The following is a 72,089-nucleotide window of genomic DNA, read 5'->3' on the forward strand; positions in this document are numbered from 1 at the left end:
TTACAGTCTCAATTGCATACTCAGCTACTGAATTTTTATCTACTTTGCTGATGAAGGCACAGTACATATTTCAATGACTTAATTTTCACATACAGGGTAGCACAATATGTGAAAATGAATTAGTAATTTTACTGAATGTAGCTAAGTATGTTGGTTCAGTTTATTTAAAGAGTAGTCTATTACTTATATTTCTTTACATTTCTGTCCATACCTAATTGACACTGACAGAATATAGCTTAAAAAAAAAAGTGAGTGTCTGATCCTGGAATTACTAGTTGTAAGAGTAGTTTTACTCAAATTAACAGGAAACTGGTCTTAGATGACTAGTTCAACAAGTAATGCTATGTAGATGATCTCACTCAGAGCAATGTAGATTACACTCACCTTCTAGAGAATGACTAATTTAATTCCAGTAAGCAATATATTCTACATACCAGTCTCACTAGTCTTACTTTTCTCCTAAAATTGGCTGTGTGCATAACAGCTTTGTAGCCTAACAAGGATGAAATGATTACTTTGAAAATTCTTGTGCCTCCTTCCAGTGAATCAAAGAAAAAAGTCATTTTGCAAAAGAGGATTTATTTTGGAGAAATGGAAGAGACAACAAAACTAAAGACTTGAATTTTAGCATAATTCCATTGCCTAAGATACAACAGACTGATCTGCCAAAACTAAAGAAGGAAGCCTAAAACCCCTTCCCAACTACTGCAGTATTTAATGCCACAAAAATCTAACTACTGGAAATACAAGAGAACCGTGATCATTCATAGGTTCTCCCACAGCCAAAATCAGAGCATATCTGCCCATGTACATAAATGCACAAGTATGCACGCTCTTATATGACACTGGGAAAATGCAATACCATATTTTCTGACTAGTGTTTACTTACAGATAACTTCTCGTAACAACCCATACTATTTTGACTGACCATCGCATCTTCTTACATAGCAATCGAAAGAGGGAAACTTGCAAGACCACTGCCTGACAGTCCTGCCTGTTCCATCACAGCAGATTTGTGAAGTATAAAAGATTCTTTTCTGCTAGAGACAGATTGGTTTAACCCTCCCCTCCTTCACAATGCACAAGGGATTTCTTTCTTATCTACTCAAAATAAATCCCATCTTGCACACATCTGAACTAATGTTGTTTAGTACTCGAATTCAGAATCAGATGTAGGATAGGTTCAAAGCTAATCTAGTAATCACTGAACCATAACCACCTTGCAGCTAAAATTCACAGAACTAATCAAATGTATAAAAGACAACACAGAAACTAATCCAGTACCCTGGATTAGGTGAAAAACAACATACAAAAGACAACTGTACAAAGACAACTGTACAGCAGTACCTTTACAGCAAATCTCTTCTAGGAACAATCCATAAAAGAGAAATCTGATTAAAATGAAACTTAGGCAAATAATGCAAATATAAAATGATACAATGTTTATAAGCCTGGAGGCTAAAGCTTTCTATCCATAGAGAAAAAATTATATGGGCAGCATATCGTTCTGGCTGCTCACGCTATGCTGTTAATGTCCATGAGTCTGCACATGGAAGGTACCACAAAGAAAGGTCAAAAAAAGATGTAACTTAAATTGCTAATTACTTGCTAATTTACTGATGCAAGAAAATTTAAGCTATGCAGCTGAGGTTTGCACTGATATAACTAGTTCAATTAAAGTAATTTCAGTGTTTCTAATATAGTGGACCAGATCTGAGAGACACAGATAGGAACCTAGATACTCTTAAACAATCAATCAAGCAATTAGATCCTTCAGTTCTACTGGTTTGAGAACATCTAATAGGCAGTTTCAGAATCAATTTAGAAGAAAATCTACGAAGAGTCAGATCTGTCTTCTGATTGCTTCCAGGTATTTTTAGTAGAGCTGTATTGCCCTGCTAGATTCTATGCCCAAGAAATTCGCAGAAGCTGGATGCCTAGGTGCTTTTGAGAATTCGAATAGGCCGTTTCTGGCATCTTGACACCTGTATACCTTTTAAAATCTTCCCTATGACCTTCAAACCTTTACAGATCTGAATTTTAGTATAAACTTACCTGTGTGGGATCTGAGATGTACAGTTAGCTGGCTAGAGTTGCGGCTTGCATAAGGACAGATCTGGCATTTAAAAGGACGCTCATTGGAGTGAATGCGCTGGTGCTTGTTGAGACTGCTGCTGTCAGCAGCTGCATAGTCACAGTGTTTACATTTGTAAGGCTTCACCCCAGTATGAGAACGCATATGCATCTTCAGCTTATCTTTACGACTAAAACATTTGTTGCAAACTTCACATTTATGGGGCTTGTCTCCTGAAACAAACAGAAGAGCATCAACACATCAAAAATTTTTGCAACATAAGGGTATTGTTGCAATTAAAAAAAAAAAAAAAGCACACACTAAACACTTAGCAGAAACGGGGCTAGTTTTCAAAAGCTGGACATTGGATTTCAGCAGCCATCCTATCAGCCAAGAACTCTTCTATGCTCCAGAAGGCTGCATGCACAAGTACAACAAATATAACCCTTTGGAACTTTCTCCCTTTAAAACTCTGAAATTGCAGTTTAGGGGGAAAGGAGGTGAAATGTTGGAATCATTGTTCCATATGAAGAATAAACTAGGTTTATGCACTACCACCACACTGCACCCTGATAAACATGTGATCTGCACCTTAGAAATTTAACTGTGCCTTAAATCAATGTACAGTGTTCATGTTTCATAGCTGAGTGCTACCGCCCATAGAGAGACATGGCCTACCCAAAAAGGGCAATTCCCCAGGCAGAGACAACTACAATACTAGAATGTACAGACATTCTATAGATATTCTATTTTGTAGTAAAATACCTTTTGGCAAAAAGCCAAAAGGAGGAAATCAATCAAAACCAAAATATAGCAACTGTATAGACCTGTGTGTGTTCGTAGATGACGTTCCATATCCTTCATGCCATAGGAAGTCTTGAACTGGCAACCTGAAAATGGTAAGATTAAGATCATTAAATTCAAGGAAAATCTACAAAAATAATAAAAATATACTACCATATTCTGGGAATTATGTTTATTTTCAAGAACATTTTCTTTAAAATTCAGTATTAACAGAAAAAGAATTCCCCATCCTGTTTACTCACATCTATTTAAAATAGTGACCGGCTTACTTATGAATAGTTTTCTAACGCTTCCCCTAGGAGGCAATTCACTCTCTACATTACCGTTTTCTGTAAGCTTTGAAACAAATTCTCTGGAATCTCTGCCTAGGATTTGAGATGCTCTTTACAGTACACAGGGGATGCTGGGGGAACTAATTAATTCCACATATGACTTCAAGTTAGTGCAATTGGGAACTCAGGTAACAGCTCTCCATTCAGGAATTCTATCCAAGTGGAGAGCGCTACAGTTTTAGAGCATGGAAATGAATGCTAAGCATTTGAAATATGCCTTTCAAATGAAGGCAAGCTTGCAAAGAGATACTGTAACTTTTGCTACCGTTAACACGACTACTCATCTACACGGCTGCCTCTGCACAGGTTTTCTGCATATTGCATGGTTTTTACTCATTAAGGTCTCCAAATACTTCAGTTCAATCCATCCTTATAAAAATGCTAACTGACTAAAGACAAAACATATAATGCAAAATGCATGTATATTTCTCATGTACAACAATGGTGGTTAGCAAAAAGGTAACAAGATTCTGCTTTTACATTGCTACCAATATGGGCATAGGCCAATATCTATAAGCAAACCCACTGCAGCATAGCAGAGTATACCACAGTATAGGACCAAAATCTAAGCACGTGAAATCAATAGCAAAACTACTACTGGCATCAACGGTAGTACATCACACCTTTCATAAGTAGGTTGCTTTCCAGGTTCTGCACATCTTAACTGTTTAAGACAGACAGAGCTACTGTGCATACCACTATACGAAACCTGTCAATTTTAAAATGAAAAGGAAGAAGGTATAGTCCACATCTTACCTGGATAGCAGCAGTTTAGTTTCTTCTGTGTAAGTGAGGAAGTGGATTTTCTTGAACGTGCTTTTGGTGGTGTAGAGACGATAGCAGCAGTTGGAGGCTCACTGCTCTCACTGGGCAGGTACGTTTGATAGCCATGCTCAAAAACAAACTCTGGTGCAGAAACTAAACACAAAGAAGAGCTTAAATTTGAGAACATTAACTTCTTCAATCAGAAAAATCTAATTCTTTTCTATTTTCATTAATTCCTTCTCTATTCTGTTTTTTCCAGCAACATTCTGTTCCTGGGTTCCTACTCACCTGGGGGAGGGGGAAAGGAAAAAGACTTTTCTCTCCCTTGCTATTCTGCTGTCAGTGAAAATTCTGTCAAGACCTGATGAGCCACGCTGAACTTAATACAACCCTATGTAGACCTGCTTGTGTCCCTTTGAATCCTACCTGACTGCACTGTTAGTTTCTTCAGAAGTTCATTTTTTTTCTGATGCCTGTCCAGGTCTTACATTAACAAAGGTATGTTTGTTTTTCAACAGTGGCTATGCTACAGCCCAAAGGAGAAATAAGTCGAATTACTTACACGGCAAATGTTGTCAAAAAAGGCATCATGTAAACAATTTTTTTAAAAATTGTTAAAAAAGTTCAGCCTCTTTCAACTACACTGTTTTAAGCTGTTACTCACAAGAATAACAGCTGAAACTATCTCAGCCAAAGTAGCAGCTTTTAAATCAATTAAACAACGCTATTATACCCCAAAAGGGCAGAAGGATATAACTGCCCTCATTTTAAAGATGAGTAAATATGAAGCAGAAAAATGACTCATCCAAAACCCACACTGAGTTGAGGGATTATAATACAAAAATTCCTGGAAGTGAGCCCTGCATTCGGTTTGTTTCACTGCTCTTCCAGATTCTCTGCCCTAATCTGTCTATTCAAATTAAAGTCAAATAATTTGGATTTTAGTAAGGTCCCAGACCAAAATAAAATAAAACTATATATAGAAGGGCAAACCTTCACAAACGGAACAAAATTCTAGTTTTATTTAAATGTCTCCAGGATCAGGACCTCACTTGAGCCTTCACATAGGCAGAAATTTTGAGTAATATTTTTCCTGCCAATTAGTTATGGGAGCAATGTTAGGGAATGCAGTGTTCTCACATAAAAAGGCCTGGATTGGCGCCCGACAGCAATTCTGTGTCTGTTTTTCATCAAGAGCACTCTTAAAATGCATCGTAATTTGATTATTTTTCGTAAGTATTGACAATTTTAATTAGTTTGCGCAAGTTGGTTATACAACACTGAAGCGAGTCTCTAAGCGAACTCGTATCTCCATTAGCAAATTCAGTAACTGCGGTCATACCAAAACCAAGGAGGCAGCACGCCACTTTTTTTTCTTCCTTTGCTTGCAGGTACGTGACGACTAATCTGAAAACTGTTATTTTAGCTCAGCGCGACGGGGACGGTCTGCACGAGCAGAGGGCTATGTAACGCTGCCACTTTGCAGGAGTCGAGTGCTTTCAAGCTCCTGGTACGTAAGACCGCGGTACCTGTGATGGTTTGGGTCTCCGAAGCGATGGTCCTGGTCGTCGTTTGTGCCTGTGTCGACGGCACCGTTTCTTCCGACACAAACTGGACCGTACTGGTGGCCCCGGCTGTGGCACTAGTGAGCTGGCAACCGCTTTGCTTGTGCCCAACGAAGGCATCGAGGTTATTGAACTGCTGCTTGCAGATGCCACAAATGTGGATGTCGGGGGTGAGCTCCACCAGCACGGTGGTGCCGCCGGGAACTGTGGAAAACACCACCAGGGTCAACAACTCGGTTTTGAGAAAACGGGAACGGGTGAAGCCCCGCTAACTGACACACCGACCCCCCGCTGACCAAACGCCCCGGCCGCGGGGCAGCCCCTCAGGGCCCTGCCTGGAGCTGTGGGGGTCAATTAAGGCGCTGCGGGGCACCCGGGGAGGGCGGGCTGCCGGCCCCGAAGGTCTCAGGGTCCCACGGGGGGGTCCCCAGCGGCCTGGCTCCACACAGCTTGCCCGGTGGCCACCGCCCCGGGCCCCACCGCCCGGCCGGGCCCGCAGCCCCTCACCGCCTGCGCGGCCACGGCGCTCACCCAGATTCCCGGGTTCCCCCCCCCCCACCCGCCCCCCCCCAGCCAGGTTCCCGGGCTCCGCTCCCGCCTAGTTTCATGCACTACTCAGGTTTCGGGGCCTGCCCAGGCCCCGGCTCAATTCGGCTTAACCGCCGCGCGGGCCCCGGAGCGCGCATAGCCCGCTGGCGCGCAGCGGCACTTACACTGCACGGGGCCGGGGAAAGCCGGCGCCGCCCCCCCGCCTCCGCCGCCGGGGTTCATGGCGGCAGCGAGCCCCGCACGCCTCCTCCGCCACCTGCAAGGGGCTTTTTACCGACGGGGAACCTCTTCCCCCCCCCCCCCCTCCCGCGCCTCTCGGCTGCCGAGCGAGGGCGGATGTGGAGGAGCCGAGCATGCTCAGTGGCGGCGCCGAGGCTGCGGCTGCCCTCACCTACCGGCGGGCTGAGGGCTCCCGCCGCTGGCTCCCCCCGCCTCGCCTTAGCTGCCTCTCGCCTGGGCCGCCCCGGAGCAGGAACCTTCCTGACAAGCCAAACCGCCGTTATTAAACCCTCCGGCCGCCGAAGCGAGGCCCCTGCGTTCTCCCGTGGGCGCCCTCGCTGTGGAGCGGGTGGCTGCTCGGGCCCGGCGCTGAGGGAGCCGTGGCGGTAGCGGGGCTGAGGCCTCACGCGTGCCTCAGCCTGCTTCCCACTAAGGCCTTAATCCTAAATTAGAGCTTTAATTTGTCTAGCAGTGCTTGCGGGAGCTTGGCAGCGGGTTAGGGCTGACGCGGGGATTAAATCTTGGGGTAGTCGAAGCAGTGAAAACCAGCCTTAGGTTTTGGCTTTTTCTTTGGGGTCCTATTGCTGGTCTTCCTGTGAAATCATGTTTATTGCTAGCACAACACTAAGAACTCCGCAGAGAACCAAACCGGTTGCGCGGGCATAATTGCCAGAAAACCGCTCTGATATTCCCGCTCTTTTTGCCAATCTTGCTTTTCAAGACCTCTCGTCTTACAGGCCATTTGGCTTCCACGTGCCCTCAACCTTTCCTTCAGTCACGCTCACCCCAAATCTCAAAGATAATTTCATTTATAGTGCCGAATAAGAATCTGATACCCACGGAAGTTACTGGAAAGCCTCTCTGTTGTTTGAGTGGGTTTCTGGATATACGCCTCAGTGTGCATTACAGGCAGATAGTGTTCCTCTTGCTTAGGGTTGGAGAAAACTTTCCTGTAGGATGACACCCCTTTTTAGGGGGGATTGACATGTTTTGTGCCAAGTATGTTTACTGCTTTGCAGCAACAAACTGGCTGAGCTTTTTCAGAGTGCCAGCTCACTGAAAGTTATGTTGCTTTGCCCTATATTAAAAATGCAGCTCTTCAGGAAAGACCCACAGCATTATACATAGACTGAGTAGAAAATGGAAATTCGGAAGTCAGATGGCCTTTGCTTTGGGTAGATGCCTTTTCCTACTTGAATTTAACCAAGCTGTAAGACCATCCATTTGCATGTGATCGGTGAAGACTCAGTGTTTGGCAGCTGAAGCCTGACAGACATATTCCATCTATGCGCACTTAGTTCAGGTTCCTGCTACCTTTAGACTTGTGTTAGGCACCGATATTTCTTCTGTGCTCTGGGGAGTGCACAGCAGTGGGGAGGAAAACACTTACTTGGTGATGCAGGGGTAAAGTGGCTGCAGAGGGAAGAAAATGGACTAACATGGGTAACTGAAGATCATATAATGTGGATGAACATGAATGGGAAAACAAACTATTAATTCTGCTTTCTCCTTGTGAATTTGATTTTGTTGCTGAATGCTTTTATAGCTGTGTAGAGGTAACGGTGTATTCATTAATAAATGCAGAATAGTTTGTGTATGCACTAAACATACCCAGAATTTCAGATGCCAGTTCATATTACACTTGAAGTTTTATTTTCCTGGGAAAGTGGTGTCTGCTTGACATTTCCGTTGACCCATTTTGCCAAAACAATATAGCACAGACATGGGATTGTTAGGGGGCCAAGATAAGACACAAAAGGTGATAATCCTAGTTCCGGCCTTTGAAACCTGCTAACTGTGTTCAATAGCACGTCATAGTGCTGGTTGCAAGGATCAAATTTAGAGCACTTCAAGACCTCAGGTATATTTTAATCCAATTTTAGATTAAAAGTTTGATTAACACATTAAAATATGAAGAAGGAAACCACATAAACTCCACACGATGCATAGTGAATGTGGAACATTACTAGGAGTTTCAAAATTTATTTGGAATCCCCCCTCTCCTCCAAAATAATAAAAATTAAGGAATTTACATTGATTCTGGAAATATAGATGGTTTTATGTTAGCATGGCTACACAGCCAGTACCTACAAAGCATAGCACAGAAATAAGAATATAGTTAGTGCTGATGAGACTGTTTGGGGAATATATCCAAAAGAAATTATATCTTAGAGTAAGAGTAATCAACCCAAATCTATTTTTTCCGCAGTATAGATAGAGCTGTAGAACCGAAAGCTGACTTTTAACTCATTTTGCTGTTTTTTCCAGAACACTATGACCCATTTCCAAAGCTGACAGAGTGTCTGCCTGTCTGTCTATCCACCAGTTATAGTTGCAGTCACAGGTGTACTTTGGAGTACAGCATAACTTATTTTTATTTATTTCTCCCTTGGTTTAATGCCTTTTCATTAGAATACAAGCCTGCTTGACTTGATTAGAAGAGAATAGGCATTGTGTTTTTTTAAAGTGAATTTTCACTTATCCAAGGACCTGTAATGACAGTTAGGCAGGCTATGTGACCCCTTTTGACTGCCAGAACAAATACAGCAGGGAAAGAGTATTGCAGCCCTACTCACTGATGTGCTTGCTCCTTCAGACTGGGTGTCAGGCTAACAAAATTGATACAGGGATGGTCTGAGGTTGCACTACTGAGTCACATATGAATGGTTTTGTGTCTGGTGCATTACCAGCTCTTTTAGAAACATTTGCTACATTCTTCAAATGGACTCTATTAACGAGATGTGTTAAATTAACTTACAGGAAAAGATTCAGAGCTAACTGTACTGCTGCAACTGGCATCTGAAAGAGGAATTCCCTCCACCCCTTCCATCATTCGTTCCAGCTGTCTTGCAAAAAGCGCTTGATCACTAGCAAACTGAACTGCTTAGTTTGCTGTGCTGGCAAGGGCTGAAGGCAGTTGGAAGGAAAGTGCTAGTCTTGGACTGCTCTTGGGTTGTTCTTCCCATCTCTGGTATTTCCCAGCATGCTGCAAATACAGCTCGGCTAGGAATCTTCAGGTTTTTTCATTGGGGGAAGAGGAGGTGGGGCCAAATTCATGCTTTTCATAAGGATGTATGAATTTTGATAATGACTGTGCTGGGAAAAGTTTTTCAGGTCCAAGCAGCTATGTGTGGTTAAAACCAGAGAGAGAAAGGCACCTGCACAAGAAGAACCAGTAGCTTGCAGTGCAGGTGCCTGTGGTTCAAGTCCTTGGCCTTTTGTAGCTTAAGGGAATATTAACTGTCAAATCACTCACTCTCTGGGTTTTGTTTTGCTTTTGTTTTACACATATGGTTAGAAGAAGGAAATACAGTCAATAGGCAGTGAGTTCAACCTAATGCAGAGCTTGATATATTTTAAAATGCCTCATGTCTTTGGGATAACAGCCACCTTCAGATCTACTGCTATTTACAAGAACTCCTGACATATGGCACTTCCAAATATAATAATGTAAGGACCTGTGTTTAAAAACATTTGACTTACAGTTATATTGCCTCTTTGCATAAGACCTTCATAGTGAAATATTCTCAGAAGCACACAAGTATGTGCATAACATGGCTTGCAGAGATACTGGTTATCAAGTGCACATTTACAGTGAAAGCTCTTTGAGGCTGGCACTGCTCACTGCTTTCTGTTTCAACAGTACTTAGCCTGATAAAGGCTCATTTCTGGCTTTGGCATGAACGTTGAAAACACCATTATTATCTTATTAATAACTAATAACACTTACAGATCAGGGCTTCATTGAACGATGTTCTGGACAGAGAGTTTTCGTTTTACTGGATGAGGATTGATGTCTGAGAGTATAACACTGCACCGAGCACTTGAGTCATCGAGCAGAGCTCTGCTGAGATCACACTTGACACTATTTTCAGCCTTTAAGGCATAAATCAGTATGCATGTGTAATCTTCGTCACCCTTAACCTGACTGAAATGAAAATACTGCAGTGCTTCAGGCTCCCTACAAGTGCAGTGCAAGCAAACAAGGCCCAGAAAAGACAAATGTCAATCATGAGAGAGAAGGAAAAAAAATCAGACAGAGGCATAAAAAAGTCAGGCCTCATCAAAGCCTCGGAGACAGGCGTTCCCGGGCACTGTGTTGGACAGCTGTGGCCTCAATGCTTTCCTGGAGACAGACATTTATGTACGACAAGAAACGTTGAGACTTTTACCTTCATACAGAGCTTGCATCCGTGCCCCCCCCGCCCCATCTGAGATCACACAGGGGCAACGTATCCTACCTTGCAAGCAGAGAGAAAAAAACCCAAATCCAGACCTATTGAAGTACTGGGAAGAGAGTTATCAGTTGAGCTAGACAGGAGAACAAACCCTGACATAGAGAAAGCCCGTTAAAATATTATACCATTTATGGTTTTGCTTGCCTTTCACACTGGATGGAGGAGGACAGGTTTAAAAGAGAAAAAAATGACAGAAACCAGAGGTATGAAAGTATAAATAAAGGAGAACATACCAATAAGACATGAAAAAAACCCCTCGGTATGGCAAGAAAAGAATATAAACTTGGTTATAAGCCAGTGGTCACTGAAGAGGGAAAGCTTATCTCTCCTGAAGGCCCTGGTGCGAAAACATCACAAGCAAGATTGGAATGTGGCCTAGGGGACAGACAAAAAAGAAATGTAAATTGTAATTAAAAATTTCAGACGGTGAAGATGGAGACAAATGAACGATGGATTTAGAGAAAAAACCCAGCCAATTAAAATAACTTGAAGATTCAAAACCCAATTTTTAGCATTTCATAATTATATTGATGGATAAAGACATACACAGCAACATAAATGCACTGAGCTCAAATTAATTATGTTAAAATAATAGGTAATCTGTCTCTGTGTTGATAACATATAATTATGATGATGTTCTTCAAACGTTTTAAAATAATGTCATTTCAATTCATAATGTAAGGTAGGGATTTTGCTGTTTAATATATTTGCTATTTATACAATATTTTCAATGTCATTGCTTTCCTCTACAATAAATAAAGTCTAAATAATCAGTTAGTACCTTAAGATATTTCTTACTGCTGTACGAACTGTAAAATAACTCAATATGAAAATATTATTCACTGAAATAGCACATTGACAACTGTGATTAAACCTCAAATGAATACTGTAACAAAATAGAAATGTATTTTTATGTTGAGATGTCTAATTATTCACTGTCAGAAAGCAGACCTAAATCCACACAGGGGAAATTTTCAGGGTTTTATGGGGTTAACTATGCCACTATGCTTCACTGTCTTTCACACAATGGAAAATACACAGCTATGATTAGAAAAGTTAGCTATATTGTTTCAGGATTGAATTCAGTTTCTCAGGGAATTCCTGATTATCTGCAGCTGCTTCTCGGCATAAATTGTCCTTTACCCGGTGCCTGGCAGCCCTGGTTGGCGCAGTCTCCTCGCTCAGCTACTGCGTACGCGGATGGAGGTGTGGTGGTACGTGAGAACAAGTGACCAGCTGCATCAGTGGACGCGTACCTGAGCTCTCCATTTTTGTTACTGCCATAGCGGCGTGCACCGGCAGCCTGCGGTGGCGTGGGGCTTTGTGCCTGAAAAAGCTGTTCTGATATCAGGCTCTGATCATCCTTAAGAAAATGTTTTGTGCCCCTTTCTCTCCTGAGAGTTCTGCGGACTTTGGATTTTTGCTGAATTAAGAGTATCCCTAAACTATTCTAAAACTCTTGGATTTTTTGAAGCTTTGTAATTTTATTTTGTTTTGTTTTTTTAATCTATTATCTGCAATTCACTTTTTTCTTTGCAAACCATTTCTCTGCTATACCTTCCCTTCCTTCCTGCACCTCTTATCTGTTTGCATTTCTGTTTCTTTTTTTCTAAATGCAAATTGGCTGCTATCATAATCTGCAGAAACTTTTAAAACAAACTTACATTATTATGATGATGAATATGTCACACCTGAAAATAAACTAGTTAATTTGCAGAATATATTTCAGCACATTTTGTGTAAATATAAAAGTACAGTAAAACTCCACTGGGATCAACATGATAACAAATAAATGCTGGATCTAAGATTGTACAGCTCCAGTCTAATATTTAGTCATTTTTATTATTATATTTGGGTTAAAAATGGAAAGCAACACTAGCAGAGGGACTCCCTTGATACTCAGTGGAGTTTTGCCTGCTCCCTAGCAGGGCATAGAGGTAATTTTATTCTAGAAGCTTTTGAATGCTTTACAAGTAATAGAAACCAAGTGGGAAAAGCATATTCCATATTTTAGGTCTGACATTCTCATAGAAAAGAATATATAAAAAAAATTAAAGATTCAAAATACTTGCCTGTGATTCAGTACCTAAAGACTTTCTGGTGTTTTTCAGAATTCCCTTGAGACCTATAAATGCTTCTGAGCTAGAAGTACCCATTGTAGCTATAGTCACTTTTGCCACTTTATCAAACTAACGAGCCATTGAGTGATGCTATTCCCAGGTTCAACTCTACCGGGGAGGGAAAGTAGAAAACAAAACTGAAATTTAGACAGAATGGAATTCCTAAGAGCCAGGACAACTAGAATTTATTAATTCATACACTCCAAAGCTTACCAAAAATAATCTTCTTCCTTCAGTTTTTCTCTATAAATCTTACCATCTTTCATGAAGTCTGTGCATACAGAAAAGACTGCAGAATTTCAGTACAAGCAATGCCTATCAATTTGCCACAAAAAACACCTTTACTGGGTTTTCTCTTCACACCACCATGGTTTCTGCAGAAGTCCATAAAAGCAGAATGCTTTACTGTCAGATGACAGTAAGAAGGACTTCTGCTTATATCTTGGCTATTGGAGAGCAAACCTCTCTAACTTTTAAATTAAAAGATTTCTTTAGCTAGATTAGCTGATCACAGATAAAAAGAAAATTCCTTTCATTTTGTGTAATTATACATCAGTTATTAAATACCATGTCCTGGGCATTGGAGCTACAGCTCCTGACAACTGCAAGTCTTTTTTACAAGGAAAGTCCTATTCTGAGCTTAGTAGGATTATTCAAGTGAGCAAGAGTTGAGTTTCATTTTATGCTATTGTAGATTACATTTGATATTGTTAGAATGATAAACAAAGTATATGAGACACTTTCTTTGTGTGCAAATTTTAATTAACTCAGCCATGACACAGAGAAGAAGTATGATTCCAAATCTTCTTTGTCAGAAATAGTGCGCAAAGAACTCTGCATTTGAACTGTATAAACCTATTGCTATTTTACAAAGCATCGGAGGATATTCCAACTAGAAAATTATATCTACTGATCTCTAGTTATCAAGGTATTTAGCTTGGTCAGTCTTGATGTAAAATAATAATAATAATAATAATAATAATAATAATAATAATAATAATAATAATTTTGTTTTTGCAGCACAACTTCATGCTACTATTCTTGAACTCTGTACCACCCACTGCACAAAAAAAAAAAAATTAAAAAAATTATAATCCTTCTGAAAGAAGGCTTTAGCTTTGTGTTCATGTCACAAGATGTTGGTACTTTAGTTTTTCAGGCACTGAAAAGATCATGAAAAGGGTAACAAACTTGAGGGGGTAACATCTTAAATTCCTTTAGAATAACATCTGCATACAAAAATCACATCTAGGGAAATACTCTCTGAACTTCAACTGCTACTCACTTTCATTTTACAGTTAAATCTTTATCATGGTAGTATTCCCCATGGTCGTATGTGTTTGCTTTCCAGCAATCCTATAACAAATTCATTCATCTATTATCAGGCGTCACGAGTTTTTCAGTGAGTGTGGCAACATATTCATTGAAAGCAAATTTTAAATTTGCAGTGGAAACTTGAACTTAAGAATTAAATTTATTCAGTCAGGAATCAGAAACATAAGAGCATCTTCCTGAAGAAAGCAGAATATCAAATACATAAAATATATTTTCTCATAAAGAACTACAGAATAAAAAGTAGCTCCACAAACTATTTTCTGAACATACATAGTGGAAAAAAAGATCTTTTTTATGATAAGCTCGGGAATAGACAAAAAAGAGGTATCTATTGGATACAAAAAATTATTAACCCAGATCTGTTGAGTGACCCACCTGAAAGGTCTTACAGCAATGATAAAACTGTGATGAAAATGAACCTTTCATAACTAGGATCTACTTTTGAAGCAAATTTGCTCTCTGCTAGTTTTTAATGATTTAATATAAAACATACAAAAAAAAATAAAAGTAGAGTAATATTTTCTATGCTTTTCTTGGAAAATGGAATGTGAAACATTATCTACAGCATCTTACCTTCTCTCCCTTTCTCCTTTAGGGCCAGCATAGCTCTTATGGCTTGCTGCAGAATCTGTATTTTCGAAAAAGCGTTTTGCATGGGTGTTAGTGTCCGGAAGAGGGTGCTATTTGGTTGTATTTGTAATTTTTTTTCTGTTTATACGGAACGACTGATACTACTGAGTATATTTTGAAATCTCCTTCCACACATTATTTTCTTTTAGGCTCATTACTGTGAAATTCCATTTTAAATAGCATAGCCTAGCTCTGAAAACTTCAATGCCAGCATAAATTCTTGCTCAGCTATATTAAGCAGAACACCTAACAAGTTTAAATTCCAAATGTCCTTTGTGTCTCTTGACTAGTTGCTACCTATATCTTATGATATAAAGGTAACTTCAGGTAATATAGTTGCTGTTCCCTGGGGTTTTAATAAAATTCTCATGAAAATGAGATGCACATCTTGCAAGGATATTTCTGTGAACGCTCACAAAGAAAAAAAAAATCTTTGAAAAACAAGCAAAGAAATAAAAACACATTGCACACCAGACTTAGTGAATTTTCAATTTAAAGTAACTTGACTATCATTATCTAATTAGCAGTTTCCCCCTCCTTGGAGATAAATATGTTTACATGCCTTTTGCATGTAAGGGGAAATGGAGGCAAAGGGGACTTAGCAGTGCTAGTGAGGCTGGATGCAGATGTCCTCCTCCAGATCCAGCTGCCTGGAGAAGATATTGCCATTTTCAGGTCCTTGTCAGTGCTCCCCACGCAGGGCATTCCCACCTCCACCGCCTTACGCCGGGGCAGTCATTGTAAATGCTCCCTACTCTGTTTCAGCCAACACGTTTGTGTAAATCATCTTTGCTCGCTTGGTTGATTTTGGGTGGAAGGGGTTGGGAAACACCAGGCACCTCTGCTGGGGGACTCAGGCTGGCTGGTCCGTGGTAGTCTTTCTGCTCACAGAGCTGCTTCAGAGTGAGTTTTTACTTACACCTTCACACCTGCAGCTCAGATTGATAAGACAAGGACTATCAGACACGCCAGCTTATGATATCCTGTACTAATTACTTAATAACGGGTCCTCAGGGAGGTTAGGGCCCACCCCAGGTTTGCGGTACACACTTCCAGCCCCATTGTAATTGCTGGGGAAGGAGATAATTTATCTCCTTCAGGATCACACCTTCTCATCCAGCTCATTCTCTACATACTCAAGTGGGCATTCAACTCCAGGCAAGATTTATCCTGTGTGATGGGTCGGCATAAAGCGTACATACTTGCATCGGCCTCTCTGCCCAGGATTGTCTTTCACCCCAAGTCATTCTTTTGGCTCTACTGCTAAAAGAGCTGGAGAACTACACCGACCACTTCAAAAAATAAGCTTGAACATCCTAAAAGAGCCATGGCATCTGAGTCAGAGCAGCAGGTGAAATCGTCAGGCAGGGATGAGCAGCTGTACATAGGGCAGTCCTGGGGCTTAGGGAGAGAGGGACAGTTACCATCTGTTTATGGAGGTTTTAGATTTTGTATTGTCAAATCTTTCAGTCACACTGAAATTCAAAAAGAACTTGATACCTACAACTGTGTTACCTAAAGCCTCTTCATCTTAAACATCTTCAAAGTTTGACTGTGGTTAGTAACAGTAAACAGTACTATCCACCCTATAAAAAGTATTGTTTCCTTTGGAAAGCCTGGGGAGCAAGCTTAAATTTGTAGTTGTTACCAAATTAGATTCAGCATCTTCTGTGGGCTACTTATTTAACGGTATCTAGCTGTGATTCATAAGCTAGTTACACATACATCTAAGCATATAATAGTTGGTTGCCTTTCACTGTTTGAGGGGAAAAAAACAACTAAACCCTGCAAATTTTTCTAGCTGATGCTCTTTGAAAATCAGCAACAGTTTGTGTGGAGCATTTTGGGGAGAAGCTGTTGTGGTTTAACCCCAGCCAGCAGCTCAGCACCACACAGCCACTCACTCACTCCTCCCCCTTCCCACTGGGTTGGGGAGGGGAATCGGGGAAAAACTAAAAAGTAAAACTTGTGGGTTGAGATAAGAATGGCTTAATAACTAAAATAAAATATAACAACAACAATAATAGTAGTTATGAAAAGGAGTATAACAAAAAGAGAGAGAAATAAAACCCAAGAAAAGACAAATGATGCACAGTGCAATTGCTCACCACTTGCTGACTGATGCCCAAGCAGCGATCCACCCCTCCCGGCCAACTCCCCCCAATTTATATACTGGGCGTGACATTCTATGGTATGGAATATCCCTTTGGCTACTTCGGGTCAGCTGTCCTGGCCGTGCTCCCTCCCAGCTTCTTGTGCACCTGCTGCTGGCAGAGCATGGGGAACTGAAAATCCTTAACTTAGGATAAGCGCTACTTAGCAACAACTAAAACATCAGCATGTTATCAACATTATTCTCACACTAAATCCAAAACACAGCACTGTACCAACTACTAGGAAGACAATTAACTCTATCCCAGCCAAAACGGGGACAGAAGCAATCAACATTTTCTAGAATTTATGGGATGAACCAGCTTTGTGTGGGGTTCACATTAGTAGTCTCCTGTTTATGTTCAACAAAACCTGAACTTGTACATGTTGTGGTGCCTTTTCTTCTCAGTTTATGCTGCAGCTGTTCTGTGCGGTAGGTAAAATGAAAGGTTTTAATTAAAACTGACATTGCTGCACCTTGTGCTGCTGGTGACAGTCCTGTTGAAAAGTATCATGAGAAGTGTGGAAGCCCACTGTTTGAGTCTGCCCTCCTGTTTGCATCCCAGCATTAATGTGCTTCTCAATCTGGCAAGTGAAAATATCCGTTGAAATTTTTTTGTTGTTGATGGAAAATGACTTTTCTGACAAAAATCACTGTGCAAAGCATGCAAACAAATATTTTTCATTGCTAATTTTGGCCAAACGCTGAAGGAAAAAAAGGTCATTCAGTGCTTTTAAAACTATCAGCAAACAAGGACATTCTCCATCAGTTCCTAGCGAAATGTTTCCAGCTTTTCAAGAAAAAATAAAGCAGGTTCACAGATTTAACTTTTCCAATTAAAAATCAATTTTTCACAGAAAGCCATTCTGATTAGTTTTAATGAGAGGTAAGCAATCGTAAATGACATCCTGTGTCTACAAATTATGCATTTGGGTACAGAGCTGCCCTGCAGCCTCCATTTAACACCAGAAGGACCTGGTTCACAATCTTGTTTTGTACCACTTTGACATTTCAAGGATTCACAGGAGCTGGTTTACTGCAGGGCAATGCCCATTAACCCTGCCTAGCAGGGCACGTGAATTCTGAATTACACGATGCCTTGCGCCCCCTCCCCATCCACTTTTCCATTTAAAGCTTCACTTTTCCGTTATAAAGGAATTAAAATATTTACAGGAAACCATTGCACGATGTAATCGCGCAGAGTCACTGCAGTGATTTTATGTCCTGTTACTGCGTCCGCAGCATTTGGGGATTTGCTGTGCAAAAGGGAATCTAGTGAGGGACCCAGCAATCTTTAGCTGTAATACTGCCCCATATGGACTTCATTAGCTTATAATTTCCTAATGTATGTCAGAGATGAAGCTTAAATGATCCTAAATCGTGGGGAAGAAAGCATGGTTTAAAACTACTTTTTGTCCCCAACTCATTTTGTGCAGTCAGCCAATAGAAAAAATTCTATTCCTGATTACATTATTTCTAATTGTAAACATAATTATGAATGCATAAACTGAGCCACTGAGGCATGCATTTAATTCTGAAACCTGAAGTCATATTTCTACCAACATATTATAGTGAAAATTTAAATAGCAAAGGGTTTCTTACTGTTAAGAAATTGCAAATCTTCTGTATCTTCCATTATTCTGATAATGATTATTTTTGTTTACTGCTGCTCAAAAGTGTACTCAAAAGTACTTTCAGTACACTTTCAGAAGAAAAGCATATCAACGATTTAATAAACATAAATTATTTGAAAATATTCTGGGGAAGTCCGTAGTGATTGACTTTCTTTAGTGTCCCATATTTGGCAACTAGAGGGGGGGATACTGGACACAATGGCAAGTGGACAAGGTCTAGCTGAAGATGGGACACCAGCCTATGGCCACAGCCAGTAGCAACATTTGCACATTTTTGTATGTTTTTATGCTCTTCATTGTACAGGCACAAAACAGAAAGACAATCCTTGCCCAGAGGAGTTTACAGCCCCTGTAAGTTCAAAATCCAGTGAACTGGGAGAGAAGAAAATGAATGAGATACATAAAGAGAGATTTCACATTTGCTTGCACAATTTTGGTGGTTTGGGTTTTTTTTTTTTTAAATTGAACATTCAGCTGCCAAAAGTTCTCCAGTTCCGCTGCCCCCCCCCAATCCCTCCAGTTTGGAAACAGTGTTGTAATCTGGAAGACAGGTAAGGGAGCATGGAAATTCCCCAGACAATTGGTCAATCCTTAACCTAAAGACGTTGTTTAGTCTGCAGCTGCCACACCATGCTGTGGTGGTGGGAGCGCCCAAATGATACGCATGATTCCAGCATATTGTTCAGAGATCCTCTGAATCTCCGGCATAAATAGCATGAGAGGAACCTCAGGGCATTTTTTCATGTTAAATGGGAATCCAAAGAAAGCAGCTACTCTTCATAGATCAAGTGCATAACTGATGAAGAGGGAAAAAAAACCTGGGGCTGACCATCACCTATTATCACTTCATTACACGTTATTTATGTTACATGAGCATTTGGTGCCATCAAGCAGGATCCATGGCTTCACTGTACAAGGTGCTGAACAAATACAAGAGACAGTCTGTCTCCTAAAAACCTTGCAAAATAACTGTAAGATGGCAAACAACTAAGACCATATGGACATGTAAAGCAATAGTAGGAAGCAGGAATCAGCAGAGCAGTTCAGCATGACATGAGTTTTGATCTGCTTATGAGTTGAATGGATTCAGGCTACAGTTGATAAGCTTATCTTGAAGTAAGACAGAAGTTCGGCTGCTGAAATTCCTACCGTTTCACTGTCATTACACAGCTGAAAGTCAAGAACTGTCAAATTACATGAATAATATCTATCCATATTTAATACAGCGAACTGTTGACAATTGCCTCTCATCCTTCCCTTCAGTGCATGAGCCCCACGAAAGAGTTAGGAATGATCAGACTGAATATAGGCAAATCTGTGGCCACATAACCGTGCTCCAGATAAGAAACTCACTGTGTCTAAAATGGAGAAAAAGAGGAGATAGCAGCAAACACAAAAAACTAGAGAGATAATTTTTCCTGGACCACAGCAAGGAAAAATGTTGGAGATTGTGCTGACACTACTGACATTACAAATACTACGAGGCTAAGGATAATGCAGACTAGACTTTTTTTCCCCTCCCCATTTAGAAACAATCACGTTATATCTTCTTATAAGATATGAGAAAGATTGTTATCTCGCATAATGAAAACCAAATGACAGGCAGATAAACTTAGTAGCTGTTTATAAAGTCTTGTACAGTATTCTCAATGGTATACAGATAAGAAAATCACATAATTGAAATGGCTACAAACAGCATTAAAAAAGCATATAAGAAGAAAATAAGGAGATCAAATGCAGAAGGCGGACAAATTTTAGATTACCGAGGGAGGCGTTCTTGTAAGGCAGTTTGATTCCTCATGGGAGTTGAGCACCTCCTTCTCCTCTAGGCACGTGTTGTCTGCACTCACAGCCCCATTGCCTTCCTTCAGTGACCTCCCGTTGTCCTCACCCATCTCAGAGGACTCCAAGGCTTGACAATGTGGCTCCTGGAACAAGCCCCAGCTTTGCCTCTTATTTTAAACTCTTTGCCCTTTAATGTCTTCAAAGAAATCTTTGCTTGAGCACCTTCAGAAAGAGTACGTGCAAGGCACTAGCTGCTGCTTACTGTTCTCTTCAGAAATTTGAAAAATGCAAGTCCTTTCCTATCTAAATAAGCAGCAATGTATTTTCTTAACTTTCTCGAATACAGAAATACCAGAGAAACAGTTTTAACTGTAGGTAGAACAACAGCGTAAGAGTTTCTGCTTTGAGGGAGGCAGGTTTAAACTGAAAATGCATTGTTAATGTGAGATTTGCTGGAGTTCTCAGACCTCACAGTCGAACACAACCTGAATCAGAGGACCTGTGTTGTGTACTCCAGTGCAACATCTCAAAGGAGCTAGAATTCAGGTCAAAGTGGATGTCCTTACACTGCAATAATCTTCCCTAATTAGAGAAGAAAAAAAGGATTCAGCTGGACAAATGAGCTAAAATCAGGAGAATCTTGAACAAACATCTCAAGCATTAATCATTTATATAGAAAGAAGAAGAAAATCATCAAAATAATTGAGCAATTGCAGACAAATGCCACAATGCCTTGTATTGCCAAAAACTCATCATTGGAAATGTATACGTCTGATTTCTAGGTTTATTAATGAAACAAAAAGGCATCTACAATAGATAAATAATACATCATATGGAATTCACACAGTCTATTTATAATAGAGATCAGTGACACCTATCAACTCATATTAAATCACATCACGCATATTTTGCCTAGTCTGCACTTTGTCAATCTCTGCTTCCTATTTCATTGCTGTAGTAGCTACATTTAACGAAAAAGTAACGCACAGACCAGTTGAAAGAAGGCATTTAAAAAAATCACTGAAAGAACGTTTGAAAGAACAGCAAAGATCAGCCATATTTATATGCTTTAATGGTAATAGTGCTGTATCACCTTTTACTTTTTACAGACATTTAATGAATGAGTTCTGATGTTACAGCTAGTATTTAGCTTACAGACTGGCAAATCAGAATTAAGGTCATACAATGAATCAAGGTCACAGAGTGAGTCAGTGGCAGGTTTGGGACTAGAATCGGGGTGTCCAGCCTTCTGGGCTGTAAAACTGAATTATCTTCCATCCCTGAGCTGTGTCCTGGTGAAAAAAACATGGGATGAAGTGGGTTCTTTGAAAAAGAAGTTTATTTTTGAGTTCTTACAAACACCACCATTAAAACATTACTTGGGTTTAGAAACATGCTTCAAAAACAGCATAAATAAGTTATTTTGCAGAAGAATTATTTACCATAAGAAGAGATAGAAATTTATAAATCAGTTCAGAGATCTGCAGGGAAAAAAGTTGTTAGTTACATCATCAGAAATGGGGTCTAAGGAAGCTGAAAAAACTGGATTTTGCATGCAGCTTTTAAAATATAATTAGTGATCTAACATAAATAGACGTCACTGGCTGTAGTAATGTCTGTGGCAAATAAATAACAGTCGAACACAATAAAACTCCCTGTAATGTACTCTGTTGTAATATTGATGGCAGCATATGGCAAACATCTGACAGCTGTTAAACAGATGTGGCAATTAGCAAACCTTATGGTCATGCTGTTAAGATTATTATGCAACACGTTCTCCAGTAAAATTAGATGACTTCCTACTTTCTGTAGCTTTACACATGTGGAGTGCTAGTCTAATGTCCCATTTAGGCAATATTGTTAGCTAATATCTCCTAACCCATATTTTTTTAGTTGATGCTTCATAGAAAATTTAGAGAAATCCAGAATTTAAACAAGAACAATATCAATTCAGCTGTGTAGCAGATACTTCAATTATAATAGCTAATGGACAAATTGAGAGATAAAAAGACTTTTCTATCATGTTGAAATTCAATGAACAGTTTTCAATTAGGCTCTGAGTATAAAAGGGAAAAAAGAAAGATACTTTTCCTTGATGTTAACATTGCGGGAAAAGATGAGAGTAACTTCACTTTTTCATTATACAGAAGAGGTGCATATAATGATGCATATTTAAATTATAAATCAGGTCACTATCTGCCAAATGAAAGCAATATCAATTAGAGCTAGGGTGGATCAGGCTTTAAAACTCCTTATATTTAATGACAAAAGTATGACTGTTACCCTCACCCAGCCAACAAAGGGATAATTTAAGGCAGTAAGAAATCAAAGAGTGATGTCACAAAAATAAGCCCTCACAGCTTTTTGGATAATATTATTATAATTAATAGACTTCCAGTGACTTTTTTTTTGCAGGTTATGGGCTTTCACAAAAGCATTTATTGCAGGCATAAAATATAAAACTCTAAAGAGTGGGTTTGACTAAGGTTGACTTGAGGGTCCTTAGCCTTTCTACTACAGTAATTCCTGTAAAATAATAGTTTCATTTATAGGCTCAATTTATAACGTTGAATTTATGCCAGTTCATCTGATATCAATCATGATAATAGCATGATCTATTGTATGTCACTTGTGCTAATGCAAATTAAATATCATTACATTACAAAAAAGCCCTATGCTAAAATAACATTAAGTGTGTAACTTTAACAAAAAAAATTAAAGATGAATTAGCAATTTGCGATGAGCATATATACAGATAACAAATGTAAAACCATGCATATCTTATATATAAAATTATATACATACTGAAAAAGGAAAAGCTAAGCAAAACAGAAAATTGATTAAGGCTTGAGTAGCAGGATTAACACTGATTTTTCCCCCCTTCATTGGAGTTAAGGTCGAGTAGCAAGCAGTTTATTATCTTTCTTTTTAACGACTGTGGTTTTCTGCCTCTGTCTGACACATCAGTAGTAGGAATCAGGTTTTAGAAAAACTTCAGATCTGCAAATATAGTCCTTTGAATGTCCCTATGTCTTTATAAATTACATACTTACACACTTATCATTCTATATATGCGTTTGGGTATAAAGCTATCCAATTCATGTATCAGTTGAAACTATTTATAAGTACAGCCAGATAATAAAGTTCTGAGATTAAAGTGCACCCAAAGATTTTTTGAAAATTGTAAAAAAATTGTTTTCTTCTTTTTGTTATTTTCAAGATTGAGTGTCACTAAAGTCTGTGTTCATTCTTACCTGCAGAAGTGGCAGGACACCCTGTCTAGACTAAGTAAGATACATTTCCATACATAATTGCAGGAAATTTTCCACATAAAGTTTGGGAATATCTGAAGTATTTGTGAAAACCTCATGCTAAAAATTTTCTGCAGTTTTAGGCAGAACAAGTGTTTATCAGCCGTGTCTCTGAGTGTTAAGACATGGTTTACACATTTTAAAACACCTAGCATGGATTGTTTGCATTTTCTTCTTGAAATGAGGGGTGAGATCACTTTGCTTGAAAATGTTGTTTGTGAATTCTCCTGGCCTTGGAAGCTCTGCAGATCCTATTACATTTCTTGGGTATAGTTTAGACATGGGGATTATTTTTTAAAAGATACTTGCAATGATAAAATATTGCCCATCCTACTACAGCAGGATCTGTGGCACTCTGTACTGTGGTTCCAGTAAAGCTCCTGCAGATGTTATTTTTATTACCCTGCGATGGTTGTACATACCTCCCCTTTTATTATGTCTGAGCATTTTACAATCATTAGTATACCCACCTGTTTATTGATGGTTATTAAAACATCAGAAAATGCTATTGCTTTCCTTTACTGATAGGGAAATGAAGCACAGAGGGGCCCAAGTCCCACAGAAAGCAACTGTGGAAAAGAAAAGGGACCAGGAACCTCCCGAATCCCCGTCCAATGCAGCATTCCTCTCTTCTTTCTGGGAACCTTCATGGAAAAAGAGCAAATAATTTTTTCAAGTCGTGGCTGCTCCAGTTAAGCTGAGATTGGCTCATGTTTTCATGTGATACCTTTCTCTCCTTCCTCATACCTGGAAGGAAGGAAACACGAACCAAAGTCCTTGCAGTATGCTCTGTGGCACTTTATCTTTGGGTTCAGCATCTCTGGGCAATACTTTTCCCATTGACCAAGTTTTGCACAATTAACTGCACTCCTCATAGGTGTATAGGAGCGAGTCAGAAGATCAAACCTAGCAAGAGGCTTTGCGCATCTTCTGTTACACAACAGACTGCTCTCCGAAGGCTTATTCATTATTTCACATTTTTCCTCCTTCAAATGGCGGCATTGCTTGTTTCAGAAGCAGAACTGACACTCTTCACCGTTCATCGCTACAGATGTTAGAGATATTCTTTAATGTTGGAAGGAAACACAAACCTCCTAATGGAGATCTTGGCAGCTAAGTGAAAGGAAAATAGATTGTTTTAAAATATATTTATAGGTCTTTTAACATATATATGCTCTGACAGTGATTTGGTAGTTTAAAAAGTCTATTATTAAATTTGTTTTAAAACCTCTGTTTATGAAGTCTCATGTGCTTCTTTTGCTACCTACTTTATGTATTAAAATGCCAGGCTTTCAATTGCATTTGAACATACTTCAGCCTACTTTCACGTACATTTTGAAAATTTTATCCAAAGTTAAAGTAAAGTCAGTGCTTGTGCGGAGTTTAACTCTTTGCCACAAAATGAAGCCAAGTGTTTAACAGCTTTCAAAAAGGTCCTCAATGTTCATTTACTTTTACATATGAGTAATTTTAAGTCTCTCTGTCCATGACATAACAGTTCTTCAGATGATAAGGCGACCAGTAAACGATACACACATGTACTCTTGCACTTGGTCTATACATCTGCTTAACTTTAAAGAAGTGAGCAAATCTCTGCTCACATTATGAAAGTTCAAACATGTGGAAATATCTGCCAGGTTGGGAATACAGTTATGAAAAAACCTTTATTCCTGTTTCTGCCCAAAGCAAGAAGCTTCATATTAGATAGTGACAGAATAAACCAGTTCCAAGATTTTTCTTGTGGCTTTCCCTCTAACATCAAGTACTGGCTGGTGTCAGGGACAAGAAACGTGAACCATACATCTGGTTCCAGATGGAAATTCTGCTGTGGTAACACACTGAAATGATACCTTAGAAAATGCAAAGTTTCTGAGGTAGCTTCACTTTCCAGAGGAGTCTGACACACCGAATCAAACCCTTCTAAATGCATCCTAGATTCTCCATGAATTATTCAGTCTGCAAATAATTTATTAGGTGAATTTAACCCCCCTTTTCTGTTCATAGATTGCCCCTGAGCATTTTTTAGTTTTCTCTTTGAAATTATTAAGTGAGTACTTTTATGAATAATTTTTAGGACCAGATTCTCCACAATGCTAAACTCTTCCGATCTGCCTGCCGCTGCATGCGAGGGGCCTCTGTGCTCTTGTACAGGTGTGACAGGTCTGGGGTTTTGCCTGTTGCTCATAAACCTCAAAAAAGGATGAGGAGACATGGCAGAGCTCCATCGTACCCAGTTCTGTACCATAGACTACTCTTTAATAACTCTAAACTCACGAGATGATCCAGCAGCAGAGGCAGACACGAACCAGACTGTTGTGACCCAAAGACGGCTGGTCGAGTGCCTTCCAGTCACTCCAGGGGAGCACTGGGAATCCTGCCCTGGGTCTGCAAATTGATGCAAACAGCTCACTGAGCTCATTGACGTGAAATATAATCAGAAGCCATCCTTTGCAGTAACCTCCTTGAAACGCTGCATTGCTGTAAATAAAAACCAGGGCTTATGGTATTGAAAATGCCATGAAACATGGCAATAGCCATCTGACGGTGCTCATTTTCCTATTTGACAAGAGGACCAGGAATGCGTCTTTAAGTAGTCGATAGAAAACTCAGAGGTAGCAGCAAATGAGTAATTGTCCAAAACTCTTAGGGAGGTCATAGATATATATTTCCTCAGGGTTCATATTTGGTTGGTAGAAGCAGCAAATGCTCTCACAACTAATTCCATTCATTGGGAAATAAGAACAGAAAGAAGATGGGATGGAAAAGAGCAGCATCAAAAGTGCCAGCACCAGGAAGAGATAAAACCAAATCAGTATTCAAATTACATGCATGTCTCAATTTTGCTTTGTTATTGTGTCACTATTTTGAAAAGCCCAAATTATGCTCATAAAAACTTAAGCTATCCATACATATGTATGAAAGTATTCAGCTTCAGCAGGGTTGAGACAGACAAATCTGGTAGTAGGTTTCTTTTCAGGTTGTGAGAAGCAAATAATAATCAAGTGTAGTTGAGTTTCGTGAGATGTTGGAGTCCTGGAACCACCTCCTTTGTCTTGTTCTTCTCCAAGAGACAAGGAAGAGTGTGAACGTATTTCGCTGTCCCATCTGGGGACTCATTCCAGTTTTCAGTGAAGACAGCGGCAAATTGCCATTGAATTCAATGCATGGGACCAAAGCCTTTCTTAATATCCTGCTACAGTAATTCATGCTTGCCCACAGTGCCTAAGACACCTTCCTCAGGAGTTAGAAGATGGACTAGTTCATGTATGATGGCTCTCACAAATGCAAAATTCCATACATGTTGTGCTGTAAAGTTATAATGGATATTTTGTAAGTTAGGATATAAACCCCATCTCACATTATCTAGTACATCTGGGGTCTACTGGGTGCCTCTGGGTGCAGAGTTCTCAGAGCTATGGCTTCCAGTTGTCATCTCATTTAGGATGCTCACACTTTCCTCCTATCTTCAGACTAGAACTTGAGTTGTGTTAACAGGGATTGAACAGATCTGAGTAGATCTGGCATGTTTAATCTCTTTAAGGCTATAAAATTAGTAACCAGAGATTCAACGCTGTCATATTTGTTCAGTTAAAAGGTATTTTAGAGAAATTACCTCTTAAAAACATTCTCCATGTATGTATAGATGTGTTTATCTTACCTGATACGCAACCATCTTCCAAATAGAGATTCTTCTTGCAGACCAGTTGAAGAGCCTCCTTGTATGCCAGAGCACAGGGACTGTCCACCCCCTTCTCAGAAGCCTTTCTAACATTTTGGCATTCTCTTCTCTAGATCTTCAACGTACAAAATAGTTTTATCACATCACCTTAGAAGAATTTTATTCACTTATATTTACCCCAGGTATTTGCCACCAGAGTGCTTATCTGGAGAATGCTGTCTTATTGTATGCTCATTTTTCAAATAGTTTCCATTTACATATGATCATTGCAGTTGTTCTATGGGGTTTTAAAATCCAGGTGTACGATGACCTCCCCTTCGTGCATGCGCAGGTAAAAATCTCTGCTCATAAACTGGATACAGATCAGTTCTTGTACCATAATTTCATATCAGCACTACATCCCTCACAAAGACTATTTAGAATTTCTTGGTATTTACTTTATCTTTATTGTGTCTAGGACTTGAATGTTTTGCCTGACACAACTTCTGCTCAGTGAGAAACATTTTTATGTATTTTTGTTTTATTTTTGTGTGCTAGTATCCAGGACACTGAGTCACAGATCAAGATCCCACTGAGCTGTACAAACACAGATCGTACAGACAGTGCCTGCCCCAGAGAGCAATATTTTAGAAGGGATTTTATAAAAATAGAATTAAAGTTTACCAAAAGGCCTGAGAAGGCAGCCCATTTATACACCTGCAGCAATTACATTTTGGCAGCATACTCCTGAGATGTACGTACATTTGCAGAACTTCCTTGCTGTGATGGAGAACGTGGATAATAAAGGACACATCTGCATTGTCTCCTCAAAACCCCTCACCCTTGAATATAAAGTGTGAGGATATAAGAGGACAATAATAATATTTAGCAATTCTGTAGCTCTTTACAGCTTCCAAGGACTATAAAACATTTACTGATTAATCCTTACAGCACCCCAGTGAGGAAGGCAAGTTACCCCTACCACGTACATCTTTCTGGCAAGGCAAGATTGTCCCCTGCAATGTATTATCCAGCACTTTCTCCACAGTGGAATAAATCTCACCTTGAAGGAAGGTGTGCTTTTTTTCTCTCTTTTTTTTTTTAGGATATTTACCTTAAACTTCTTATTCCATAAAAATGAGGAAAGGTTATTCACATGGAAACATATTATAGGCAGCCTAAAATATGGGCTAAAATGTGCTTGTTTAAAGCATTTATATCTGATAAGAAAAAATGATGGAAGCGTATGCTACAGAAAATAAAAAGTAAGAAACAAGTGCAGATTAAGATGACTAGAAATAATATGTCAGTGATACCCATGTCACCAAAAACTAGAAGACTGATGATCTGTATGACTGAAAGGAAGCAAGTGGGCGGTGAGAGCAGAAAAGGGCTGTCAACCATGAAGATAACGTTACAAGGACCCACGCTTTAGATTTTCAAAGCTGAGTAAAGAAGTAAGTCGCGCAGTTCCACATGAAACTAGTAGAATTTGTATGTATCTCAAGTCAAAATTGCATATAGGGAGAGATTTCACATAAAACGTAGTATGACATGGAGTATTCACAATGGACAGCACCAAGTAGAGACAACAGATACTGAAGGCGACTGATGAGCAAATAGCCAAATTAAGATGTCTTTGCTGTTTGCTTTTTCAATTCAAACTGACCAGATGAATTAACTCGTAATTGAGGGTTTGAGTCTATCCCCTTTAACCTGCTTTAACAGAAGCAAAAAAAAAAAAAAAGAAAAAAGAAAAGATAACTGGAGATGACTGACTCTCCCAGCTTGTCCACCTTCACTTCAACTCTTTCCTTACAACATTGCCATTTTAAAAATATATTCAGTGATATGGCTGATAGTAAACATGGGCAAGTGGAGTTCATCTGCTTCTGATTTGGACAATATAATGTCACATAATATAAGTGTTGAACAGACAATTATACCTATGATTTTATTTGTCACTGCATCAGGACTCCTTGGTCTCCTCTTCCTACAAACACTGTAAGGGTGTTCTCTGTGCCATCTCATATATGAAAGGCAAAGGATCCATATCTTCTCACTCTTCTTTTTCTTTCTTTCAGAAGATCCATTTCTGTTGGAACTTCTAAGAGAAGTTATCCAGAGTTTGAAAGCCAGGGCGACGGTCAGTTTGAGAGCTTTGAATCTAGTTGGTAAAATTCAAGGAAAATTAGCAGAAATTTATAAAACCAGTAACAAGTTTATTAAATGTGTATATTTGACTGCTTTCCCTAACTTTTATAACTGAATTGTCTTAGACTGCAGCCCCCAGTTTTGATTAAAGACTTGTAATATAAATATTCAATAATAACAACCATAATAAAAATGGGTAACATAGCTCCACCCCTTCCTTCAGGAAAATTTTATTCCACTGAATGATTGCAAAGTAGCCCCAATTTTAAGTGCCTCTGCTTCAATCTTCAGCATATTTCTTAGGAAGATTAGAATATTCTCCCCTGTTCTGTGATGAATTAACTGTGTTTGGTCATATTTTTTGAGGGGGGCAGGGGGAATTACCATATCACTATATGCACAAGAGATCAAATGTATGATTAAAAATATTTATAATACTGATGTGGAAAAGAATGATATGTTAAACAGATAAGCATATAATAATGCATGTCTTACCCATAAAATTTAATTTATCCCTTGGGCAGGGCATAAACTTTGCTCAAGAACAACATGTTTTCCATCTATAGATTGCAGAGCTAAACTGCTTAATTTTACAGCAAATTGATCACTGCTGTAATATTTCAGGAGCAAAATGATCCTCAACAGTCAGTTCAGTTTCAAAAGCCAAAATTTATAGTTCTGTTTCTGATTTAGTGATAAGGTTTTTTAACATATTGGGCATTTCATCACTTTCTATCGGGAGTCAGCGTTGAACCAACAAAGAAATATTTTTTGAAATCAACAACAACAACAACAATAAAAAAAGGAACATAAATAATATACATCCAACTGACAGAAGGGTTTAATATTCCCTTCAGACTGGTAGGAAATTACTCAGATTCCTGTCCTTGTAAACATGTGTCCTGGCCCGTACAGGAGATGTGCTGTACTGCCGCATGGGTGGAATCACACAGACTCCGGAGCCCAACTGCCTTCCTGAGTGCTAAGGAAACTATTTCATTTATTTTCCCAAGTGGCTAAACTTCATTTTACCCAATGCAAATAAAATTTAGTAGATCTAAAGTTATTTGACACTTTTGATATGTTTAAAATAAATGTAGAGAGATTTAATGATGTGAAAGTTCATGACTCAGTAAAGATTGCTCCCTAGCTGGGGTCTTAGGATAGACACCTATAAAATCAAATTATTATAATCACAGGAGTCATGAGAAAAAAGTAGGCCCTGCTGAGCTCTATTCACAGAGTTTTTGCATTCATTATACTCCTCCTAGTTATGAAACAAAGGGACGAGGTAGGCTGAAATCTCTAAAGGTTTTATCAAGTAATTCTTTGCAGCAGCATTTTGTGATTACTACAGTGAATTTTTAGAAATCCGATTCATTTGCCAAGAGAAGAGGAAAAAGACATGTCTTCTTCGATACCTCAATGTGGTAGTAAATGCTCATTTTAGAACAATAAACCCCACAATTATGGACACTGGAAAAATAAAAGTAAATGCATGGATTATATTTGTTCCATATATCAGAGAGTGTTATTCAGCTACCTCTGGAGTAAGTTACTGAGGAAAATATCCAAGTTAAAGACATTATGTGTGATGCAAAAGTCAGGTTTTAAGAGGCTAACTCCCACTGACTGATGTTGTGTATGATTTAGGAGAGAAATAGCTTTAAAAATCCTCCTTAAGCATACATATATCCCCCATCCATTTTGATACCTAATCAGCAATACTGTGTGGTTATATTTTGGTGAGTGGCACATATTTACACACAGGAGAACATGTATATGGCTGTTTTATAATCAAGGAGATTATTTCCCAAAGCTGCTATTGCCTTTATGCATATATCTGCACACTGACCTGGGACACACTGAATGGAGACACAGTAATTAGGTCATTTGCTTGGGCCTGATATTTCTTTGGAGGCTTAAAGGCTAAAATGTCTCTGTGCACAGTGCAGAGTATGATGGTATATTTTTCATGTTTGTGCATTATAATAAAAACAAGAGAAAGGAAAGGATCAAATGCCAACATTTTTTGTGAGGAAAACAATAATTATGGGTGCATATTTCACCTGCAATTATTTACAACTGGAGTTTAGATCAGGGAGATGTCTAAATCCTTGATGGGAGCTCACAGTCGGCAACACAGACACTTTGTCTGGCCCCAGTCTGTTTGGCTCGATGGGATTATGCTGGGGAAGAAGATGCCAAGCACTCTGGCTCCCTTTAAAAACAGGCAAAAGATTTTGGCTAAAGGCTCAACTGATTTAAATGCACACGTTCTTCTTCAGTCAGTTACATCTATTAGTTGGCCAAGCATGGAAACCCTCCCCACGTCTCTGCTAACAAGCACTTATGCAAATAATTTAGAAACATGGGTCCATATCCTCAACTTGTGCAGTTTTACTGAGAATAATGGATAAAAGGTGATTTATGTTAGCCAATATTTCAAGTGCATTTTCTAAGGCTCAAAATTCAGCTTTGGAAATACATGCAAGATTTCTAATGGAAGAATGCACTAGAGGTTATCAATCTTCTTTTAATTACAGAGTTAAGTATAGGAAATCCTTTATCAATCAGTTGCAATTAAAGAAGAACTGTCTGTGGCCAATTTAGTGGATTTGTTTTACTTCGCATCATCTTCCTCAGATGGTTTTCACATAAAATTCCCTCTTCAGGTTTTAAGTTTTACAATTGTGCTCAAAGACCTGATCAGCTCTCCTGCAACTGGGTGCTAGAGAAATCCATAGCAAGAGACAGCACGAGCGAGTGTAAAATCTGGGCTGTGTTCAAATTAACCCCATGTCCACATGCTCAGAATTGTCCATTTACAAGTAGTCTCACAAAAAACCATGAACACATTGGTGGTCCTAAGTCACGTACTGTAATTATGCTTGCCAATGAATGTCCAGAAAAATATTTTAATGAATGTTTGCATTCATAATGACTGTGTCTGCACCCAAATCTCAAGGTGAAAATCAGGTGAAATTGCTGCATGCTGAGCTTACAATTTGAAATACGACATACATATCAAGTCCAGGCTCTCATAAAAATGGGTTCAAGTTTGCTTAGGTTCATGAACCCTAAGGAAACATTTCAGTGAACTAGATCATGGTTTTGAAAGTGCCATCCCAAACCTAGTTTCCTATCAGGGATGCTTGCTGTGTTGCAACAGCTGTAAGTACAGGCTTGGCTCCCCTTTACCTTTTCCCTCTTTCATGCTTTTGTGCATTTCTTGGGTTCTTTAGCTCCCTCCCGCTGTATTTCAGGCTGTGAGCTCTCCTTGCATGAAATCCTCTCTGTCTATATCTCTGTTATTATTCCCTCTAAACTTTCTTTGTTACCTGCTCTGTCTCCTATTATTTCTCCTGTGTCATCAAAAACTGACTCCGTACAGTCTGCCAATTAGCCTTTGTCTGTCAGCACATTCATCAGCATCCTGAAGAGTGATGGTGAATGGCAGAGCATGGAAGTGCTATTTGATATGCAGCTGTGTGTCCTTGCACATAGATATACCATTACTGATGAAGTGGTAGGATATGCCTTAGATTTTCTAGCTACAAAACTTTCGGTAAGAAGCAGATTAAATTAGTAACAAATAAAATAGAATGAATTAAAAGAGAACCTGTTTCAAAATTAACAGCTAAGTGCACAGAACTTTCTGCATTTAAAATAGACTGTTATGAATATGGACCTCCTATGTATGCAAAGTAAAAAAGCCTGACATAGATATTTCCAGGAAACAAAGAGAATTAACGGTGTAATCTGATATTACATACCTGCAAGTGAGTAATGCAAATAAAGCTGCTTCTGTACTTGTTACAGGGAAAATAATATGACTTTGGTATAAAACACGCATTGCATTCTTTTGTGGAAATATATAAGTATGCATTATTCAAAATTCAAATATTAATGATCACATAAATATTCTATGATCTTGGCTATTACTTTCAGAACAAACATTTTAATTTTAAGATGTCATATTTGTAAAAGCTGTATTTTGAGTAAGGAAGAGAGAGAGAAAGACAGAGGCAGACCCTTTTAAAGGTGTCTCAGTGTCTTGCCATGGTTTCTTTGCTTAGCAAATACATGGCACGTTTAAATTTCTTTTAGCTCTACAATGTTCACCTGCTTAAACATTTACAATGATACTATTGGAAAAAAAAAGTATAGGAAGAAATAAAAAGCAAATGCATAAGTGTGTGTTTGGATGAACTGTGGATGTCTGAAAGTGCATGCCGGTAGGTAGAATTAGATTTATGGGGCTGGGTTTATGTGTGTAAGCTTTAGAGCAAACTTCAAGGGTATGTATGACCAGAGCAGTGGGATTATACGAGTAGCCTATAAAACGATATCCTCCTATCACTACATCTTTGCTAAGGGACGTTTCCAAATTAATCAGAAAGGAAAGAAAAATAATAAATTATAAAATATTAAGCACAAATGAGACTTTTGACTTGTCTAGACAGTCTGGATCAGATTTTCAAAGGAAAGGTATATGAAAATTTTATTCATGCCAAAAGTCAGCTTTTGTATATGCAAATGGGTAGTTATTACAAAAGTTGCAAGTGGATTTCCAGATATTATTTCAAAATCAGCCTGCCAGATCTGAATGAGCTAGATTTTCCAAGTACTCAACACATGCCCTTGCAGCCAGATTCCCAGAAGAGCTCAGCAATGGGATCATGGTGGGGTGGGATCTATGAAACACTTTGAAAAAGCTGGCTCTTACTTATTTAATTAAATAGAAACAAAGTGCTTATGGAAATCTCAAGTTCGTTGTAATAAACATATAGAAACTGGCCCTAAGGTGTTTTGAAAATTTGCATGTAAGTCTTACATCTATTAATATTTGTTGATCCTGATCAGTTCCCAGGGCTGCCTGAGGAATGAGAGTGCCTTGCAGATTTTTATGGTGGGACCTTGAGTCCTTTGAGGGTCTGGAGCACACGGTAAGGATCACTCCATCGCTTTCTTGAGAAGCGCATCAAGTCCCAACCGCACAAACTGGCATGGCAGAGAGAAAGACCAGCCTAGCATTTCTCCTGGAAGGTCTTTAACCATTCTCATCGTTCTTGGCTTCTGCTGCCGGAGTGTTTGTGGGCAATACGGGCTGCAGCTTCCCCACAAGCACAGGCGAGCGGGGGCACGCGCCCTGCCAGCGATGCAGTGGCTGCTGTGCGTTTCATCCTGGAGGTCCTGTGCCTGGTCCTGAGGAGCCAGTCAAAGTCCTGGGCATCGAGCTGCACGGGCAGCCCCCCTGCCTTTTTAGTTCTCTTGATTGTGCGTAAAGATCGTTAGTGTGGAAGACACCGACACGTTGTCTTCTGCCCGCTATTTCATTTACTTAGTTGTTGTAAAAATACAATCCACAGTCTCACTTTATATTTAGAAATCATTACGCTTCAAAAGCTTGTTTTATCATGGCTTTCTTGGCCAGCATTCCTTTGTTTGCACCCTTAGGATCACCATTTCCTCGTGGTAGGATAGAGCGTGCTTTGAAAGCATTCTCTGAGAGGAAGAAGCCATTTTGAGGAGCTCGGTGGAGGCTCTGATTTTCAAAAGAGTTGGGATTTGGTTGGATGTATAAAAGAGTATCTAATTAGCGCACATATCTGTCACAGTGATAAACAGGGATAGTTACAATCATTTGTATGCAGAGAGGCAAGAAGTCACTTCTAATACTGTTAAAAATATTGAAAAGTCGATCTCAGGAAGGTTTTCACGGGGGCCGGGGGACTATTTAAGAAACAAGATGCCTGGAGAAAGATGTATTGGAATAAGATTTTATGACAGCCTGTGCATATAGATACCGCTCACACTTTGTGACCACAGCATTAAAACAGGCTGGGTATAAACTGGGTGTTTAGCACACAGGTCTGCCTTTGGCAGCGCAGGGCTGGAAGAAGCCTAGGAACTGCGGGAGGCTCCCTGTGGGCTCCACGTCTTCTCTTCACGTTCCTCCTGCCTTGCACTCTTTGGATAAAGTGCAATTCCCTGTGCAATGGGCATAGGCCTTGAGCTCCACAGGCCCCCAAAATACATTTGCTTTGCCTTGGGTGAGCATCTAGGCTGCACCCAGGTAATGAATGCCTGAAACCAAGGAAAACGGTGAACGTTTCAGTTCTTGCCTGCTTTTCTGGAGAAATAATTTTCCTCATCTCAGCATGCTTATTTTTGCCATGTTTAACTGTGAGGTTTTCACTTATTTGCTTATAATTCTGTGCCTTTCTGTTTGTCTACACAGAGAATATGTGCATATTATGCCATATTTTATGTTACTGAGCATGTTTCTATTTCTTCATAGAGTCATAGAATGGTTTGGGTTGGAAGGGACCTTAAAGATCATCTAGTTCCAACCCCCCTGCCATGGGCAGGGACAGCTTCCACTAGACCAGGTTGGTCAAAGCCCCATCCAACCTGGCCTTGAACACTGCCAGGGATGGGGCATCCACAGCTTCTCTGGGCAACCTGTTCCAGTGCCTCACCACCCTCGCAGTGAAGAACTTCTTTCTCACATCTAATCTAAATCTACCCTCTTTCAGTTTAAAGCCATTACCCCTTGTCCTGTCACTACATGCCCTTGTAAGAAGTGGCTCTCTGGCTTTCTTGTAGGCTCCCTTTAGGTACCAGCAGGCTGCTATAAGGTCTCCATGGAGCCTTCTTTTCTCCAGGCAAAACAACCCCAACTCGCTCAGCCTGTCTTCATAGGAGAGGTGCTCCAGCCCCCGATGATCTTGGTGTGCCTCCTCTGGACTCACTCCACCAGGTCCATGTCCTTCTTATGGTGGGGGCCCCAGAGCTGAACACAGTACTCCAGGTGGGGTCTCACGGGAGTGGAATAGAGGGGAGAATCACCTCCCTCAACCTGCTGGTCATGCTTCCTTTGATGCGGTCCAGGATATGGCTGGCTTTCTGGGCTGCAAGCCCACATTGCCGGGTCATGTTGAGCTTCTCATCAACGAACACCCCAAGTCCTTCTCTGCAGGGCTGCTCTCAATCCACTCATCACCCAGCCTGTATTTGTGCTTGGGATTGCCTCCCCCCCCCGCCATGTGCAAGACCTTGCACTTGGCCTTGTTGAACTTCATGAGGTTCTTCATCTTGCTTTACATAGTTTACAAATTCTTGGCAGAAACCATATCAGCCAGTGACTGGTTAGCAGAATTAAGAAATGCTTCTTGTATTTGCTCTTCACAGAAGCGTTGGTTAGTGTCCTCTATAAAATGAGCAATCAGCATACTAATAGCAGGAGTTTTTTATTGCTTAACACTGCCAGGTCTAAAACGACTTCAAGTTTGCAGGAATAATTCTTCAGCCAGTGGGGCTGACTTCTTGTTCATGCTGTTAGCATCTGAAACTGCTGCTGACCAAATGGTGCTCAACAGGGTCACACCTCAAGGATGCAATTCATTTTCCTTATAATTACTGTTCTGTTCTTAGAGCCCGGCCAGTCTCTTCAAAGACAGTTTATCTGCAGGTTCAATAAAACCACTCAAAACCACCGAAGAAGTAACCTTCAGAAACTTTGCATGACCACAGGCAAGATGTGGGGGGAACTACAGCTGTCCTAGTGGGTCGCTTCCTATTAACAGCTCGTTGTTGGACATGGTACTTAACACCAAATCTACTCAGCAGAAAAGGATAGTGAGAGAAGTACAGTGGTCACCAGATACTTGAACTGATTTACAAGCTTGAAGTTTGTATTAGGATTGCTGTAATCCACTTTAGGTGCACAAACGGGCAGCTTGCTCTGCTCAACACTAGTCAGGGAAATTGAAAGTTCAGGAACATTTCTTACAGTATTTCAGCCCCAAATGACAGAAGCTTGCAGGGAGTGGCTGCTGCTGGGAGCTTTCACTCACATCCAAATCAGAAGGAAGAAATAAAGTCCTTCCACTTGTGAATCTCTCTCAAAATCCTCTGGGGTGGGTTTTGGTCTGGTCACTCATACCTGCCTCACATATAAATTCAAAAGTACTTGAAACTGAATATCAGGTTTTGACCTTTCTATTGTCTCTTCTAATTCTGACACCATTGACTTCTTCCAGACCAGATTTATGTGATACGTCGGTTTTCTCTGCAGCAGGCAGCATACAATTCTGCCTTACGTTTTACCTTTGCATTTTCATCTCCTGTAATTCCTTCTGATACATTTCACCACATGATCTTCAGATAGGATTTGTATTTGCTCTTGGGCTGTTTCTACTGTCCTACATATGTCAGTAACTTTTTGCAGAGTCAGACTATCTTCCCTGAAGAATTTTCTATTGTCATCACTTCTGAGCCCCACTACAGTTGCTGCCCCTGTTAATTCCCTTAAAAAGATATTCAGTTATGTGTCCCCAGCAGGTCTGTATTGCACTGGCTATCCTCCATGCGCTGCTTATAGCTTGCTTTGGCACACAATATAAAACATGTTTTCTGGACATAAAAATCATACAACTTCTTGGGTGATAGCTCACATACATAAATACAGATATTAAAATCTTAATTTGTTATTATCTGATTATTTGCGTGCTGCTATGGAGATAGTCTTTCTTAAATATTGTAAATACTAAGCATTTGCTACAATAGCTGTTAATTTCTTTAGTCCTCAAAATAAGTACATGCATTGCATTCTTTATACATTTCTATGCACCTGCTTTTCAGCCTAGAATTTTAACACAGTACATTATAGAAGAGAGATTTTCATAGACACAAATGGGAATTAAGTGTCCAATTCAATTGACTTCTAATTGGAGTTGAACAACTACAAAGCCTTTGAAGAACTCTGCTACACTGAACCTCTTAATTTAGCCTCAACCTGTTTGTTGATGAAAATCCCAGCTCCTAGGCAGCAGTAGGGAAGGTTTCCTTTTGCTCCAGTAGCCACATTATCATTCACAAAACATTCAAGGAGTTTGGTCTTAGTAAAGTTCCCAGCTGAGTGAGAAATAGACTTATTTTTTACTTTATGGTTAAATAATGTAGAAATGTTGTGATAGTTAGCAGGAAAATCAAACCTCTCTCTCTGCTTTGGAAAATAAGTTATTATACGTTTCCTTATATGTTTTCCTTTGACTAAAAATCTACTTGTTTTGTAGTGGAAATGGACAATTTCTTACCTAAAGTGGCGATATTCTGAGTAAAATAATATTTTAAAGTTATTTCTTCAAATGATGATTGTACACATTATACATACCTTAATAAAATCCAATCATCTATAAAATAATTGTAGAAAGTTTTGTAACTTTTTCCAATTCTTTTTGATCTGTAATCTTCTCAATAGATATATAAATCTTTAATATATTATAAAACCAACCATCAAACCCCAAACCGTTACTAGTGAGGAGTCAAAGCATGAATATAAAAGGGAAGTATATTTTGTGTGCTCTGATGATGAAAAGATGACTAGTATTTTAGAGGTTCTGGCTTAAGTCACAGAAGATTTCCTAAAACAGGGATACGACAGAAAACACATTTTCCTCAACATTATCTCTTGTTGTTCTCTCAAATCCTTCATATGTCACAGCATTATTGTAGGACAGCTTCATGTTTGCTTTCATTTCTACTAATTTGGTACCTGAGCTGGTGGTGCAGGGGTTGGTTATCAGGTGCTGTGTTCAGCTTCTGAAAACAAGGCAGTCCTCCTTGGGTTGATAATATGTCTGGCATCTGCACATGTACATCAAATGCATATTTTACTTTCTTCCTTTGTATTCCACATATACTGCAGCAGATAAGACTAGACAAATGCACTTTCATTGACAAAGACTCACAGAATGCTTTGGGGTGGAAAGGATATTTGGTGATGGTATCTTGCATAGTTTGTCCCCTCTGCACCATGGCAGGATTGATTGCTTTATCACTAAATGATCCCTGATGGATGAGTATTGGGTCTAGCCATCAGTTAAAAGTGAGGATGATAATTCAGTTTTACTGATGCCACTGAAAGGGGAAGTTAATCTATTAAATTGTTTAGAAGTTTTACAATTTCCCATAAAGTGTTTAAAGCAGAGCTGCTCAACCTTTGCCACTGCATGACCTACTCTTTCTTCTTATCCTCCTTTTTATCCATGCATATAGCATGGAATTAACCTGGTGGCCTCCAGTATAGCGTTGAGGGAGGCAAGGTGATTTTTCCCCCCGTTAAGGACATATAGGACCTCATGTACAGATCCAAAGGAATGGGGAGATTTGTTATAAGAGTTACAAATTATAGGGGCTGGTAATCTGAGGTGCTTTGTGTCACATCTACTGTCGGGGCCTGGACAGCACCTCTGTGGGATCATGGTCTTGGATCCTTGCCTGGATCAGGGCGTGCTCCCAGGTTTGCTCTCACCTGCACGAGGTTCTTGCAAGACACCTCCGTGTGCACGTACCTGCGGGGGCTTTAACACCCCTTGGCAGGACGGGCCATCCGCGCTGGAGGCTGGCTCCTCTGCACCCAGAAATATCTATCCAAGTACTTTATAGCACCGCTGGCACGGGGGGTGACAGGGTCACACCAGCCCAGTCCAGTTGTCCCCTGACAGGGAGGAACAGAGTGAGAACTGGGCCTTTTGGGAAGGTGTTGCTCTGTGCCACCTCAAAGGCAATGCTTGTGCGAAGCCACCCCAGCCCCAGAATGATGAGGCGCAGGGACAGATGCAAATGAGAGAGAATTAGAATAAAAGAAATTAATATTTGATGCGTACAAGCATATGCACATAAATATAAATACATTTATATCTAAAATCAAATAGTTTTTCCCCAGAGTGAGCGAGCTGTATTTGCTGCTCGGGTTGTGCCGTCACTCGTGAAGATGATTGTAGAGCTCCTCAAATTACAGTACAGCCTTTTACCCACGCCGGTGCCACCCATTTTCCCACTGTGTCTAATGTTGATTAGGAAGGCCTCTGAAAGCTCAGCAGAGGAAAAAGCTAGTGGACAGGATTATAATAATGGAAAAAGACAAAGATACAGAAGGAAGGGAATAGATATTATCAGCGTGCTACATTTTTGTGCAAGAAGTCATACAGTATTAAGCTGTTTTGAATAATGCAACTGACAACTGTCATGAAGAAAATTTGCCAGTGTTGGACTCCACCCCGAAGTATCCAATTTAGTTCATATCTGACACAAATGCAAACGTTTGTTTGAAACGGGCCAGGGATGAGATTTATCAGAAATTCAGTTATGCTGGGAAACCAATGGAAGAGTACCCTGCTGTTTGAAGGTCAGCGAGAATTGCCACAGAGAAGTTATCTCATCTACCAACAAGTTATCAGACTGCTGTTTCCCCTAATCACTGGGCTAGAAAGGTTTTCAGAAAAGGTGAAAATTGAATAATGAAAAGGTGAGAAAGTACTTAAAAATACACAAGCCAAGGAGTTGACTGTTGATGGGACGGTGTAGTAGAAGATGGATCGCTCAGACAGATAACGGTCACAAACCAAAGCTCCTCTGTGGACAGTTTGTCCTCTTAATGAGCCAAGCAGGCCTTATCTAACGTGTGCTGAGTTATCACTAGCAGTGCAGGATTAGGACAATTAATAGAGCTATCTGGGTATTTTTTTGCGTGAACAGGTTTTCACGGGAAATTGCTGATTATTTAAACCAATTTATTGTGTGGAAACGTGTCAGTTTTGAATAAGTGTTTGTCAGGAGGATTTCTTGAGTTTCAAGAAGATTTTCTGGTCGAAACCAAAACAAACCTCAGAACCAATGGTAGGTAACGGAGATGCAAGTTCAAATGCCTCCGTGATGTTGGTTGGTTGTTAAAATTCACCTGTTGTAGGTTCTCCTACCACAGAGCAAATAGAGAGAGAGACAAATTAACTAGAAATCAGAATATTTGGAGTATTTCTTCCAGCACAGAAAGTATCAGACGTTTGCATTCTCTGGTTACATTGCGGTGAGAGGCAACCACTGTCCATTCACTCATTTCACTTCTACTTCGTAAAGCTCACTTCCCTCTCTGGACTTCATGAGAAGAAAGGAGACACTGTCAAACAGCCACTTGCTGAGGTTCAGAAAAGAAAAAGATTTGTTTCTGATTTTGTTGCTAGGTCAAGCAGAAATCTGGCGCTGTTATTCCCTTCTCAGCAGGCTAAGAGGTGTGCTAATGGATCCAGGAGACCACAGTGCTAAGTTAGTTGCAATTAACACTCTGTCCATGAGCATGCGCTGGTCATATAGGTGGGAGGTGGGTAATACTCCCCCATCACATTTATTTCAACAGCAACCACCAACTCTTACAATTCCCCCTTCCATCCTTGCAGTGGCCAACACGCAGGTGAATAATTGCGAATAATTTGAAAAAATCAATGTTTGGGAACACATTTCTGCTATTTCCAGTGATGAAGACACAGAGGTATTGTGTCCTCCTCCTTCCCCAGACATAGACTTCCTTAAGTGGAATCAGATAGCGCTGGTCCATTCCCATGGGCACCACTAAAACTCATGAATGCGCAGGTGAGTGTTGCCCTGAAGAATATAATCTTAAATCTGAGTTTACTAAATTGATACAAGCAGGACACTCTTTTGGAATGGTAATTTTGCTTTCTGAACTAGCATTTTTTTGACATCTCTATCAATGCTTACCCACAGATCATCAGTGCACTGGGGAAACATGTGTGGGATCTTCAGAAACCATCTTTAAGCAGCAATAACAAAATCAGAATGATGGTCACTATTCAGGGAGCAAAGAAACCTTGACTTCAGAGTAAACATACTGGAAAAATAAAAAAAAGAGGTCTAAATAACTAAAATTGTCTGTTAGCTCAAAGTCTCGATTCATCCTTTGCAGACCTCCAGATTACTCAATGGAGAAGAGGAAATAGAAATGACAATAAATAAATTTATGGAATAAGATATGGTTCACATAAAGTAAAACTCTGCAACTTTGCCTCAAACTTAGCAGAACCTTTTTCAAGTTTCGGAAAAGTTTGAGTAATTTTTTCTAGAAGTGAATAAAATGTCTGCTGTTTCTTTATTCCCTGATTCAAATGGAGATTTTAAGCAATATGGTGAGCAAAATGTTATAAGTAACAGAGAACATGAAAGGACATCAAAGGTTCAGGGAGTGGGGGAAGAGTCTGAGATTCAAAAGATCTGGGTTCAGTTTGAAGCACTATTCCTGAGCTGCTTAGAGACTGGGCAGAATAATTCATTACTGAAACCTTAATTTCCTTTTCAGCCCTTATTTATTTAGAATATAAGAGAATCTGGCTGTAGAGGGGGATGCACTGAATCCCTTACTACTATTGTAACAAAACCACAATAATAACAATTGCTATTTTTTGTCTCTGTGTGACAATTCGAAATTTGCACTCTCAGGATTAGAGGGTTATTTTCTTCTATATATACAGTTTCACAATGATTCAGTAGACTTGCAGATTAAGCGTCCAGCTCATTCCTACATGCTCTGATATTTGCACGCAGTCAAATCAGGTAAACAGTTATAAAATTCTGACTCGGCACACATTCAGAGTTAGGAGTTTTAACTCAATCTGAACCCATAAACCTTTTGAATTTCCCCCCTAGAATAAAAGGAAAGGAAACGCTCATGCTATTCGGTACTTACAGTTTTTGGTTGACAGATAGCTGCAAGGCACAGCGCTTGGTACTCACACACTGAACACAGTTTTGTTCCCAAGTAAGCCAGCCCTTCAGTTTGGTGGCTCCATCGACTGTACATCTTCCCCTCGGCACCGACGGTGCTTTTGGACTGCGCTTGCTACCTCTATCCTGCCGCCGCGGTCTGAAAAACTGAATATACAATACCAAATTTTCATTTTTGCTCAGGGTATGAACATTTCTCTGGCAGGGAGTACGAGGTGCTCTGGGACAACACGTCTGCTGGCATCCTCGCAGGAGTCCCTGGGGAGTTCAGGTGTGTGCTCATGGCACACATGCCATTAGAGGGCAGTCAACACTGCTTCCAGTAGCTTCTCAGATCATCTGTTTCTCTGCCATGTTTAATAGGCTTTGTCTGGTTCAGGGCAAACCCCATTAGGCATGAAAAGGCAGAGCTATGTAAAGGAACTTGCACTGACAGCCTGTTAAATGAAGAAGATTCTGCAGGATAGTGGGATTCAGCTGTTTTGGAAAAAATATACATGCACAGACACACATTTTACATTTTTTGTCTTTTTTTGTCAGTATAAAAATAGGATCCGAGTTTGCTGAATGTATTCTTAGGTGCACTGTGCTATCATTCATTGCTAACATCGCAATTGCTGTTTTCTCTGTGTTGGCCCAACCACATGAAATAATACTCCTGTGGCGTTGTAAAACACGTACCTTTTACCATGTCTTCTGATACTTCAGTTCTACAGAATTATACAAATACATCTTGTCAAAAAACACTCTTGGAGTTGCAGCAATCAATCATGCAAGTGGTCAGTTATACCTGTACGAGCTCACTTGCGCACGCAGGAGTTCAGCCTCTTCCAGAGGTCCAGCTCAAGTCCTGGGCAGCCTTGCAGCTTGAGTCACAGCTAGTTTCATCCACGATCATCAGGCTTGAATGTTTAATATGAGATATAAGTGTGAGAATGACAAAGTAAAAGCATATAGTTACAGATGTGTAGTTTAAATAATTTAAGCATCGCATGCTGGTGATGTGAATCTAAGGCAGCTTCTGCACTTGCAATTTCTTTACAAAAAATGTTTTCATTTCTTTTTCGCTTAAACCCATGGATAATGGAAACTCAGTTTTTGCCGAGCCTTCCTATGCAGTGACTGGGATAAGCGTGTTTGAGTCTGGCCACAACTCCCAATGATAGCGAGAGGCTTAAGAAAAAGGGTCCTTTAAGTGCATTTCTGTTTCTACAGATCTTGTCACCGACACTGCACGCAGCTGGTGTAGTTAAGATTAGGACTGCAATTATTTTTTGCTGACTCTGTCAGTTTGAGCTTTTCTAGCAGAATTTCTCTAGAGGGCAGTAAGGATTCAAAGCTGCCTCCGTATAAATACATATATATATTTTGTAGAAATGACAGATCATCTTTGCACAGCAGTAAAGGTTACAAGAGTGGGTGCACATGTTGCAGTGTAGGGTAGAACAGCTAAAAGCACATAAAGCATACTGTACACTCTTCCTTCTCATAACAGCACCCAGGCTGATATTTCATTGCACATTTGTATTCTAAATTACTTAAAGTATTCTGCTTTTAATCTTGATAGAACAGGGCCTTTTTGTTAGGGAAGATTCAGTTCAGATTAGTGGAGGATATGATAACAGGGAAACAAATTGGAAAAATAAGTCAAAGGTCCAAATCAAAACCTTTGGTTAACACCCTGCAGGGCTGAGACTAGAATTGCTTCTGTGACTCCTACCTACTATCTCCAGAAAACTGAGGTACCAGAGCTAGACCTAGGTCCAAATACAGTATATATGATCATTCGTTAGCTCCAACGTTATGTTTAACAATGGCAAATATAAGAATACATGTATAACGCCTGCCGTGAAGGATATAACGTCTGCCGGATTTTCACAAATTAGGTAGGCTTACTGACAAGAAAGGCATGAGATAATACTCAGGGTATAAAAGTTTTAGAGCTCTCTTGCACCATCCCCATCTTCTTTGCACACCCTACTTGAAAGTGATGGAGAGAGAACACCTAAGGAGATTAAATTCCCTTTAATATCTTGTAAGTCTCATATATCACTTAGGAAAACAAGTGTGTAATGAGTTCCACACAACTGCTCTTTCTAAGAGTTCACAGCCCTTTTCTCCTTGTCTTGTCCATACACCTAGTTTTGGAGCCTCCAGAAACAAAGCAGAATGTATTAAGTATCGTGGGTCAGGTTCTTCTGGCTTTACTGTCAGCGGGTGGTACCATAACCTCCCAGCACAAACACTCTCAGCCAGGAGGGCGAGAGGGAAAAGTAGCAGGGTCTACGCATGTATATTTTTAATCCTGTGATGATTGTACTGCAGTAGTAGCTCTGTGTCGATACACTTTAGGCAGCCTAGCTGCACATGTGGTCATTTGTGTGTTCAGCACTGTCCTAATGAGATACAAGCTTCTGTGTCTTGCGTCTGGATGAGCTGAAATGCAGGAGTAGAGTCTCTGCGCCTGTTCCAACAGACCTGTTCTTTAGACTCTCCCATTCTTTGCTGTCTCTATTCCTATGATTTCATGGTATGCATTTTAAACATGGAAAAGCTCTGAAAGTATTTTATAAAATTCTTCCAAGACAGACTAAAGCTTTCTATTGCATCTGCTTGTGTCCAACTGGCCACAATAAAAACTGAGACGTGTGTATGATGCATATGGAGGAAGTTCAGTTCTTGCCTTCATTGTACTTAATCCCGCTGAGTTAGCAGAGCAGAAGATCCAAAGTAAGATTCTTGGTTACAGTCGAGCAAGCTAAGGTTCAGTCAGGACACACCAAAGACCGTGCAGGAAGACAGGTGGCCAGAGGAGGTTGTCCACAATTACATCATGGCCAATACTTGATAATAAGGTGCCCCTACTCAAATCCGAAATTGAAGCCATTTATTAGGGTCGGTGATACCACGAATAACAAAAGATCTTTGTGTCATTCTATGATATCTTTACATAACATAATAGAGGCTATCTCTATTTCAATGTAATAACCGTTTACCACTGATTTTAAATAGGGCAGGTGTGGTTAAATTTGAGCCGTGTTGTTTTCAGCCAGATGCAGGCAGGCTCATGTTTCTGCAGGTGCCCGTTTTGTCCGTATAATGAGACATAAAGCTCAGAGGTATGAGAGGTATAATCAGACATAAAACTCTGAGATCTAGTTGTTTATGGTGCCTAAACAAAATAGTTGAACCCTAAAATCTGAGTTCACCTTGGTGTGCAGTTTTGGAGAACCTAACTGAAAACGTGATTTACCATCCAGTAATTCAGGGGAGCTGATGGATTTCTTATCTGTGTTACAACAATAAGGTTCCCCAAATTCAATTTGCTCAGCAGTTTGCAACAGCGACTGCTACTGCTTGCTGATTTTTTATTAATTTCCAGGGCACATGGAGAGACGAAGGCATGTGTCCATCTCTTCCTTTCTCACCCTTACTCTATTTTATTACAGACTCCCTCCTTCCAGCAGCATCTCCAGACCTCTCAACTACTTACATCTTAACGACTTACCCAACCGCTTGACTCGTCGTCGTCTCTTTCAAGCCAGATCTGTCCAGGGACCGTGTTGCTCCCGGTCCCTGAACGCTCGAGGCGCAGACTGCTCCTCAGTGGAGCTGCTGAAGGATCTCGCAGTCACTGGGTTGCTGCTGTGTGCCCCGGGCAGGCACTTAACCCACGGCTTAGGCAAGGGCTCTATATAAGAAAGAGAGAGCTGCCTCTGCACATCACATCTGAGTGGTTCACACACCAGCCGTAGTATGCTATCATGTTTTGAGAACTTCAGGCGTATATCATCATCAACATATGTGCAAGTGTTATGCCAAAAATTAAAGTCTGGGGGAACTTTAGTGGGGCACTTTATTTTAGCGGAGCACTTTAAATAAACAACCAAGACACAACTTTCAAAACAACTAGTTCAAACGGAAAATTGGAATGTTATGAACAATGTGAGAGTGGGCTAGATTTTATTGTAAGATTATGTTTTTAAGGAATACTAAATTTAGGATCTAAAGATGTTCATACTTGAATATATTTAAATAATTACTCTGTAAAATATTCATCCTACAATCTGTATTCTTGCTTTTCAGGTGTCTTAGCATCTAACAAATCTGTATTCCTGACCTTAAAAAGTATGTTTCTTGCCTGAAACAAATTTAAACAATAATGTTAGATGCCATAAAACTTGAAACCTCCTGTGTCAAGTCAAAAGGAGATTAATTCAAGATAATTCCTTCCATATTTGCAAGAGAGTTTGGAGTTTTTTAGCTCAGCTTCATCCAGCATTTTCACCTGAGACGTCTTCCCTTTCCTCTCACTAGCCAAGTGTCCTCTCTTAGGCTGTAGTGTGGCAAGCACATTTTAGCAGTGCGTTGACAACCATAGTTTAAGCAGCCCCCAGCTCATTTCAGACTCAGTGCTTTGACGTTTTCACTGGTGCAGTTGTTTGCACACCACTTATGGAACCATACTGAAGATTTGATCTCACGTAAAACCAATCCAGATTAATTTGCCAATCTCTCCCTGGGAGAAAAGGCACTAGTGGAAAAGGTGCTCAATACTAGAAATGACATCAGGAATGGTTTCCTGACCCATGGACAGGTTTTGAAGTTAGAGCTTTCCCCTAGTCAACGCTGAGATAGAATAGACACTCTTCTGGGATTTGCATGAAAAATGAGTCATAGCCTTGTGGTTTGGTTCTCGCTAGGGCACCCAAAGTGACAGCTACACAATGGTGAAAAAAACCTGTCCCCTTTTCACCCAACACATTGCATGTGATGAAGATCATCGTTGTGAGTTTTCATCAAAACTACTCAGGGAGCTTTCACTCCCCCGTTAGGTTATTCGGTATGAGCAGTGAGGCTCATAAATAGGGTTAGAAGTGCCCCTTCGAAAGAGGAATATCCGCCTAAAATAGATCTATTTCAAAGGCAGTGGCCCAAGAGCAATTGCTGTTTGGGGTCCTCAGTATAATTCAAACCACACTGTCTCCCAGAAAAAGCTTTTAGTTAAGGGGCTATGATTTTAAGAAGGCTTTATACCCCATATGTGCACTATGGATCATGGAACTAGGAAGTGGTAAAAGTTGAGTACAGCTAGTATACCACAGACTGACAGCATTATGACTTTTATCAGTTGTGTGAGAAATAAGTCCAGTCTTAGTAAGACAGTTAAGCCAATATGACCATACTCCTGTGCTACAGATTTATGGTACATAGTCCACCCTATAAAGCAATTGTTAAGAAACCAAGTGCTTGAAAACCCTTGTTCGGACAAGTAGTCCTTGTTCTCAAGTTCCACTGAACTTCCTTCGCTTCAGCCAGAGCAGTCCCCCAAAAAAGCACCAGACAAGTCAGCAGACTGTGAGAGACCCAGGCCAACAAACATATAGCCTTTCATGTCCTAGGGTAGTCCAGCTTGCCTCACAGAAGCATGTAAAACAATAAACCAAACATTATGAATTCGTCATCTGGAAGGTACGTGGATCAGCAGAGCAGACCTGGACCAGCTTATTCTTGGCTCTACTGATGACTTCTATTGCTCATGCCTCAGTTCCCCCACCTATATAGCTATACAGGTAAAGCTATTTTGCAAAGCCCTTTTATATCTGTAGATGAAAAACATATAAATGCCAAATGCTGTTGTAACGAAAAGTATTTTCCTGGGCTGTTCAAAATCAGTGGGAAATCCATATTGGACACTGCTCCTGGAATGTTATTGCAGTGGCACTTTTACAGCAAGAGTGCTTTTCTCCAAAAATATAAAGGCTTGAAAGGATAAAGTAGATCAAGTTTAGTGGTTCAAGATCAGTCAGTTACTCAATGTTACTGCAGTTAGAAGGAGGTGAAGGGAAGATGGGTGATTTCAGTAAGGTACCTACAGGGAGATGTGTGCCAGGATTCAAGCCTGGTGATTCATAAGCTGTTCGTCAGTAGCTGTTAAATATCTGCTTTTTGCCAACGCTCGCTGTTTCAGTCTGCCAAAGATACTGGATAAACAGTCGCTGTAAAAAATTTATAGTTTCTCTGGGGAAAACAAAAGCTTTTTGTGGCATAATACAACATCATAAATTAAAACTTTTTTAAAATTAAGAAGTTACATCATGTTTTGATGTAATGTGATGTGGCAGGTCATGCTTTTAATTTTAATAAGCTTAAAAAAGAGAGAGAGAGATTGGGATTTGGGTGTATAAATATTGTTTCTGAACCTATAACATCTCTTGTTGGAGGCTAGCGAAGCAGGTTCACCCCTGCCATCTGGGTTCAAGTCTTATTTCAGGAAAACAATTTGAAATGACTTCTGAAGGTATCAGCATCAGTTAATGAACTGAATTTCCACTCCACAGACCTTCCAGGAAATTGGCAAACAGCATTAGCACTTCTATAATATTTGTCATACTTAGGTATTGCTGTGCTTTAAAAAGCACTGTCATCTCCAGCTTACCTTTTCTGAAGTGTCCTGTAACTTTCAGGTATCTTCGATTTTAAAAATTCCAGTGTGAGAGACCCAGGACTGTATTTTAGCAGTGTTTGCAGTAAGTGCCCACTGATTTCAGGAACAATTGCAGGGCTCCAAGTGCACCTCTCAGTAGCTGGTCCTTAAACAGAGGCATCTTACTTTGGAATTCAGAATTGAAACCCATCATGTTAGCAGTCGCTTGAAGATGCAGGTCTTTTCGGCATCATAAGGTTATGACAGAGAGAAGAATTCATGTATCTTTAAACTGACATGAGCTTTCAGCACATCTAAAACTAGGCCTGCAATTAGGTACAGAAAAGTCTTCTACCTTATGAACAGTGGACCTGGGTCCTCTTTTCTTTTCCAGAAAAAAAAAAAGATTTGTTTTTATGTGTGAGCTAGCACAAAAGGGGTATTAGCCTTGATTTTAACCTTTGGTCACTGCTATAAGAAATGTAAAGGGTCAGGCATATTGCAGGACTACATGAAGGAGAAATAATCACCTATTCAGCATTTCACCTCCTGAATTTTATTCATTTTTCTTTCAGCTCAGCCACTGAAAGATGTGGTCTGAACCCTGCGTTTATTTAGGTATATCTGACACGACTTTACTCGATGGCCGTTGCTCTGTTCTCACTTACTTGGTCTGATTTCACCAGATGTGACTCCTGGAGGGGGATTGCCCTCATCGCGCTTTGGCTTTGGCTGCGGAGGGATCCTGGAGCTCTCGCTGCCTCCCTTGGCAGAAACTTGGCACTTTCTGGAGGAGTCTTGCATAAGCCTTGGGAGAATGAAATAGGAAATGACTACTGTAACACAGCTGAGTAACGCGGTTCATTTCAAGCTGCTCAGACAACCACCTCAGCCTCTGCTAAGCCCGAGGTAATTGGTTTGGTGCTGTTTAGGGCACTTGCCTTTCATTCTCCTTTCCGATTTCTCTTTGCAGTCCTCTTATTTATTTTCCTAATAGTTCATTTTTCCATTCTAACTCTCATTTTTATATTTTTAATCATATTCAGAATAGAGGAAAGAGGGTCACCCATTGTCCTCATAAGTGACATCTAGTCTATGACTTGACTGACAGGAGGTACCATTAGAGTAAGCATCCCTTCTCTGACTGAGACTATCCATGTTAACATTTCTGTACTCTGGGCTATATATTTGATCTTACATAGCTGTAAATTATGAGTGACTCCATCAAAGTCAGAGGCATTTCTGCAGTGCTAACACGGTGTAGGTCAGCCCGGATCCATGCTTTCGGGATTTCAGATGTCTCACAAGGGCTCCTGTTGTATTGCCGGCCACTTCTGTCACTTGGTCCTGTATGTGGTTAGAGTGAGCTGGCAAAAGTACCTGATACGTGAGCTCTCACAAAAATCATTGCCTTGAATTTCTTGAAGATCAGGTTCACGCTGGCATTTGAACTTGGCTATGGAGACAGAAGTATAACAGTACGTTACTGTATTGTATGTCATATCAGGGCAATATCAAAACACAATAAAAGTTAAACAAAACATCTGAAATAATTTTCTCTGTGTACACAGAGCGTGTCTCCTTGAGGTAAAACTGATCTTTCAATTCAGAGTTCACATGGAAGGTAAACTACTGGAGACAGAGAAAGTTCAACATCAGCTGAAAACAACAGGCCTAGATTAAACATTACCAAAGTTAAACTGCAAGTAGGAAAAAGATTTTTCCTTCAGTTCCATAATGTTACACTCTTGTTCTATGACTGGTTTCTGTACTTGTAATTTCCGTACATCAGAGAAAAGTTAGGAATGTTATGGAGAAGGCTGAACTGTTAGAAGAGGGCTCTGTGGGAAGGGAGGAGGAATGCATAGTTTTGATTCATGTGAGAAGGAATGTGCTCACTAGGAATAAAGTTTACAAAACTCATTTCAGGAGTTAGAAAACCACAATGAGATCAAAACTTGCATGATCAGCCTAACTGTTGGAAAACAGAGTAAGTAGCTGCAGCAATTGGTATGTAGGGAAAGTGGGGAGGGTCAAAGGTGGGGGAGCGCTTAAGTCTCTTTGTAACTGATAGAAAACAGAAAAAAAGGTTTTTAAGAACTTCATACTTCGTATTCTCTTAGATAATGAGAACATAAACCGTCTGGTTCTCATCTTTTTTACACTTATGTAAAATTAGGATCAACTCAACAAGTTAATGGAGTTATGTAGGTTTAAATCTGGCATAAGTGAGATAAGAAACAGGCCCATCAGTTCATTAAGGACTTCATTAACTGTGACTGGAATATCTTGCAGAGCCTGTGTTCCTACAAACAAAAACATGCATTTGAGGCCACAGGAAGGTATTCTGCATGCCCCAATGTGTATGCCTACAACTAGCTGCCTATTTTAAAGTCAAAAGCTAGAGGGCTCTGTATAGTTGCATCTGGGAGTGGCTGGGTATGTATTTGTACAATTACAGGACTTCTGCATGCAACAAGATAGATGCACATGCAGGTGGGTCTGACCTATCATCAGTAACGAACTGAGCACAGAAAAATATGCATAGGGCTGCATGCACGCAAGACCTTCCATTTAATTAAACTTTGTCATGACTTCTTGGCTTGCAAAATTATCCTGTTTATGTTTATCTCACTTAAGTGTAAGTTAAATATATAGCTACATTCCACCATTCTGAGTTTTCTGCTGAGGGATATGCTTATGGTCTTATGATGCTACTCAACCCACTCTATACCAATTTTACTCAAACATCAAAATAAACATATATTAAAAAAATCCATCCACAGGAAGGATCTGAATAGCAAAGGAATGAGCAGCTCCCTCAAAAACTTTATTCCCCTTCATGATTGATGGGCTCCATTACTTCAACTTTGCTGTTTGATCAAATGGTAAATCATGTAAACATACCATGTATGAGTGTCAAAGCAGTTTTGAAAAACTGAAAATTTTTAAGTTATAGGTCAAGCAGCAATTTCCCAGAACAACCCCTAATGAAAGCAAAGATTTTCTTCCTTTTAAGCACACATCAGACCAATCTAATTTACTAGGGAGAAAATTCACTTTAGTGCAGAAGGACAATCCAGATGTATACACTACTTACGCGCTTGTTAAGTGAAAATTGGGATAAGTGGTACTAAGTGGGTGCATAGATCTTAAGCTTGTCCTCTTCAATAGGGTGAATTTTACCCTTAATAAGAAGTATAAGTAGAGCATCAGTGTCGTCTAGATTCTTCTGAGGACCATTAACATACAGATGAGTTTCACCATAAAGATGTAGCAGAAAATGTAAATTAATTGAGAGCTGTTTTACTAGTTATATACTTCTCACTTATTGTTTCTTACTCGTAAACTGTGGACTCTATTATGTCTTGCCCAAATTATGCTGAAAAAAAGGTTTTGAATTCATTTCTACCAATCCTTCATGGGCTTTCCTCATGCATTTCTACTCAATTTCTGCTATTTGTTCTGCTGGAAATTTATCATATCACAAGGAAATCCTGCAGATACTTAATTTAGTCTTGTGTGACTTGCTACATTTGCCCTTGAAAAGGTCTACTTCAACAGACTAGAATGCAGAGGAAGGTGAATGAAGCTCAGATATGCATATTTGATACAGGCCCTCCAAACAAACTAGATCTTCACAGCCACAGTTCCAGCAGTCAGGGAAGGACGGATAATGGCAACATTGAACCTGGGAAAGATTCAAAATATGCCTGAGGTAGCACCAGAGGACAGCTTGGCTGGGCTTTTCATGCTGTCCTTCCTTTAGACAGCACCACCAGACATGTAGAAGGCCCAATTCTCTGATTCCTAAGGTAATCAGACTGGTGGGACTCTCTTGAAATGCATTGGGTTTCAGAGATGCGGCTCTGCAATGGAGAATGATGTCAGAAAATATGTAACACCAGCTGTAGGTTGCCACACTTCCATCCTGGAAAAGAGAAATAAAAGGCCTTCAAAGATGGTTGCAGAGCAATTCTAACAAACCTTGTCAAAACTGTGGACTGAGTCTGCTCCTCTCAACTTGGTTGCGTTTCTGGATCCTAGAGATGGTAACTCCCATCATTTCACTGCCAGTCTCTGTACCTCAGAGGGATAAAAAAGGAAAATACTCTATCCTGAGCAGTCTCCTGAGAGAATTTCATTAGATGTTCACAAGTGGGTGGCTTGAATTGCTAATAAAGCTTGGAAGATTCCCTTTTCCTGTTTTGTTCTCTTTTTTCTCCAGCTTGACCCCAAATCAATCTTATCTCTGGTTCAAAAAGCCTCGTTGTCTCAGGGAAATGTAAATGACACCTCTGTGTGAGAGTTAGTGATTTTGGCTCATGGCCCTAATGTCATTTCGTTGCTCTGTACATCAAAAGAACGTCCCCTGACACAGACATTGGTTTACCTTAGCTGGAGTGACTCATCATTTTCCCACAATTAAATTTTTGAGCTCTAATGCAAAGCAGACTTATCTGCTTTGACAGGACAGTACAGAATAAACAGAAAAGACTAAATTTGTATTGGCAGCTACCACTGCGCTGCAGTTATGAGTAATACAGCATAACTAGAAAGGACACCAAGAAATCAAAATAGATTCTAGTTGCTGGAGAACCAAAAAAGAAGAAATAGCTGTTGATCCCCAGTAACTGACTGTTTAGTATTCTATCAAGACAGTAGATGGAAACAGCAGTAATAAATGTTTCCGGTCTTTCTCCCCTGTATTCTTTTTTTTTTTTGTCTTTTCTTTTCTTCTTTTCTTTTTTTTTTCCTTTTTCCTTAAAAAGAGATATACCACTATGGGTAATTTCTAAGTGTGCTACACATACTAAAGGGAAAAAAAATCCTTACAATTTGGACCACCGTTCAAACATACCAATTTCCTCAAGCCTATGCCCTGCCTTGCTCAGACCAGCACTTCCCACAGAGTCTCCCATCTACACAGCTCTCCATTTCCCCCTAACAAAGCGGGATGCTCGGATGCTGCTGGGGAGTCACCCACATGCAGCTACACCGACAGAGAAGCTACACTCTCCAGTGGGTCCAGGAGGCCTCCCTGGAAACCATCTATTCCTACACTGGTTTAAATTCAAATTTAATTTGTTCTGGCTACATCCCGAAGACAATTACACAGTGTCACAGATGCTTTCTTGCCACATGATGGGGGATATCTGTCACACCTGGAAATGCTAACAGAGGTGTGATAAGAAGAGGGAAATAAATTTGTACCCCCCAAATTTGTTGACTCTTACCTTGGAGATACTTGGTTGTGGAAGGGAAATGATTCATGAACTCAGCATCTTCAAAAAAAGTATTTTCAGTAATCTTTTTCTAACTGAGAAAAGACATGCACTGAATTCAGGTGGGTTTAATTCCAACGAGCCCATGGGCCCAGTGTTTCTGACTGGCTGGCTGGCAGTCGACCAGTCAGTCAGAAACACTGGGTATGAGGATATACGTGGAATTTTGGATTATGCTCATAAGACGTTGCTCCAAATTTGCACGTGCAATTAGTACGTCTGCAGACACAGATCAATAAACAGTACGTACAAATGAACAGAACTCGTTGGCACATGCTTAAGCAAATTAGGACATGATTACACACAGTTAAAAATTTGGATTCGAAACCTTTGTACACTTCTGTTGTGATATTTTGTAATTGCTAATTGCAACAATATCTGTGCAGGGTATGTAATTCAACATGACAAGTGTTTTTAGCAGCAGGTGAATAAGATCAGTTATTGAAACAGCAAAATTATTGCCAACACTGAGAAAATTAGATAAAAATGCAAGGCCAAAAGAGCCTCATTCATATCAGATACAACGCAAGCTGGAGTAAACACAGAAAATTGTTAGCTTTAAATATCAATAAATAATTTAAATAGTTTATAAGAGAACAGAATGGCTTGGCATGGTTTTGACTCTTCAGCACCATAAACAGAGTGGTAATACCATTCAGCTCCGCTCATATATTTATATTTTGGACTACTCACCTATTGTATTCTATGTTTAAATTGGAAAGCCCTGAACATTAATGTACCAGATTACAAACTTCTCACTTTAAAAGCTCACTACCCAGTGCACAAGGAAGCGGTATCGTGCTGTTACAAAAAAGACCATGTGAAATCTGATTTCACTGCTGGATTAAATCTAGTCTAACTTTTGGTCCTTACGCAACGCTTGACATCCTGTCTTCAAAACTAACGCAAGCCCTCATCTTACACTCTCCATCGTATAAGAAAAGTGATGTCTGGAGAAAGCCCTAAGCAACTTTAGTTGCACTGTGGGAATGCAAGTTTGAACCTTTATGTCTGCACTAGAAGCCTTGGGAACTCAGTCTGGTAGTTGTATGAAGCAGACAAGGTATGCCAATAACGCCCAGTGCCATCAGCATGCAAAGAGTAGTTCTCTAGAGAAAGATGAATGGACGTGGCTCTGCGCCAGCATGTTTCTGGACTGCCACGAAGAGGTCTTTGCTTTTAATTAATTTTTAAATACAAAGCATCAAGGACATGATATCCTTAATGAGAAGTACAGAACCATCTTCTATTTCTCTTGCCTTCCGACATGAAATAATGGTTCCTAGATGTAATGCAAGAGCATCTCTCTCTGTATGTGTTTGCATGTAATATAACATGAAAGGATATAGATGTGACCAGGTCAGCATATGTCCTGCAGAACTATGGCTTAAGATTTGCTTCAGAGATCACCGTAAAGTGACCAGACAATTTTAGGCTTTCGTAGGCCATGTGCATTCTTGATCTAAGTCTGCAATTGAAATGATGAGCAACGCAGACTCTCATGTTAGGCTGCAAGTTCTGCCTTTCTCTGGGGCGACTTTACTAGTAAAAGCATGGATATAACAAAGCATAAGCAAAAAGGATTAGTATAAGCGGTCTCTCTCTCTTACCTAAGTTTTACATAATGCTGGGTACTTAAGACCTATTATCCTTCAGCCCTTCAAGACAGTGACTCTCTCAGTTTGCTCCTCATAAATAAATCCCTGATAAACTGACCATTGCCTTAGAACAGAAGGAGTTTTTAACAGATTATAGCCCTTTTGATCTGTTTGCCCCTTGTCATGCTGAAACACCTGTATAATTTTGGCTGGAGTCTGGAAGGAGTATTTCACAGCTCATAGCTCATACGTTGTTTCTTAACCCCCTGCCCTGTTTACCAGAAGTAGTTTTATCTGAATTTTTTGGTGTTGAGTCCCTACTTATTTCCTAGCAATCAGTTAATAAATAAAGCTCCCACATACATACATATATATGTACATGCACAGTAAATAGAGCCATCCAGTAAACATTCATGCCCAAAGTCAGTCACGTGCAGCATTCATAAATTAATGCTGCAGTCCCATGTCCTTCACACTTTTGTTTTCACTTTAAGATTCTTTCTTAATAAGGAATAATGAACATCAACACCCAGTTATTCAGTAAACCAAAGCATATAAGCAATTAAATTAAATTAAATTAAATTAGCACAGCCAAGGAAACAAAGCAGTAATCATTCAAGTCCTCTATTTAGGCTGCAGCCATAATGATGGACTGAAGAGTAACAATACATTCCAGTAAAGACAATTAGTATTAAATTTTTGTTTTTTTGAAAATCCTAAACACTAAGTAAATACTACTTTTTGTCACAAAAGATTCCTTTGAAACAGTCTTCCCCTCTCACTTCAAAATGTGACAAATCCCAGACAGAATTCGTCTTTTATAAGCTGCACGTTACTGGAGTATGTTCAGCATTATCTTCTCCATACAGTTTTAGCTCATAACCTCCTGGGAGTTTCGACCACTTTCCTTGAATGTACTAAAACAAGGATCGGCCAGTCCAGAACAGTAAAGGATGAAGGCATTAGAGAATAGTCTTGGGTCAAGAATTATTATTGCTAGAGGCCTCCAAAATCTAGTTATGGGTTTCAGCAAACCCTGTGGGCTCTTACAATAATGCTTTTCTACAGTATTATTGTTATATGGCATTAAATCAGTCAGATTCATGAGCAACAAGAGGTCAATGTCTGATTGAAATTCATAAGGTCAAAAAGGAAACTAAAAATCAATTTATAAGATATGAAGATTTAGGTTCAAACTATATCCATGAGCAATAAAATTTCACATCCATAAATGTAAGAAATCAGTTATTAAACTTGAGGGGGGGGAAGAAGACTTATTAAGTTTTACACACACATAAGGCAGCTAACACATAATTTTATCAGACATTACTGAAATCCTATGTGTAATATAAGAGATGATGGGCTAAAATGCTAAATGGTTTAGCGCTAAATTATTAAGTGAGGTATCCCTAAGGTATTAAAAAGATAGGAAATGCAGAGCAGGTGTCTCTCCCACCAACTCTTGATCAATAGTTTGTTTTTTCCACACGAGTTTTTTTCCCCACATGAGTTCTTTCCCCAGGAGAGTTTATTTCCACGCAAGCTTTTGCCCATGCGAGTTTTTCCACATGAGTTTATCCCCAGGAGAGTTTGTTTCCATGAGAGTTTTTCCCACACAAGTTTTCCCTGTGCAAATTTTTCCCATGCAATGGTAGGTCCACACAAGTTTATTTCCATGGGAGATTTCCACCACATGAGTTTCCCCCCACACAAGTTTTTTCCCCATGTGAGTTTATTTCCACACAAGTTGGTTTCCACACAACTTTTTTCCATGCAGATTACTTCCACGTGAGTTGTTTCCTCACACGAGTTTTTCCCCACGTGAGATTACTTCCACGCAAGTTATTTCCTCGTGCAAGTTTTTCCCCTTGAAAGTTTTTCCCATGTGAGATTACTTCCATGTGAGTTTATGTCCATGTGAGATTATTTCCATGTGAGCTTTTCCTCACTTTTTTCCCATGCGAGATTATTTCCATGCCAATTTTTCCCCATGTGAGATTATTTCCATGTGAGTTTTTCCCTACGCAAATTTATGTCCACATGAGTTTTTCTCCATGGGAGCGTTTCCCACGTGAGATTATTTCCACGCGATTTTTTCCCTGCACATGTTTATTTCCACATGAGTTTTCCCCAGATGCCTCAAATCCCTTTACATACAACCTGATCCTTCCCAGTCCTGCCTGCTCTACGTGGTGGATTAGATCAACTTCGTGGTGCTGCACCTCCTGTCCAACTTCGGGGTTACACCTTTGAGCCTTTTAAATAACTGCGCAAGTTTAGTCATTTGCCTGGTCATGACTTTTGTCTTTTTTTCAGATACTAACTTCTGCGTCTTCTCTATTCAACGCAGGACTCGCTACCTGCCATGGTTTTGTCAAGAAACTTTTTGGGGCCTGGGTTGCCGAAGCCAAGGTTTTCTCGGAGACTCTCATTTAAGTATAGAAGCAGGTTAGTGCTTTGTAGCTCTCCATAAAAGAAAAGGGTTGACAACGTGAACTCCGCACACTCTGAAGACTCAGAAGACAAGCAAGCCTGTCAGCATTGTGTTCATAATAATGTTTGGGGTTAGGCCATGACATTTAGAGCTGGATATATTACGGCACCATTTGAGCTGCAGCTTTCCTACACCTCCAACCTCTTCGCCTTTGAGCCTCTGTCTTCAAAACATGCTTCTTCAATAAGACTGAAGAATCTGATCGCGTTTAATCTTGAGTAACTCAGTTAAGCTGATATCTAATCTTTCCTTAATATCACCTTTATTCTCTGCTGTTCAGCTTTCGCTTTTTCCTGTCCAGATCTTTGATCCCTGTTAGTAAACTCCAGATGGGAGCTGCACGGGCTGACGGACCGTCATGTGCAGCTGAGTGGATACGGGATAAAACCGGTGCGCGGGGCTGGTGCAGACCTGCGGCCAACCCGTGCTTGCGTCCGGGCTCAGCTCTGATGAGGGCACAACCTTTTCTGGGCCAGGGCACCACCTGCATTTGTTTCCTTAAGCATCTTCAAAAGCGACGTGCTGCTGTGAGCACCGGTATGATGGTTTCAAGGAGCTAAATAAAAATATCTTAATGTCAAAAAAGTAAGAGGATGAAGAGCAATGCCAACAGAGATTTAAGACAGATTACAAATTAAAGGGCGCATCATGATGTTTGGTGATGTTTAAGGGTAAAAAACATTATGTAGAAAGCATGTTTTATGCCTCACCTAAGTGAAAAGAAGCAGGTTACATTCCTTGGCTTGAAGCAGGTTGAATTTCACAAGAAAATCTTTCTAAGCTGGCCATTTCGTCAGGGACTACAAAAATTTCCAACAAAATGAAGCCTATGCCTTCATTTCAGTGGATTTCAAAGTAGGTCCAGACACAGGTCCCAAACAAATTCAGAATTCCTCTTTCTGAGTTCAATACTTCTTTTATTTAGGTACTGGTCCCACTCCAAGTATAAACATGAGTCAGACCAACAAAATTTGAATATAAGCTTTAGAATAAGGGGAATTAAAAATAACAATGATCAGGCTTCTTTTCCACTCCTTGTAATATTTTGTTTTTCATTAGCCTTTTCAAGTTGGAGACTAGCGTTTAGATTTCCAAGCTTTGCTCTCTGGCTAGGAATGCGAATAATTACTTCTGAAAGATAAAAATATGAAACTCTAGGATAATAACATGGCTGTAGGGATTTAATGAATTCCTGTGGGACTACCCAAATTGCAAGAGCAGCCAGCATTACGTCACTTGATGGGGATTTAAGATGTGTTCGGAATAATCATGTAAAATTAAGGCAAGTGATAATTTTAGTGGTTTCCCCTTTATTTTGTTGTACATAAGCAAACTGCCATTACTTAAGAATTGTTAATGTAATAAGCAACCAAAATAATACCAGGTTTCACAATGAAAAAGAACATCCCTATGCTTGCTGACAATGATTATTTAGTAAAATTACCTAACAATGTTATGATTGTTATATTAGCAATATTTTAATATAGTAAAGTTTAAATTATATTACAAAAAATTATAAATCATTATGTAAAATGATACATTCTATGGCTGGCAGGATACCTAAACACTACTGTAAAAATGAAATAAGGATCTATTAATGCAATAAACCTACTTAATAAAAGTTGCTTTCATATTCAAAACCAAAATATTAAAGCATGCTCCATATCTGAAAGTCAAAAGTGAAAGAATAAATTAACTAAGGTTAAGAACCTTGTAGCAGCTGACTAACAAAGCTCTAGGGCATTATAAAATTTCATGCTCTTGTAATAAAAAGGATAAAGAATTGGCTAGAAGACCACTAAAAGTTAAAATAAATGAACATAAAGTAGATGAAAAAGCTTGACACGACTGAGACCACAAATGTGTAAAGACCAAAGACACAGTTTTAAGCCATTAGAGGACTGAATTAAATGCAAAATGAATCCTAGTAGTAAATTAATAGGAAATTACAAAGGTAAATGAGCTCTGTTTCACAGTTACAGAAAACTTTTAATATCATTTTTATATCATTTTTTTCCCGGTACTTGAAAACATAGAAATGTGATGAGTTAAATTCTGGCACATGCCCAAACCAGAAACAACTCTTAATATTTCTGCATATAGAAAAGTCACATTTTATAGAACAGACAGAAGCATGATCACACCCAACATTCTCCACTTAAGGTGGGACCAATTCACCATTTAAATCTTTGTAAAAAAATTCTTTTATATAGTGTATTAAAGAAAAGTTTTACCTCTAAGCTCAGTCCCACCTTTGTTTATGTAAACCTTCAAAAGCGATGATGAAAAAAGATCAAATTTTTTAGACTTGTTTTGTTAATACTTCTTAATCAGTGGATAAGACTGAGAAGGGAAGATGTTAAAAAAAGGTAGAGGAATTGCAAGATGTTGAAGAGCGTATTATAACTTAAAGCAAAGACACAATGTTTTTGCTCACAAACTGCGAGGCAGCCAAAATCTGTAAGGTTTGCAAGATCAAATATAGTCAAAACACGGAAGCAAACAAACCTCTGGTATCGGTACATCCTTTGTTCACCAGCATAAGAAGCGTTTGCCTCTCTGACCGCTTTTGTATTTGGAAAACTTGTCAATGATGTGAAAATTGGCAAACATTTGCCTAGTGTCTGCACTACAGGTAGTTATGAATCCAGCCTGACTCCCAAGTTAAAAAAAAAAAGAGGGGGGGGAAACAACTTTTGACCTCAAAGCATCAGTGCTTTGAACCCCCAAGTGCCCAAAGATGTTTTCATGGGTGAAGCTGGATGCCTTTGATCTGGTTACAGTGCCTAGAAATCTTCATGCCCTTTATTCGAGTGGGGTATTGCCTTTTGAAGGTAAGGTCCTATGCTGAAATAGGTTCTGGTTTGAGCTTTGCAATCCAATGTGTTAAGAGTGCAATTAATCACTGCAGGTGTAATCCATCTGTCTGCAAATGTCTATTAAAAGACTTTCTGTGTAAACTGAGTCTCACTTTATGTTTTGAAAAGTTCCAAGTGACATAGGACCAAATTACCTCCGTCATACTAAGCAACAGCCAGAAGTAAGACACTGTTTATTGTCTTAAAAATACATTCTCCACCATGGTCTTTGAAATAAACAAACTGCAAGTGTTTCTCTAAAATCATGAACATGTTACTTTATGCCGACAACATGAGTGAGTGGAAATAAAAGATTTATGTGCAGTGTATGTCTGTCTCTTTACGAGCATAAGTACAGAGGGCTTTTAAGGCTCTCAGTAAAACTTCTGAACTTTGGTTTCAGCTACTTTGAGAAACTGTCTTCCTCCAATTCTTATTTTCTGGATTTTTGTTTTGGCCTTCAGTGCTCTTTGTGGCTATTTTACACCCACGGGCTGCTCCACAGTAAGGATGTCAGTGTTCAAGTCTTAGCACAATTCCAAGCTTCACCTCATTGTCATCTCCGCAATAAACTATTTTTTTTTTTTTTTTTTTTTGAGGAAAACCCTAAACCCTCTCATGAGCAAAGTTGAAACTTTCACAGTAAGAATGGGTGGTTTGCTTGAGACAAGGGCAGTAGATTCCAAGATTAGGAGGCCTGGTCCTGTGGCACATTGCTCAATGTGCTGTAGCTGAAAGTAACCATTATTTAATCACTGATTTACCTACAGAGATGACAGCATGACAGTAAGACCCTCCTCAGTTTGCTTCATTACTTTTCTCCTTTATAGAGCTGTAAAATAGCTTTCGTGAGTGTATGAGGAGGCACATCCTAATGGGAAGGCTGGTTCAGCCATGTCTGCAGGTGGTTTGCTGGACACCACGAGGAAAGCTAACGGAGCGGCATCGAGCTCTAAAACATAGCGATGCACTCCTGGGCAAGGATTCCCTCGGAGATCTAGAAGTACAGGTCAAGACTATGAATTCTTGTAGCCACCAGATGTAAAATGATGCAACCTGAGCGGATTTTGTGACAGCTACACAAATATATGAGAGTGGATCTAATTACCTTGCCAGTTTTAGCCAGATTCATTCAGGTAGAAAAACTGCAGTAACTTTTGAGTGGAAAACTTTGAAGTTTGGTAAGTTTAAAAGGAGTAAATTAAACTCTTCTGAAATTAAGAAGCTAGTGGGGAAAGTTGAAGTTCAACAACCTTAGTGATAATGGACTCCTACACAGGCTTTCGAATTTTTTGCAAGAGTACCATCACTTCTCTTCATTAACAAACTGTCCTGTTCCTTTTTCTAGACCAGAGCTAGCACATCAATCTGACCATTTCTAATGAGATATAGGATAATACTGCATGGACCAGACTTGCTTGTCAGCCACTGCCTGATGGGTTTAAAGTAAGAAACGATCCTTCATTAATTAACCTTCACTTTCTATGTAGATTCACTCATTGAGATGCAGGTAATTAAACCAAGGTCATTTCAAGGACCGACAGAAGAAAAACAGCAATGCAAAGGTGGTGGGTTGTTTTGATAGAGGGCTTTCACTACAATTGTTTCACTGAAATCATTACACATACAAAGGTGGCCTTTTTGGAAAAAAAGAAAACCGCCTTGTTTTTTAATGTGTCACCCCAAGGGTAAATAGGTTTCGGACCTAACTTTAAAGACTTTGCATGGCTTTCAGGATAGATTAGGAAAAGAAAATATCAGTAAATACAAGAAAATTCAAGATAAAAAGATAATAATATGTGGAACAAAGGCAGGCATGAACTTATTGGGAAGGCTTGACAGTGACTGAAATATCCCTGCAAAAAAGACTCTCAATCTTGTGTCTCATTTTAAAGTAATATTCACCAATTAAAAAAGAACTACTACAGTTAGAAAACTTTATGTAGAAAACAGAAGTGTAATTTGTCGTAGTGTTCGGATTCATTTCACTGACTTTTAACCCTTACAAATGCAATGATGTAAACCTATTGAGAGCTGTGCAATGCAAGCAGCTGCTCGCTCATTCACAGGTGTAAGACTCCAATTATGAAACTGCTGTAGCTTGGGGATATAACAGTATTTTTTGCAGCCTCTCCAAATTAGCTCTTACACCAGTCCAAGACATGTGAAGTTCCAAACTTTGATCACTGTTGAGAGGAAAGTGAATATATTGAACCTGCAAATAGCCTTTAGCTCTTTCCAAGTAGTTCCCTTATAATTTGAGTGTTAGATTAAAGTTGTATGTTATAGATTTTAATAACTATCTTCCATTTGGTTTGCTGAGTACCACTTGCTGTGGATTATATGACCTACTCACCAGCATGTCCCATTATGAGCACTTAACCTTGAAAGTTGTAAAGACAGAACATTTAATCTGTTAAACACAGTCAGAATCAGAAGGTTATATAATTACAGGTAATTTGGCTTAGCACTTCTAATACTTTCCAATTATTAAAATAAATTTTACTGAATATTTTCTTCTCACAAAGTGGAAAAGAAATGATAAATGTTGGAAAAATAGAGTATTGGAGAACACAAATATTTGTTGAAATATATACATAAATTTGTTTCAATTAAGGCCTTCAGTAATCATCAGTACAGTAAACTTTTACAAGCATGGATATGCAAAGAACAAAATTTAGTGTTAACAGTTATGCAGGAATACTAGGAGTAGATAAGAATGAGTTTGAAATTCTTTTTCCACAAATATTCCCAATAGGTACACATTATAGTAGAGTTACTCATACAGACATTTATCCACACACCAATCACAGCTTGTATTTTGATATTTGAGTACAGAACAGACATAAAAAAGTGAAAAGCATTCAGAAAATCACTATCTCCTTATGGAAATTCTACAGCTAGGCAAACAGCAAATTGTTTTCATTATGAAATTAAAAATCAATAAAATTAAAAGCTTATAAAAAAAAAGGAAATCATTCACTACAGAAGAAAAGACTAGATAACACATAACATAATCATGATGTTTAAAGCTCTGCTAGAAAGCATTCAGTTTTTATGGTGATGAGGGAAACACACAATTCTATATAGATTACAAAAGATTTATTCATTCTAATTTTAAGATAATTGATGTTTCAATAAAGAGATTGTTTTTCTGTGCCATTTTACCATCCACAGGTGTTTTTGTTCCTTTAAAACAACTGACTTGAGTAAGCAAAGGATTCAGGTGTAATATTATTGTAAATCACCCCAGAATCAGATTTAAGGAGATGATCAATCCTTGTAACTTGGTATTTTATAACCTATAAACACTTGGGAAAACTTTTGCATAGCACTTTTAAAATGGAAGTAGAAAGTGAGATCATAAATGAGATGCCAAAATCTGAGTGTCTGATAATCTCAGCCTATATGATAATCTCAGCCTTAACTTTCCATAAGGAACTAACACATGCACTGGAAACGATGAAGACATCCCGTGGCTGGAGTAACGTGTACCACTCTCGAAGATGCTTGACACACAACGTAGTTTAAGACAGTGGCATCAGATGACACCATGGGGATTTCCATCTTAGTCCTCAAAACCGAACCCTTCCTTTGTAAATGAGTTTGGTAAGAAGAATACGTGCAGTTGCATTTCAGATACACACGCAGGGTTACTGGGATGCCAGCACACGATGGGCACCAACTCGGTTACACTTACTTGTATGCACACATGTGTTACACAGTTGTGAAACAGTCATGTGCCAATTAGATCTGCATTTGGCATGCACATTTCACGTGAATTACAGGAACCGTAAAAATGAGCAATTTGAACTGCATTTCATTTGGAAATTTGAATTTTCAGCACCACCAACATTTTTCCCAGGAAGGCAACACTGTCAAAATGTTTTGTTTATGCAAAGCTCTAAAAGGAAAAAAATGCCAAACAAACTAAAAATATGAAGTCAGCTGAACCTGAATGGAGCTCCTATTACACCCGTATTTTTTTTTTTTTGAGCTTTTATGAAAGTGTTTGAGCTTAATTAGGTTAAGCTATTTCAAAGCATGCCCAGTTGTTGTAATTTGTTTATGAAACAGAGTTGCTCTTTGATCATGAATGTTCATTTTTGCAGAAACCCTGTTATCAGTCTCAGGATAAGAAATGAAATGAACAGCATTTGTGGTAAGAAAATTTAGAAAAGTTTAAGAAGCTCAGAAAATAGCTTTCTTATTAATAAAAGAAAGACATGACAATTTAGGATGTGATGGCAGTAGGGTAAGCAAATTAATTTTTAGGAAAAAAAGGGAAACTAAAGTGTGTGCACTTAGGCGTCCTTCCTAAGATATGGTAGCTGTTGGAATATCTTTAATAACCTGATATCTACTCTGAGTTTGAACTTTGCTGGTTCTTGGGTAAAGCACCTATAATATAAGCTCATAATTTCTACCCTTTGAAATCCTTCCATTCATTCTCATAGAAAGAGAAAACAAAGTACTCTCCATCCTTGAAATTGCTGTTTGATTCTGATATTTTTAAGAGATTTTACCAGAAAGGTGAAAAAGATAAGATATAGTGTAAGTGTCCCTAAGAAAATTCTCTGGCTCTTCATTTTTAAAGAACGAATCTTAGCTGTTGTTGGAATTGGGTAATAAGAACATACTCAGACCATCTTTATTTAAAAGCATGAATCTAGGTTAGAGGCTGTAGGCTGGCTTTTTCAGCATCTCTCTCTCCTTTTTTTTTTTTTTGTTTTTGTTTAAATCTTTCACGTGGTAAGATGGGTGCATTAGCCGCACAGTTTTCTAGCTGAAGATCATCCAAAATACATGAATACATCTTGGCCTTTGGGAAGGGCTGTATTCACAGAGCATTTAAATGAGTTTTTTCAGATATTGCATGAAGATATTTTTGCACTCATAAGGGAATAATGCAGATCTGTCTAAGGTTCCCTGTACCAGCAAAGCTATCTCTCTCTGGAACATGCTACAGAATGGATAAGAGCTTCATATGCAAAAATTGAGAGTTTTAAGACCATATTTTAAAACTGCTTTCAGCTTTTTTTTTAAATGCAATTGATAATGTGAGTTGCCTATATGCATCCTTGCACATCCAAGGACTGGTCATCTTTGTGCGATCTCACCTGATTTATGCACATATTAGTCACTGATGCAAATTAGACATGCAATATTTGTACACTTTTTACAATGTAGGTCTTAATGACTCACCTTCCAAAACAAAACTAATGATGTTGAAGAGCAATATGCAAATATTTTCTCTTTGACAATGACGTCTTCAAGAAGCAGCTGAGAATCCTGTATCATTAGTAAGGCCAATCAACTTATTCATAGTAAACAACTAAGTCAATGAGCTCAGTCTCTTCTGTTCACAATTAACTTTGAATTACTTGCACATTTTTCAAAGGTATTCAATATCCAACATTTATTTTGAGTTACGGCCAGATTTATGAAGGTATTTTGTCAACAGGAGCTGGACACATACGCTGCTCAGGCATTTTTCAAAACTCATTAAGGACTTCCTAAGTTTTGTCTGTATCTGGTCCTAATTTTTGGTCTTTATGGTAGACAGAGACTTATTCTGTTAGTGGTCTCTGCACTTTTGGACACTGAGATGGGTTACTTAGACTGAGTGGACTCAAATCACATGGTATTATTTTTTGCTCCCATTAGACTGCATTTAGTTACTATATCCATATTTAAAATCTGCTTTCCATAAATGTTATGCAACATTCCCTTAAAAATTGCTGCTTCAGTTAACATTTCTGCCCATAAATCAGTCACTGGAATATTCAGAGAAAGCAAATATGAAAGGGGTGTGAACACAGCTGAAGGCTATTCAATGTTTTATTCAAGGGAGTTTTCATGGAAAATATTTTGAGGTATTTGCTTAGTTCTAATCATTACCATGGGACGCCCTCGAAATCCAATAGTAACTGAAGTGCCAAAACTTGAAAGCAATTAAGTATGTTTGAAGAAAGAAATTTTCATTTTATGTTTGTGTTGAAATTTTGGTGCAGGAAGGAGGCAGCCCAGCTGAGCCAAATTCCACAATTCTCTCAGCCTTCAGCGGTTTGGAAGGCCACAGATCTAACCTAAGATCTACGAGACCCTCTGTAACTACAGGGAGCTTTTGTTTTCTGTCAATATTTTTGCCAGGAACTTGGCTATTGCTGAACTCCAAGCGGAGGCAGGCTGTTTACATTTCCTGTGAAATACCGCGGGCAACAAAAGTGTGTTGGGATAGAGGTCCTGGTGGAAAAGCACCGGGTTTTAGTTTTGTCTACGTCCAGGAGAGCAGTATAGTGGAGCGGCATCTGAGCTGGTGCTGAAGTAGCTCAAGTACCAAGAACAAAATAGCCAATAAATTTGCAAGGGACAAATTAGCCCATGCAGAGTGTCCCCTCCATTAGAGGTCAGGCACCTTTAGGAGACATAGGTTTTGCAAGCTGCTGGTGACATAAAAGGTACTGAACCTATGCAGCCCTTATTTTCCATTTTAATGGGAGTCGAAGAAGCTGATCAGATCACAGATGCACTCAATAATGTGATGAATGGCACCTTCAACAGACTACTAAAAACTTTCCATGGTGCTAGGGCTTCACCGTGCCTTCTTTTATTGTATATTAGCAGCCAGAGATGCGGCACGCACTGAAATGTGAGAAGGATTTTCATGCTTGTAAGAGTTCAGCATCAAGCTATAGCTGAGCATTAGCACTTCTCTTACTTTACATTCAAAGGGTTCTTTGTCTGGGCTGCATATTGAGAGAGATAACAACAATGAGAATTCATGGAAATTCAGTGCCCTCTTCCTCTCCCCTGATAAAGCACAAGATAATAAAGACATTGCATCTGAAACATATTTGGTCGGATTTTGGAAGGCCAAAATATGAAGGCATTTCATAAATTAGGATGGATGGGTGAACTCTTGTAGCATAAAAGAATGCCAAAGAACCATACAGGTTTTTTTTTTTCCCCCTTCAGGATTGAGCACTTAACAGCTATTCAATTACTGTTTCAAGATAAAGCACAAATGCAACAGCTACTTTACACTATACTTCATATTTTACTTTCTCATGAATATAGAATTGTATTGCTGATCACACAAGCATCACACATCTAAGTCCTAATATCCACAGCCTCAAAAAAACCTGATGCTACAGAAAAGGATTCTTTTTTATCGCGTTTCAATTGTCTGAATACTCAGAGAACTGTAGAATCTCCCAGCTGCTAGAGGCTTTCATTTAAAAAAAAACCAGGAGGCAATTATATGCTATACATTTTGGGAGCTCATTTATGGGGTACAAAGAAGATCTTGGCAGATTTTGTTATATATGATCAGCTAAATCATGCAAGCCTAACTGAAAACCACAGATCCATGTATTCTTAGAGCCAATCAACATAGTAGACAAGCAACATTTGTTAACTGTTCTGACATCTTCCTTTGGCTTTACAAGTCAGGATTTATGCTCACGATGTTCTTTGCAAATATGAACTACAGTATTTGTTTCATATTTTATACATGTTCTAGTATGCTTTGTTTGTTGGGGATTGGTTGGCTTTAGCCATAGATATCGAATTAGAAAAACCTCCTAATTCCTGGGAGTGCTCGGAGTCCCGTGATATAAGCAGTGACAAGACCCTCAGCGTTTGTCAAGTGCCTATCAGTCTTCATTGTAGGCAGTCTCCTAACAGGGACGAAATTTCCGTGAGTGTTAATAACAGTTGCTCAGTGGTGTCTGACAAAGCAGAAAACCACCCTACAAAACCGGCAAAATGATTACTGGCACCTTTGCTGGCAGCTGGATGGGAATGGTTTCTGGAGACTAAAAAGACTGGCTCACTCGGAGGGGACTGCTCCAGATGAGGAGGTTAAGGGATATCGTCGACGGGGCCAGGGTTGGGCAAGAAGTACTTGTACGTCACTGCCTGCACTGTGGCTGTTTCCTGAGGACACAGTTCAGTTGCTTTAATAATTCTCCTGTGTCTGTGCAATAGTGGTTTCAGCAGAGTTTGAACACCTGGACTTGAACGTGGCGTGAAAAACACACCATTGTTTCCTTTAGGAATGGGATCTTCACCAGTCAATAAAGCATTGTAATGGGGATGTTCGTAAGACGTGCCCTCCAGGCTCTGCCTGGGTTATTATTTAAAAAAATAACAATCGGATAACAAAGTGTAAGTCTCGCATAAATAACAGACAGTAACGTAGAACACGATACACGAGCAGAAAATATGAAATCAACATAAAAGCTACATCATATTTCTCAATATACACTGTTTGGTCCCAATTCTGCCATCAGTTGCAGGGTACAATAACTTTACACATTGTAATTGAGGGCATAATTGAACCAATTTTCTATAATCTTCTATACATTCCCAAAACAAATCCTGAGCTACCCCAGAAACGCATTCACATTAAATGTCTCTAGGCTCCACTTTTGTCATAGATCTTTTCATTCCAATGTTTATAGTGGTGTCATTAGGAAATAGTAGAAATGTTAACATTATAATATAATGAGATATATGCAACATTTTTTCTCTTGCAATATCAACTTTCTTGAAGTTCTGAAAACCTGAAATTTTGTAATAAGCAAGCAAATTAAAAAAAAAAAAAAAAAAGGAACAAACAGAAAGAGGAAAGGTAGATCCAGGTACTCAAAATACTAGGTGCTGAACTCCTGGGTGCTGAACTCCTGGATAAACTTTGATACTTCTTGGGGTATGAGATTAGGAAGTAATCTACACATTGGTTGAGGGAGGAAGGAAAACATGTCTCTCTCTCATTCTAAATACTCATTTTAGATATTTAGATGCTGCAGTCAACAAGGTGCTTCAGCACACGCCTGAATCATGGCCCAGTCAGCTCACTCGGTGGCATAAAATAATGTTTGATAATTTGTACAATGCTTGAAAGATAGCTAGTGATTTGTTATCCGTAAATCCAATGAACTTTTGACATATCCTGTTGCCTGGGTGAGGCAAGACATCCATTCAGTTACTAATGGGGGAAAGTTGAGGCACAGTATGATTTGTTTTACTGATGTAAATGTCGCACAGAGCTATATTTTGTGAATGGGTGATAGATCTAATGAAAGCATTATCCCTTAGCCACAAAGTCTGCTGAAGTATAATGAAATGAAACATTTTGAGGTGTTTAGGCACTCAAAACCACAGGTAGGGGCTAATAAAAATCCTTTTAAGCAACTACTAGCACAGTTATGCGCTAATATTTTCAAAATCTGGTTGGTCAACTAATTCTCTATGAAGATGGCAGAAATGGATCCTTTTTTCCCCCAAGACTAAATAAAATAGTATATTTTGAGAATGCTGAATCATGCAAGATGCAAGTAAGCAAAACTGGAAATTTTCTTTAAAGTTTTTTTTTTTTTCCTATGAGGAAATTTCAAGTTGTAAAATTCTAACTTAATGTGGAAATCTAGCAATTTCAGTGAGGCATTACTTGGGAAAGTTTTTTAGGTCAGCCTGGGATTCTGGATAAGGGAGGAATGAGTAACACCGCCTCTGAGTAGCTAATGCCCTTGTGACTGTTAGATGTTAAAAGAGCAAACTCAGCCTTATATATCTTATTTAATCAAAGAATATATAACTTCATCAGAACTGCCTTCAACTTGCAAGTAGAAGTAAACCACTTGTATTACTGGAAAGTATTAGAGACTCATGTTACAGCAAAACGTACAAGTTTTTTGCCTTTCTGGATTCACAGCTGAAGAAAGAGAACAAAAGGAAGAAAAAATGTAAAAGAGAGAAGCAGCAGAAAAAGCAAAAAACCCACGATATTTGTAGGAAAATCCTCTTTTTCCTTTTAATAAAATGCAAGCCTAATCTCAATTTGGCAACTCTTTTCCCTAGGGCAGGCTGTAACTGAGAGGAAATGCTGGAATCACAGGCTCTGAAGTCATCTGGGGGCTTGAAATACTGAGTGATGCGATAGTTTGTCACTGTGGCACACAATGTTAGCTGAAGGGCTGGGCATGCAAGGCATATATGCTAGATAACATTATTCGGAGACTAACCAAGACTCCATGTGGCACTGGCTCATAAAAGGGAGCTGGGAATGGGCACACATTGACACTTCTGGCTGTAAGGGAACTTCAATTTTATACCCAGTCACTGGTATTCAGGAAAAACAACAGCAGCCCAGGCCAAGCTTGAATATAGCTAATAGACTCTTGACACTTGAATATAGCTAATATACTAATAGAAACCCAAACTAGTGCACAACTAAGCTGCACGGAAGTAAGTAGAAAGGTTTTTCTATTGTCAGCAGGACCTGCGTCTACCAAAAGGGCACTAACATTAGCTATCATCACGGCCATACTGAGGGTACGTAATCTAAATCGCCTGGAAGAGGAGCATTACCTAATGAAGGGCTAGGAATCACTCCCCTTTGATCTAGTTTCAAGCCAACATTCCAATAAATGTGAGGGCTGTCTCTGCACGCCTGCAGTCCAGCTCTCACAACCCCTCCTTAGAGACCTGTTTCTGATGTGCCTTACAAAG

General features: G+C 39.4%; 1 protein-coding gene and 1 long non-coding RNA gene across 2 annotated transcripts in view; both read right to left on the minus strand.

The window, feature by feature from the left end:
* The window catches only part of ZFP64 (ZFP64 zinc finger protein), a 13,892-nt gene extending 7,509 nt beyond the window's left edge, over positions 1-6,383 (minus strand). Inside the window, exons 1-5 of the mRNA XM_075019537.1 lie at positions 6,254-6,383; positions 5,505-5,744; positions 3,967-4,128; positions 2,902-2,964; positions 2,056-2,307 (exon numbers count right to left, since the gene is read on the minus strand). Of these exons, the coding sequence (XP_074875638.1) occupies positions 2,056-2,307; positions 2,902-2,964; positions 3,967-4,128; positions 5,505-5,744; positions 6,254-6,311 (775 nt within the window). The 5' untranslated portion in view covers positions 6,312-6,383. The remainder of the gene's footprint in view (positions 1-2,055; positions 2,308-2,901; positions 2,965-3,966; positions 4,129-5,504; positions 5,745-6,253) is intronic.
* Positions 6,384-20,048: 13,665 nt separating this feature from the next.
* LOC142026477 (uncharacterized) lies at positions 20,049-38,988 on the minus strand. The gene is made up of 4 exons (XR_012648830.1): positions 38,888-38,988; positions 29,118-29,338; positions 27,172-27,307; positions 20,049-24,626 (listed from the first exon to the last, which is right to left on the minus strand). It is a non-coding gene; the product is annotated as an uncharacterized LOC142026477 (long non-coding RNA).
* Between the last annotated feature and the right edge of the window lie 33,101 nt (positions 38,989-72,089).

Source organism: Buteo buteo, chromosome 2, assembly GCF_964188355.1.
Source record: "Buteo buteo chromosome 2, bButBut1.hap1.1, whole genome shotgun sequence".
In the NCBI taxonomy this organism is placed as follows: Eukaryota; Metazoa; Chordata; class Aves; order Accipitriformes; family Accipitridae; genus Buteo; species Buteo buteo.